This window comes from Haemaphysalis longicornis, unplaced genomic scaffold (genome assembly GCF_048455015.1).
Source record: "Haemaphysalis longicornis isolate Haplotype H1 unplaced genomic scaffold, Haemaphysalis longicornis Haplotype H1 scaffold_2, whole genome shotgun sequence".
Classification (NCBI taxonomy): Eukaryota; Metazoa; Arthropoda; class Arachnida; order Ixodida; family Ixodidae; genus Haemaphysalis; species Haemaphysalis longicornis.
The window spans coordinates 93,027,349-93,099,437 of record NW_027526295.1 but is presented as its reverse complement, the minus strand read 5'-3'; the positions used below and the strand labels follow the sequence as shown (position 1 = coordinate 93,099,437).

Below are 72,089 nucleotides of genomic sequence, written 5' to 3'. Positions count from 1 at the left end.
CTGAACGGAAGGGGCCTTGGTTAATTACAACGGAAAGGATAAGGTCGTACGAGGTCTGTTGAGCCCCTTTTTGTAGTTTCACCTGTGTATACTCTATAGGAGCAGTAAACGCTGATTATTTAACGGTTTTATGAAGGTCTTCTCATACGACGGGAAGTCAATATGGCCGGTTGCATCTCTATTGCGAACGCATGTGTTAGCTGTGGCAGAGGTATTCGGGGCTCGGTTCATGTTATCCTTTATGCTTTCTCTCCCAGCTATACATAAAACTGCTTTTGATGTGCGCATCAGAAACTTTACAGGAATTTATGATTCCGTTTTCTGCCAGCATAACATTTTATTTCTACGCAGAAGTGTCCGTGAGGAGGCAGCGGCTGCTCCAAAGGTGCGAAATTCGATTATCACGTTTAAAGCTACACTTAGAGGAAAATCTTGAAGGACATCATTGCGATATTCTTCTTGGGATCTTTTTGAGAGCACTAATATGCACGAAAGCACACAGACAGTTTGACGACGTATGAACTAGGTATCAGATTAAAACAGTTCAGTCGCCGCCTTTCAATATTGTGCCACGCCCTCAACGCTGCACTAACGAACACATCCCAAAATGAAAGCAGCTGGCGTAGACACTACACGCTGTAAGGGGTGTGCGTAATTGTGCACATCACCACGTCAAAACGCTCAAACATAGCTTTGGCTATGTGTACAGACCCATGGAGTGAAGTTTTTCCCCTGGCCACACCATTGCCACAATTTCGAATGAAACATATCTGACACAGGCGAAATTGAAATTTGGATATCATAAGGAATCTTGCAGAACTTCCTTCGTTTGGGAACTAGTGGCGTGCTCATCGAATCAGATCTGTCGGTGCTTCCAGGTGTACTGAAGTGGTGTTGAAGGTACGGTGAAGCGAATCAGCCTTATTTGAGGTTCCACTTAACAGTTACACCTATCTCATTCATTAAGTTCACTCCAGTGTAAGTTCAGAACACCCGTTTACCTTCATTTGGGGAAAAAAATTCGCCATTCGCGGCTGCAATATGTAAACACGTACCATACTGCGAGTGTTTTCCTGCTACTTCGTTCTTGATGGGTTTACTTATATGCAAAAGGTTGGCGCTGTTGTACGCGTGTATCGAACTTCCGATCACGGGAACATTCGGTGTATCGAACGGCGCGCCACAAGTTCCCTTTCAAGTGTTCTTCTCCTGATGGGATCTTGACGATGTGGATGATGACTTCGTGCGGGTGGTGCCGCTCTTGGTGAGAGGGATGAGGTTGCGGTGTCCCGGTGCGTCCATTGCCTTCAACACTTGCTCGCACGCAAGCATTGGGAGGGCAGGCGGAAGGGGGGGGGGGGCTTGGCAGCCGCACGTAGCGAGAACGCGGGGAGTGATTTGCTGCGAAATGCCATGAAGGCGAGGGGAAACCGACCTGAGGTATTCAGTTTCCGTTTTTGAGTTGTTTGGTGAAACACTCACGTAGACAGAAGCGGCTGATGCATGTTTGTTTCGACCGCGGCAGTGCGGTTTGGAGCGACTAAAGCGGACATTCCACGGCTACAGACTGGTGAAAAGATGTCGGTTGCAGAGGTATTAGAAATTCTTCGCAGTATTTTTGAGGGCGATACTGCGCAAGGGACGGCAAAACGTTAGATGGGAAGATGGGATCAAGAAGTTTGCGGAGATAAACTGGTCGCAGTTAGCACAGGGCAGGGATAATTGGAGATCAATAGGGTGGGCTTTCGCACTGCAGTGGGCGTAGATAGGATGATGATGATGAGGGCTCGCATCAAACCTGACATAAAGGCGAAGGCAGCACGGCCCGCCCTGGCCATTCCAGAGAGTGTCGCGTGCACAGCGGCTTCGTTGCGCGGCTCCAGACATGTGGTGTTCAGATACTCAAGACAAAGCCACCGAGTGCCTCAAGAGTGAATTTAGAGCACTGTCAGCCATCCACAATGACAAAACGGCACACAATTTTGTAAGTGCTGACGACGATGTGCAGGCTGTGGCGGACTTCACCGATTCAAAAGATGCAGACCCTACTAGCCGTCCTGAGGACATTCCCAACCGCCTACTACAGGCGAGCTTGCGTCAGCGTTATTCGCCGCTATTGTGGCACCATAAGCAGGGCTGGATTTTCTCATTTGTACCGCGTACCGCCTTCGTAAGCTCGAAGGTAGTCTGGTGAACTTTATGACACAGAAGATTAAGCAAGCGAAGCTCAAATACCTTTTTCATGCTAAATATAATCGGCGGTGGTCGTTACGCTGTAGCTCCAATTTTTCGCCCTTTGAAGAACAAATCGCTAAGCCACATTTTGTAACGATGTCGGAAAACTCAGTGATGATCGGAGTTTTCAGGTAGTCTTCAGAGAGGCGTATTTTATATTTTGGGAATATCGAGATATCAAACCATTAAGCGATTCATTTAGAGTTCGATACATCCATTTTCGACTGTATAGACTTTTGTTTGTTTACTCAGAAAATTTCTGCATAACGATCCTCCCAAATGAATAAAACGTCATTATGGTATATTCCCAGGGGTGAGACAGCCCAAACAAATTTGGGAGCAGTTTTCGGAGCAGCAAAATTTCGATTGTGGAGCAGAAGAATCTTAATTTGGAGCAGTTAGGAAAATTTATTACGTCGTCTTGTGAGCTTAAAAAATCATTATTTCAGCAACTTGCAGGGTCAAGTGCACATTTCAATCAGTTTTGAATACACAGAACACTCAAACAGCCTTACCTGAAAGAGTTTTTAAGAGTATCACAAAGTACTAACTGCACTACCTTTTTCCTAACTGGTGATATTGTGTTGCGCCTGCACGCAACATTGACAACAAAACTGCCGTTAACATTAGAGTTTTAGCAGTCCGTCTGTTCTGTTGGTTACTTTGTTACCGGGTTGACCAGACCGGTATGCGCCTGCGCGCGCGGAAGGGCGAGGAGGCGCAGACAAGGCGAAGGCAGGTCCGCGGAACTAATCCCCCTACGGCTACGAATGCCCAAGTGCCCAGACGAGTCCCGGTGAGCACGGTAACTACGTACACGACGGAACAGACGGACTGCTAAAACTCTTATCAAATTTAAGGGCTCCGCAATTGTGGCTTTTTTTTTTTGCTGTTGTAATGCTAAAGTTATTATTTTTGTAATCCCAGGCTGCGTTGTACAAACGACTGTAGTCACGGCAACAGTTGAACAGCTTCGAGCTAACGGTCGCATAGCCCAACCAGCCTACCCGTTTCAGTCCCCGGGGCACAGGTTAACCCTATGGTCATTTGAGTAGCGTTATTGTTTAGCCACGTAGATTTTGGCATAAAATATCACTTTGCATACATCAAGTGCTAGGGTCACGTGCTATGGCAACCGTGTAGTCCTACCCGCCGCGGTGGCTCAGTGGCTAAGGCGTTGCGCTGCTGAGCCGGAGGTTCCGGGTTCGCTTCCCGGCCGCGGCGGCCGCTTTTCTGATGGAGGCAAAAAGCAAAAACGCCCGTGTGTACGAGATTTCGGCGCACGTTAAAGATCCCCAGGTGGTCAAAATTAATCCGGAGCCCTCCACTACGGCGCGCCTCATCGCCTGCGTTGCGTCGGAGCGTTAAAACCCTACAATCAATCAAATAAATCAACCGTGTAGTCCTGCAGCTATTGGGCGCTGCCTGAACAGGTCGCGGCGCCGCAGCAAAGCCCGCAACTTTCGTGTCGACCGTTCCATCCCCGAGGCTCGCAATCGCGCTTCGAAGCACAGCAACACCTCAGCATTTTACAACAGCACAACCAGCCAAAAAATTCACTTCACGAACCCGATTATAGACGCGCGCACCGCGTTTCGCACTCAAGGAAAAACCACGCCGAAGTCGTTGGCCCCACATTTTAATGAACTTTTTTTCGAGCCGCCCAACTTCCCGTAATCTGGCACCAACCTCAAACCACATCCCCGCGTTAACGTCACTGTTCAGAGCCACAACAGATAGAATGAATAGACTGGAACCCAGCTGATAGCGTAAAATAAACCAGGGAAAATATCGGCGATACGCACTGAGCGCGTTGGTAGCAGCCAGATCAAGCGGCGACCACGTTTGCTGCCACAGCGATGCCTAATCGAGAAAGCCGTTTCAGCGAACCCGGACGGAAAGCGAATCGAGTTTTACAAGCTATCGCTTGCTTCGTTTCAGTCTTTTTATTTGTGCCATTTCGGTGTTTGCGATTGACCGACGATAAAAGCGGTGACCGGGATGCGGGAGGCTTTCGTTCCCGCCGAAACTGACATGAGCATCAAAATCCGTGCCGTTGAGGCTCTTCTGGAGCAGTTTGGCGCAATTTTCTCCATTTTCGTGCTTTTGGAGCAGCTTGGCGCAGGAAAACGGAATTGTATCAAAAAGGCGCAATATGCGCAGCTGTCTCACCCCTGTACTCCCCACTTACTATTCGCAACGACAAATTATCGGTGCAGAAACCGGTGCTAAAAAATTGGCACTCTTGAACGCGTTTTTTAGTTAAAGAACCCATGGGATTCAGTGGGAAAACAGAAAAAAATGCTTCCGCACTGGAAACGTTATCTCGTACGCTAAAAACGTACTTTTTAAAATTCACTTCCCAACCTGAAGAACATAATATGGCTTGCTCCCAGGTGGCATCGTCCGCGGCGTTTTGATCGTCCTGATCAACACACTCCTGTAATTTAGGCGAACAAAACTTTCCGTACGACACAGCACTGCTTAGGAAGCAGACTACTTGTATCAAGGCCCCTTAACTTCAAATTAGAGCCCGGTGCTGTAGAAGTGACGGTAGCAAACTGTACTACAGCATACAGACGCTCCCCATTTGATAGCTGGTGTTGTGGGTAACGGTTCCGTTTGTGCTCCACTAGAGTGTGTATATGCCAGCAGAACGTTGTTTGGCGTGCATGCCGGCACATTCTTGAGAAAATGCAGCATTCGACGCGTTTTTTGCGATTGTTGTTTCACGCGCAATGTAAACAGTGGCTGGTTGGCGCTGTGTGTCCGAGCGCTATGGTATAACGGCAACAATAACGTTGCGACGTTTACCGTGCTCGAAAACTTGTTCGCATGAAATTTTTATGGTTTTATTGTTATAACTTGTATACACGCAAGAACCACCAGCTGTTGTCCGCACCTAAATGGGTAATAGGGTGAGCAGAATACGTTTATGTAAAGCGCAGGTTGCATAGTGTCAAGTGAAACTTTTTTCTGTGATCCTATTCTTCCTACAAGTAAGAAAACGATAGTACATTTCCTGGTATTGCGTTTGCGTTTCCTGAGCGTATCTGTCACTGCCGGGTATACAGGTGTAAATAGCGAGGCAACGGTGGTGTGTAGACGTAGAATCTCCTGTCTTGTGCCCTGGCTAGCGGAGCGTAGCTTTTGAGTGCATGCATGTGAGAACACTAAACACTTTTTACGGAGCCCAGCTACCACCGTCTAGAGCATATTTTACTGGAGGGCCCTGCGTACAGTCAAGCAAAAAAAAGCCTTGCACAGAAGATTGAGTGCGTAAACCCGTTTCCTAACATTTAAGCACTTCTGCGACCATGGGCACCTCCCTGGTCTCACCGTGAAGTGCTAGCCGCATTTCTGAGTACCTTTAATGACGCCATGTGCTACTATAAAACCTATTAAAAGAGGCGAATTGGTTTGCGCGAACTCTCTTTTTGGGTGGTGTAGCGCGCCGGATAGGGAACGGGAACACTGGCCAGACTGCCCCGGCCGACTAACTCTTTCCTGGATCATGAAATCAAACAGCTCGAACTCCAAAAAGCACTGCAAGGCGTGCGAACATCTGCCGTCCAGGGCACGGCCGAGCCACCAATAAAAAGCTTATAAACCTTGGCAATAACCTTTTTGGATACCTCATCACACTGTTCACCGACCCTTCAATAGGCATTCTTTCTCGGAAATGCCGTAGTGCGAACGCCCCTCTGACTCCGAACCAAGCCAACTGCTTTCGATAGAAAACGTAAGATCCACCTCGTTACCTCATGCTTAAGAAAAATATTGTAGCGAATGAATATGACATGAAAAAACAGGCCAGTTGAAGAAGACGAATTGTCACCCAAAATGTAAGGCTTCCGGCCAGGGCTAGCGACCAACGATGTCCACCTGAAATTCTATCGCGATGTGCAGGACATTCCCTTACAGGACCCAGCGATAATCCTAGCCTTAGACCTTACCAAAACATTCGATAAGGTATCCCACTCAGCCATAGATATACTACTGTGTTCGTGCTTTAACATTGGGCAAAACAACCGCGCTAAGGTAGGGTGACATAGGAGGTTCCTAACTAAAACTCTCATAATCTGGTACACCACAGAGGTCGGTAATGTTCTCCTACTGTTCGCTCTCGCAGAGTTCCGTATTGTGAACAAAACTGGTATTCATCAGAGTATTGACGTGGAAACATACGATGCAGGCGAACTGGGTGTGGAAAGGTATTACTTTTTTAGTCTGCCGAAAAACGATTCTTCTTTGGAGAGAGCCGGTTGAGGAGGAGGAGATTGTGGTCTGTCGGACCGGTAATATTGCGTTATGTCATGATATGTTACGAGCTGGGTGGACGATGTCTTCTCCTCGAAACCTGGGGAGAGAGGGCGCAGGCTTGCTGATAAGCGAAGTTCTTGCCCGTCAGTGAGGAATGGCCAGGAGTCCAGATGATATTAACCTTCCGGCGGGGTTGATGTGGTGATAGTAAGTTTAAAGTAAAAGGGGCCACCGTACCGGCTAAGAAGCTTGTGCAGGCAGCTTGGAAATCCGTGATAATTATTGGGTACATCATATGTATGAGAGCTAAGGCGATAGCTAACTCTTCAGCAACCCAAGTTGACGATTTCTTGATTGACGCAGAAGTGATGAGGTTGCCCTTTGTGGTGACTGTGGCTAATTTGTGCTGACCATTAGGGTAGGTACTGGAATCCTTATAGGCGACATCTGTTATTTTCTCATAAACATTCTCATGCGCATGGCTTCGGGCTTGTCGGCGGCTGGAATGGAGGTCAGGGTCATATTATAAGACAGTGCGAGAGCACAATCCCAAACTTCCACCTCTCCGATATCCTCTTCCCACCCCTGAGCTGTGGGATAACCTGGTTGCCAGTGGCCATATGAATGTACAGCAACTCCTGGGATGCATGCCAAAGCTATCTGGTCACCTCACGCATTCCCGGACTAGGGAAGCACTCTGAGTTCATAAAGCTCAAATAAACATTTTTCTCTCTCTCTTCTCTCACTCTCTCCCGGTATAGCAGTATGACGAATAACCTTCGTTCCGGAACGAGTTCCGGTCTTCAAAATAGCATGTATGTGGACGAAATCACCGTAGAGGTCAGTTGAGGGAGTGATGAATACATGGATCCATACTTTAGTGGGAGGCTTCCATCTACGTTTCGGGCAAGGAAAGCCTGTGCCACAGGTCACGAAACCGGAATTTTCAATGATCTAGCACATAAGTATCGCCACCGAATGAATTTGGTCAAATAGCCCTCGTCGCATGTTAGCGACATAATACGCCTGCTCAGGGGAATAGTTGGTGACGGCACGACTTTAAAAAGAAAAAAAAAATGCTTGAGACACGCCCACGCGTCAAAAAACAAGCTGAACCACGTAGGCTCTTTTCAATCCTCCCCTAAGCAAGAGCGAGGTGACAAAGGCAGACAGACTTATCCGCAAAGCTTAGCGAGCCGTCTTAAAGTTACCATTGAACGTCTCTGTTGGAAGACTGGAGGAAACAGGGGCACACAATGCGGCAGCCGAACTAATTGCTGACAACCATGCTGGTCAAGTCAACCGTCTAGCGCGCTGCCGTGCGGGCACACTCGTAGAGACATCAGAGCGGCAAGATCAAGAGCAAAGTCATCAGTCAGCGTGCAGCATCAAATAATCAATCAGGAATCCTTTCCTCGTCAGACGTGTCCGCTAAAATAGGCACACAACATCACATCACATATTCAAATACAGTCTCATCGAGCCCTGGTACTGTCTCAAGAATTCCCCCTTTCACAAGCAATCCTCTATAGTGAGGGAAAGATAGAATAGACTGTAATGATACTGGTGAGGCTAGCCTGGCCAGGCCGTCTAGCTTGCTACACCAATGTATGAAAAAAATAATCGATAAAGTGATGATGATAATGACCATGACGACGATGATTCGCTCAATAATAGAGTCGTCTTAGAAAGTCTGATCAATGCCTTTGCTTCGCAGGAAAGACAATAGGGCTTTTGACGCTCGATATGGTCGTTTAGAGTTATACCAAGGATCTAACACATCACCTAAAGTTAGTCCTCTAGAAAGCGCAAGGCCCAAGGACGCCAAAAGGGACGTCCTAGCTGCTCTATACCGCGCATGTTCACATAATACGTGGTTCAAGTCCTCGCGCACGTCACAAAGAGTGCAGAAAAGGGAAGCGGCCTGCTTCATCTTGAAGCGGAAATAACTTGTATGAGAGATACTTAGCCGCACGCGGTGAAGAACCGCTTCGTCATGCTGGGACAGTATGTCAGGCATCCTAGGTTCCCGTGCGGGTCTGTGGGGTGAAGAGGCGCACAATTGTGTGGCGCAACAGCCCACATAAATCGCTGAAAGCTCCAGGCCAGGCAGCCTTAGACGCAAGGGCAGAACCTCCTCTGGAGGACGGTATCGGTATCACTGGCCCGTGCAGATCATGCGCGATCGATGGCGCAGTGTCCGCCTTGACGTTCCCAGTTACACCGCAGTGGGCGGGAATCCACTGAAACTATCCTTTACGGCGATGCCGGAGAATATTAGCATACAGAGGTATTCACTATAGCATTTATTTACTCCTTATGAACTTCGCCTGCCACTTTCGCCGTTAGTATGAGGCACCCGGATGTCGCCTAACATTGTAGTGACACTAACACAAAGGCTCACCCCGAAATATGGCCCCCGGATTCAAAAACCGCCTATACAAAACGTTCCCGAAGGGCTTTTTGAGCCCTGTAACTCAAGATATTTCTCTAAATTCACAGTACGCGGTAAGCGAAATACAACAGTTCACGGCACAGACAGACAGACAGACAGACAGACAGACAGAACAACTTTATTTGGCCACAGCTGGGGCGATTAGGCTGGCGACGTCTTCTCCGCCGTCCGTCGGGCAGCAGGGCCCCTTTTCAGCAAGGATCCGGTGCCTTCGGCCAAGCGGGCCAGGTCTTCTTGAATTTGGGGGTTTGGGTCACGCAGGGCGGCCTCCCAGCGCGCCTCGCTGGTGATAGTAAGAAGAATGGGATGGGATCGGTGCCTGGATAGGGGGATGCTATCGCAGGCCCATATGATTTGGGATAACGATGCGTGAGGGACCGAACAATATGGACATTCGTCTATGTAGGTGTTGGGAAAGATCGCTGGCATGATGGCAGGGGTGGGGAAGGAGCGGGTCTCGAGCTGCCGATATATGACCGGCAAGGATCGGGATAGAGTTGGGTGAGCAGGAGGAAAAATGGCACGCTCCAAGCGGTAATGGGCGAGGATGTCCCCGTATGTGTGCAGCCTATCCCATAGAGTGAATATCACACTATCATTGGCGGCGCCATCGAGCCCTCGGTAGACCAAAGCTCGAGCAGCTTCGTGGGCCGCTGAGTTTCCAGGTAGCGCGGTATGGGCGGGAGCCCAGACGAGAGTGAAAGAACGCGATCGATGTTCTGTGCCTTCAACAGGACTGATGAAGTTGCTGGGGAAACTCTTGCGTAAAGGAAATTTAGGATGGCTGATTTAGAGTCACTGATTATAGTTGTTTGAAGGTGGGGACTGTGGGCGATCTCTTCTCCCGCCGTGGGGGATGTCGTAGATAAGGAGGCGGAAGCGAGCTGGACTTGTTTTGAGTCAACCACCGCGGCTACAGCAGCCGCTCTGGTAGGATAGGTTGCTATAGCGACGTCCAAAACCGCAGCCCAACGCAGCCATTACTGTTGGGACTGGGCAATTCCACCACAGTTACCGATGTTGCGACGTTGCCTTGATCCGTCCGCAATCGACGCGCCGCAGAGCAGAGTGATAAAGTTCTTGAGCCGACATAAAACTGAAGCAACATTTATATATATATATATATATATATATATATATATATATATATATATATATATATATATATATATATATATATATATATTGTGTAAGACTAGTGGTAGCCTCGTTTTTGGAAGTTCGGAGCGCTGAATACAATGTCCCAGTGGAAGGCAATCATCACTAGCGCCCGGTTGCGGCCACGGCTTCTTCATCTCTGTATATACTCATCATCACCGATTCTTCTACTTTCTCGAACTATCATCATCGGTAACCTGGTTCGGTCGCCATCTTGCCGCCTTGCAGCTCGGTCTGCGAATAAAGCGGTTTGCGCGTACTGGTCTGCCTTCGCCTACCATCGGCCTTACAATATATATATATATATATATATATATATATATATATATATATATATATATATATATATATATATATATAGATATATGTACGAGGGTAACAAAAGCGTTGGCCGACTTAACCCGGTGCCTCCGTGAAGTGGCGCCCTCGCTAATGCTTCCGGGCTGTTTTTAACCCAGGTGGTCCGTTACAGCCGTGAGTGATTTCAGTCGCTCCAATAAGGACTCTCGATGGCTGAAGTTTGTATCCGACGAATGTATGCGAACCGGTTGCGTCAGCCGAGCCGCCAATGACGGGAAAGGAAATGCGACTCAGCGGCGCCGTCTCCAGGCATGTCGCTGCGTTTCTATGAAGGCATGATTCGGCCCATCCGCTGAGAAGGGGAAAGAAGAGGCGACTCTAGCGCGCCTTCAAGTTGGCGCACGTTTACCGCGGGTGGTTTGGGCTGGGCACTCGGGCTCAACAAAGTGAAATTGTCCAGGATCCTCACAATCTTAGAGGTGAGAAGGCATTATCGCCTTTGCCACAGCCAATGAGTCGGCACGCAGACATCCTTCACACAGGACAAGGAACGCCTTTGGAGTTCCTTCAGACAGGATGGCTTTGTAGAGCCATCCTGAACAATATCCACCCCTACCACAACCTATCACCATTTTGCCTCCTTGCAGAAAAAGTTTCACGGTCGAACACCAAGTTTACACCTGTACGGAGGACCCATTCCTTCCTATTGTTGTCCTGTAAGTTGATAGAGGCGTTGGGTAGCTAGAATCCCGAACTCCAAAAAAAAGCTCCTAACTTGGACAGCTGAAGTCGTCGCGACTCGCTGGGATCCACCAACCGCGCTTTTTTTAGGGGCGAAGCTCCTTAGGGCGTGGGTCTGTCCATCCTCGACGTATGTATGTAGCCACCTCTAGTTTAGTTCTTGGATTGTTTACTAGATGGCGTGGCTACCTCTAGTTTAGTTCTTGGATTGTTTACTAGATGGCGGGGAGCGTTGTAATAAAATCCGTTCGCTGTTGGCGCGCGCTCGGAGTCGCCCGATGGATAAGGCTGCAGATGTGCGAGCCCGCGAGGCAGAAGCGCTCCGTGAAGCTGCGCGACGCCGCCGCCAAGATCCTGCCGTACGAGAGCGGGAGGCCGAAGCGTGTCGTCTGGCTGCGCGACGACGCCGCCAAGATCCCAGCGTTCGAGAACGAGAGGCCCAAGCGTCACGGCAACGGCGCGAGGAACCTGCCGTACGCGAAGCGGCACGGCTGCGGCGCGAAGAGGATCTCCAAAACGTCAGAGAACGGGAAGCGGCGAGAAAGCGCGCGTATCGGCAGGCAGACCCCGATGCAGTGAGAGCTCGTGAGGCGTCTGCAAAACGCATCAGGCGAGCTCAGCCCCAAGGTGCCGACGCGCGGTTTAAGCGAGACTTTCTAGACGTTACGTTCGGACACAGATGTAGTGGGCGAACTTTCACTGAAGAGTCACGGTTTTACCGATGATTTCCCCTCAGGAGCTTCGCCCACTCATCATCATTCACCCCGTGGATATGCTGTGAAGCTCCTAACTTGGACAGCTGAAGTCGTCGCGACCCGCTGGGATCCACCAACCGCGCTTTAATTTTTGCCCATAAAATAATTGCCCTGTCTCTCCGTCGTTTATAAGACAGTTTGCGCAAATTTTATCAAAGGAGAGTCTGCAGCAACTCGCTTAGAGGCGTGCAGAATGGATATAATGCAGGCTAGTAACGTGGCAAAGAAGAGTTGGTGTGTCCTCACAGCTTCGTATCGCTTGCCTGAGCTATGTTAGTGTAGGCAGGTTGTCCCTACTGCCCACACTATATCAGTTTAACATTTCTTCCACTTGAAGTAACTTTCAGGAACTTCATAGTTGACACAACTCCATCTGTACTCTTAGGTGGGGATGGGAGGTATCGCAATTGCGTGGCACGCCAATCAATCCCTTTTTCAAGCTTTCACCTGTACAGTCAGTTTCTACTTCGTGCAAGGCATGAGTGTGCTTATTTTTATAGATGCCATTGTACCTGGTCAAACTCTTGGTTCACCAACATCTCTACGTTGACTAATTCAGACCCGCCGCGAGCCATTTTTTACTTCCTTTATTGTGGCAACGTAAGGCTAATCGTTTTTTTTTTTCAATTTATCCAAATGTTTCCGTGGGAAAATGTCAGAATTAAATGACAGTGTAGTACATTGTTCGTTTCGACTTCTTGGTCTGTACAAGAACGGAACGTTGCGCTAGTTTCCCAAATTAGTAAAACGCAACTCCACGTGTACTAGTAACTAAACGCACGCAGAGACTACTGGTGAAGTACCTACATTTTGCCTCAATTCTGCCTCAGGTTTCTTTTGCTCTAAAAAAATTGGGGCGTGTATGACTTACGCCAGCTGGTTTAAAGTTTGGAGCGCTTCTGCCTCTGTATATTTCTTTTCGGCTAATTGTTTCAACTTATGGCCGGCAGGCTGTATCGCGGGGCGGACAGACCAAAATTTTGGCGTTGAAAGAGCCCATCAAGACTGCGGCATTTAGAAGTTAAGAGCAATACTAATTAAATTTTCTCAGATATAGAGTTTCAAATAAATTATGTAGGCCCAGAAAACTTTCTTACGTCGATTCGCAAAAAAAGAGTGACAGAATAACAGAACATTTTAGACTTTGTGTGGAAAGGGAACAATCACGCGATTCTCGAGCCGGGGGCTACGTTGATTGAGAGCAGGGTCGCTTCTGTCGTACGCCCTTATGAAAATTTCTATGTCCAGTCAAAAGACAGTCTACGTCCCGAAGGAAACAGACTGCGTGCGTCCTGTGTGTTTCCTCTGTGTTGGAATTTCGCCACCGAATTTCTGCGTCCTCCAAGTGTCCCGTGTGTTTCCGTCCTCCATGCGTCCAGTCTATCTCCCAAAGGCAACACAGACACCATACGGCCTTTGTGTGTCCCCTGTATGTCTCAAAGGCAACAGACCGCATTCGTCCCTTGTGTGTCCCCTGTATTGAAATTTCGCCACCCACTTTCTGCGTCCTCCAAGAATCCTTTATGTTTCCGTCCTCTACGTGTCCCACAAGCTTCCACCTTTTGAGTGCCCTTTGCATGCTGTCAAATAACAGCGCCCAACAGCCAGCTGCATGTGGAAAATGTCAGCCAGCTCCACAGTCACTGTTTCATGCTGCAGTTGTTTCTGTAAGAGCAAGCTGACGAAAATCACATGAATCACATATGACTCTTGCAAACCTGACTATTTTATTCAGGTTGGATCCACACGTGCTGCTGCCGCCTGCCACACCAGGTGTCTCCTCATCTTTACCCCTCACAGGACGGGATAGCCACTGCCACACTTGAATCTGAAATGACAAACGCATTGATTGCATATGAAGGGGTTTAAACAAACACGTCTCAAACATTTGCTGGTTATGCTTATAAATATAAAGGAGTGTTCTCATACAAAACTGAACCAAGTATCCTGAAATAGAAGGTACAACTTCTAGATTGCAAAATTAGCCACAAAATTTAGACCACATAAATTAACTAAAAATTAACTAATGGCGCTTACGAACATCAAATATGACATACTGTTACATAGGCAACACAACCCAGAACTAAGTACTGTTTAGATTCATGGCCTCCTCATGACGGGCATTTATACAGCCTCGCAAGAACATTTCAGAGATGAGATTATTGCAGCAGCACTGTGGGAACAAAGCAATATGGGGGGGGGGGGCAGAGAAGGCAACATAAAATTGCATGAACATGCCAAGACAGGCATTGATCAGTCGTCATCATGACTAGTTGCTTGTGTCTACGCGTTGTTTGAAACCTATAAAGGCAGCAGTTTTATTGTGCATTTCGTTTACGAGACAGCACTTGCATTGTCTAGTTTGTTTGTTTGTGCTTGCTGACAAAAAACAAATGTACATCACCATGAACTGACCAACCTCTAGGTTGGCTCCTCACTTTTTATATTTCCTTGTGTCGATGGGTCGACCAGAACATTGGTAAATAAAGCAGAAGGAAGTGTGCACCCCCCATGTGAATTCCATAATTACTGCTCGATACAAATATAAATCCATCATTTGGGCATTAAGAAGGTGCACATGTATACCAGAGGTCTGTGACTGGGGGGTGGGGGCTTTTCAATAATTATGTCAGCGGTATTAACCCTTTCACTGTTGGGGGTTTCTGGCCATGAGGCACCCCTGGTGTCGGATTGGTTTCCGGAATATCAAGGAAGGAACACAGTGATTTATATGACTATGATAGCGTCTGGAACGTGACACGTCGAAAGGAAGAGCGTGGGTGAGAAATCGCCTTTCCAGATATTTTCAGTTTGAAGTGCACACTTCCGGGAGGATGACCCATTATTTCAACATCAGAATCTGATGGTGTGGAACTCACACCCCTTCTTTAGATGAGAAACTCTCAGAGTGCAAATTCGAGCTCAGCTCATTTTCGAATTGGAATCGAAGAACCATCGCTCCTATCTTCAGGCGAAGGCCCCGCACGGTCAGCCATCCGAAAGTAACGGCACGCATAGAGGGAGCACTTTTAGCAGCGCCACAACGCACAGAAATGGTGCCTTCTGGAATCATGATGGCAGATAGAGATAAAAATGTATACAATCTTAATACAACAACCTCATGTGCTGCTGAAACATGAGGTTGTTGCTGACACGAGGTGTGTGCTGGGGTAACCTGGCACGCCGTAGCATACACAGGAACAGAAATAAAAAACAACCCTAGAAAACCGTGGTGGACAGCACACTTGCACCCATAATTGCACGCGTGCCACGTGGTCACTCCTCCCAACAGATGTACAGCGCACGGAGTGACCCCCAAGCAGCGAAAGCTGGGCGTGGTCGCTCTGTACTTTGTGAAATTACCAGCTACTAGAAAGATTCGACAGATAGCACAAACAGTGCAGGTGCGCCAACTTTGCACCATGGCACGAATTTTTCAACGCACTACAGAAAACGCACCGGTATGTCAGTGACACTGTGGAGGAGAAATTCGAAGACAAACCAGGACATCAGTGACAGTGAAAGGGTTAAAGCGTGTCGAATACAGCAAATTTAATTTCAGGGTTTATGCTTATCAGCAATGAGGAAAGCTACCGCAGTAACTTGAGCTGACTACTCTAACGTGCACTCAAATGCTAAAAACACACAAGCGTTTTTGCATATGTTTGCACACAGAGCATTCATACTGTTCGGAAATAATGCAGGTTTTTCCTACTATAAACATTAATGCCCCCAACCACGCCATTTGATTTGTTTACAAAATGTTTTGTTACAAGCACCTGGCCACACCCTGCAAACTTATCCTTTTTTTAAGGGAACCGTCTTTTTCCCTTTTTTCCTTTGTATGCTGCACCAGCAGGCTTGTTTGATATGGAAAGGGTGTTGCTTTGCGATCCCTATCCTAGCTTTTCCTGTTTTTTATTGAAAATGTTCTCGATCTAAATGAATGAGTGCAAAAGAAACCCTGCGGCATTCAATTTGCCAATGCTCATCCATGCACGTCCCTTTGCTGACTCCTTCGAGGTTTGTGTTTTTTTATGTTCACTGCGGAGCACACGTTTGCTCCGATAATCAATATTTTTACAAAAACCCTGCAATATCCGTGGCGACATAACAATATTCCAAACAAAGTCTGATACACAAACCAGAACCCCCCACAGCTCTTTCTTCAATTGCTGAGTACCCTTCTACAACTAGGACCATCATTATATTTGCTAAAGTAAATAGCTGTTCGGGGGGTGGGGGGGGGACGGGGGAGAGGGCTACGATGGCCAGTGACACTCATTACACTACAAGAAACAAAGTGGCAAGAAGGCACGCAATATACCCTTTTCACTGCTAGGCACAAGTTGCATCTAGGACATTGAAGTGAATTCACCTAGATTCTATGTCTGGGTGTATGGAATTGTTTCACTCATGTAATGTAATCCATAATATGACTTTTGTGTAGAAGTCTAAAGATCTAGTTCATCTGTAATAAGCGGTAGAAGAAAAATCCCCACACACTGTCTGTGGCCACCACGCAACTACCACAGTGAACAAAGGTGACAAAGTCGTTATTAATTCATGGAGCAAGGACGCAGCCCTGATGCGACAAAAAAATAACAAAGGTACCAGGAAGTTTCTCACCCTCATCGGTTCCTTATTTTTTGTCCCATCTCTGCAATGTTCTTATGTCTTAATATCACTAAGGTACCAGAAGGATGCCATAATGGTTTCATATGTTTTCATGTTCCCTCAGACTTCAAAATCGAGATTTTCATGCATTTCACAGCCGTAATGAACTCCACTTACAGGTCGTGCAGGATAGATAGAAACAGGAGGCAGCCAATTCTTCTGGTAGCTCACAGCGTACATCCTCCATGTCAAACACCTGGCCCTGAAAAAAATGGAAGTTCAAGTAGTAAACACGCCGTAAATATGCGGTATAATGCCGTGAAATACTCGCTCTGACAGGACATGACAGAATTTATTTTTTGTAGGTGCAAGAAAGGCACCTTCAGTTCTTTCAAGCTAAAAAATAAGTACAGTGCTAACCGATTGAAACGCGACACTGCGAGCGCGTGGCCGCCAATACATGCAGCGCCGTCCATGGACGCCCGTGGAAGCTAGGTGTTGCATTGTGGTATACTGCGAGGATGAGAGCGTGTTGACCGTAGGCTTACTCAACGTTTTAAGAGCGAATGCTCTTTATAAGCGACCCCAAACCATCCACCGCCGGCATCGGCGGCGGCGTCCGCAGTGCTCTTTAAAGAAAAAACAGCATCCGGCGCCAGGTTTCGATCCGAGGACTTTGCGGGCCGCAGCGCGACGCGCTACCGACCAAGCCACAGACGCGACGGTGATATCAGTGTTAGACGCGCCTTATATCTTTAACGCATTCGAACTACGTCGTCAGCGGCGTGCGTTGGCGACTCAGCGGCGTTATAGCGGCTTGATAACTGCGTGGTGTACACGTTGATATGTCGCCAGAAGACGACACCGATGATGTGCGCGCGAGAGAGGTACTGGGTCCTGTGGCACGAGCGCGCCTCACGTGTCGAACGCTGGCCAGTGCTGTCTCCAACGCCCGAACTACTACTGCCTATGTTCCCAACCTCTTGAGTTGTAATAAATCGTCGGCAGCCATCCACGGCTGTGCGGACGCAACAATTTGGCGACGAGGAAGACTGCGGACTCACCGGCACTTCACCGGCAGGTCACCGACGTCAAGAAACGGAACGACATGGCGACGTGCGACTTCGGTCGGCTACCCGAATTCAGCGGCAGCTCCGGCTCCTGGAGATCCTGGTATGGAAGGCTTCAATTCTTCTTCGAAGCTAACGACATCAAGGACGCTTCCAAGAAACGCGCTCACCTGCTAACGCTGTGCGGGGAACAGACTTACGACATCGTCTGCGCCCTCGTTCAACCCAAGCAGCCCAGCGAAGTGGACTATGATGACATCGTTGAGGTGCTCAAGGCTCACTTTGATCCGCAACCTTCTGAAGTCTTCTGCAGGGCACGCTTCCAACGACGGGACCAAAGGCACGACGAAACGGTCAGTGATTACGTGGCAGCGCTAAAAAAACTAGCAGCGGATTGTAATTTTGGCACCAGCACAGATATGGTTGCTAATCCGTCTATGCTACCACTGGACATAATGTTGCGAGATCGTTTTGTCTGTGGTCTTCGGAATGAGCAGGTCCAACAACGGCTATTTGCAGAAAAGGACTTGACGTTCAAGAAAGCCTTTGAATTCGCATTGAGAGCTGAAAACGCCGTTGAAGACCAGAAAAACGTGAAGGCGGAATGGAGAGAGATCCACAAAGCCAGTGCAAGTACCTGCAGTACGGGAAAGACAGGCCGCTCCAGCAGCTACGCCGAGAAGAAGAACCAACGTTGTTGGCGTTGTGACGCACAACATAGTCCGGACACTTGCAAGTTCCAGACAGCTTCCTGCAACTACTGCAAGAAACGCGGACACATCGAAAAAGCATGTATCAAAAAGCGGAAAGAAGCAAGAACTAAGGGGAACAACAGCATCGAATATCCATGTGAAGGAATTTCGACAACAGCATCAGATCAGGACACGACTTCTCAAGAGTCGCCAAGCAAGGCGCTTTATGAGCTCAACACCTTAATGGACATATCCAGCACCCAGAAGGTCATGATGCAGCTACGTGTACATGGCAAATCGTTGACCTTCGAAGTCGACTCTGGTGCAGCCTGCACTCTTATCAGTGAGACAACGTTCAGATCCACGTGGACGAATGACCCACCTCGGCTCCAGACGAACAACATTCTCCTACGGACATGGTCAGGTCAGTCTCTTCCAGTGCTCGGCTGTGCAACGGTAGAAGTAACGCACAAAGGCAAGACTTTTACATTACCGCTTGTGGTAATCAAGGGATCAGGATGTAACCTCCTCGGACGAAACTGGTTTCCTCATTTGGGAATAGAGATAACCGGAATCGACAAGACGACTGAAGAAACGGTGCGACAGTGCTCTGAATGCCAATCAACCCAGAAGAGCCCACCAAAAGCTCCGATTCCCACATGGGACCGTCCCCAGACACCATGGCACACCCTGCATGTTGACTTCGCGGGACCACTACTCGGGCGCACCTACTTGGTTGTTGTGGACGCGTACACCAAGTGGGTAGAAGTCCGTCACGTCACCCAGACAACATCCGCGGTTGTCATTGACGTACTCCGGAGCCTCTTCGCTACGTTCGGCATTCCACGAAAAGTCGTCTCGGACAACGGAAGAGCCTTTATTTCAACCGAGATAAAGCAGTTCTACGCATCAAATGGCATACAAGCTATGACGTCACCAGCGTATCACCCTGCAACAAACGGGCAAGCAGAACGATACGTGGCAGAACTAAAGAGAGCCCTCTTAATGGATAAACACTACTCCATACAGTGCAGACTTGCAAGGTTCCTGTATCGGCAGCACACGACGGTGCACACAGCCACAGGAATGACACCGGCGAGAGCGATGTTTGGCCGCGAACTTTTATGTCCCCTCGATCTGCTCAAGCCAGAGAAGGGAACGCAGACATCTGATCACCAGCCGACGCTGAAGCAATCACGTCGTTTCGAAGAAGGGGAAAGGGTACTCATACGACAGTTCTTAAGAAAGCCAGATTGGATTGAAGGCGAAATTCTGCGCCGCGTCGGACCACGATCCTGGGTGGTAAAAAGCGCTCTTGGAAAGGTTCGCCGTCATCTGAACCACATCAGGAAAGCGAGCCAGAGCAGGACGCCCACGGACTGGAGCACAGCAGACGATTTCGCTGACGCAGCACAAGAGATGCCGTCGAGTTCTGCTGTTCCACTGATACCGGACTCGCTGGATACTCCAGATGTTTCCTCCCAACCATCGACCTCAACGTCTCAAGCAGGGACCACCCGGCAACTGCGACCAGCCGAGGCTAGGCGGCCTCCAGATCGCTATGGAGACTTTGTTTACTGTTTTCTCTAAGGGGGGAAGAATTGATATGTCGCCAGAAGACGACAACGATGATGTGCGCGCGAGAGAGGTACTGGGTCCTGTGGCACGAGCGCGCCTCACGTGTCGAACGCTGGCCAGTGCTGTCTCCGACGCCCGAACTACTACTGCCTATGTTCCCAACCTCTTGAGTTGTAATAAATCGTCGGCAGCCATCCACGGCTGTGCGGACGCAACACACGTGATACTACAAACCCGATGGAAGAGATGGAAGAGAAGGCGGCGAGGCGGTGGGCTGCGGGGGCCGAGCGCAAGCGCCGCAAGCGGGCCGACAACCGTGCATTCGCACTTTCACATTCTCCCCCTCGGGGAAATGCGGGGGAATTTTTTTAGATTAGGTCAGTTGGCAAAGAGCGCGGCCTTCCAAGCACAGCGGCGCGGGCCGGGTCTGTCGCCGACCAGGCGGTGGCGCTGCGGTAGTGTTGAGATCGGTCTCGGCGCGTCGTCTGCTACTCCTTGCTCGGAAAGGCGCCGGTGAACGACCACCGCACACCGTTAATGTTCTTCTTTTGACATGCGAAATCCAACTTCGCTCTACTCTTACGCTTTAGTGACAAGTGCTTTACATTTTTATCGACATTATAACGAGAAACAAGCTGTACGTAAGAAAAAAAAAGGCAAGGCAAACACTGCACAGTCCGCTTGTCTTCGGCAGCTTCCCGTTCCATTTATTTATTTTTCCATTTATTTTTTCCCAGTACGGGATCCCTTATAGCTCAATAATATTTATAGCATACCCGAACGCGTCTTACGCTACTGAAACTGCGGGAAAGCCTACAATAGTCAGCCATCTACTTGGAATCAAGAAAAGACGCCTCGACATTTTTATTTTTGCTGTGGAAGCAAATGCAGTAGGTACGTTTTTATAAGAACATATTTACAACCCCAACAAAACTTATCAAGTGAGCCGATTGAAACCACGTGCTGACGTGCACGCTCACGCGCGCGCGCTCTGCAAATTCTTGGTATTTTAAATGCGGACACGAAAAATTACGATTTGTTAAACAGCTTTGCTGCTAACAAAGAAATTTGAACCAATTATTATACCAATGGTTTTTCATTTCTTTGACAGGTATAAATATGGTTTCTTAAAAGAAATAAACGTTGTTGTCGGATGAGAATGCTTGTCGTACTGCTATTCTTTTTTGTAAATCTGATGGACTATCTGTTAGGGTCACAGAAACTTTCATTTATCTTCTTGTAGCCCTGATATGCCGATTTTTTAAAGCGTTTAGTTTGGTAGTTTTTCCGTTGAGCCATCGCTTATGCTATCTTCTGCTTTTCCTGCTCGTTTCTTTTTGCAATCTACAGATAGGCAACACTTCTCAGTTTTGACTAGGTAGATTGATTTATAAGAGGTTTAACGCGCCGACGCTTCAGAGGCGATTAGGCGCGCCGTAGTGGAGGGCTCCGGATTAATTTTGACCACGTAGGGGATCTTTAACATGCGCTGAAATCTCGAACACACGGGTGTTCTCGCTTTCCGCCTCTATCAGAATAGCGGCTGGGAATCGAACCCGAGTCCTTGCGTCCAGCAGCACGGCGCCTTAGCCACCGCGCCGGCTAGGGATCTAATCTGACAGCACCGTGAATATGTTGTGCCGCACACACTGCATGCCCTTTCACGGCAGTTGTTGCGGATGAAACGTTTGGAAACAGGTAACATTTGTTCCAAGGGCTGATCTTGGAACAAATGGGATGATGCTACATTCTTCCGCCTTGCCAGCTGGGGCTGAGTAATACCATTTTTATCGCAGTAGCTACACGGCGGGACAAGCAAACCTCTTGAATTAACTTCAACCGACAAGTTTTGCCCGACTACTAGAGCCTTCTCAATCACACCCAGAATCTTCGAGCTTGTAGAAGATAACCTGGGTAGGCGAAACCTTCACATTCTACGATTGAAATGTCGGACATTTGCTGAATTCCTGCATAACCGCGAACCACAGCTGAGTTCCCAACGTACGTGCTGACTTCGGCGCTTTCTACACCACTCATACCGCCACTTAATTACGCCAGTTTCATCGCGCAAAGGCCCATCATTTTGGCAGGACGCAAAATAGGTGGGAACTACTGTCATCCATTTGGGTGGTTTTCGGCATGACTTTGACGTCTTTGCTGCCGACAGATGCTCAGGTATGTCAGGGAAAATACAGGGCGCCGCGCCGTCCCTCCGAGTCCACCTGCCTTACGGTATCCTTACAGTTTGACCGTTCACGACGTGTTCGTAACAGTTGACGATGTCTGAAGGCTCACAATGAATTTCACAAACGTATGTTTATGGCGCAACCTTGAAGTTTTTCCGCGGAATCGCGCTTTCCCACGCCTTCAATCCGTCAGGACCCTTCGGCGCTTTGAAGAAATGCCGCTGCACGGACTTTGCCGCTTCCGAAGCATACCCCGAACGGCAGCCCGGCGCACAGCACGTCAACAAACCGCACCGACACTTCAGAGATCCACTAAAATATGTATGCACGATGACAGCACACAGCTAATACGTTAATACAGACGTGACGAACAGGCGAGCACCAACAGCACAGCGAAAACACATGGCCGGGGCGAGCCTCGCTCCCCAAACTAGATCTTAACGCAACGCCAGCGCCACCTCTCGGAATGGCGACAAAATGGTACCGCCTCTCGAGGCGCAGTTTGCAAACTGACCTAATCTAAAAACGTTGGGCTTACTGCTTCCGGTTGCCAATGCGCGGGACTGTGGTTCCCCGCAGCGACAGCAGGGCGCTGCGAGCCTGGAGCGCTTGTAGCCAGGAGCGAACCTCCAAGCGTTGGGCCTGGAGCGAGCCCGACGTTTGTAGCCCGGCTGTGCGCGCAGCCGATTTCGCGACATAGTAAGCGCGCTCTTGTTACGCGTGCCCTTCTGATGCGGCACAGTAGTGTTCATGTAATGCACAGTCACGCTCATCAGAATAAAAGAAACTTCTGTACGCAGGAACACCAAACTTTATTCCAGGATGTAAACTAAAACAGGAAAGACGCCTTTGCAGGCACGTTTGCGTGTGGTGCGGTGCATTAGTACTTCGTCGGCTCTCCTCTTTTTTTTAGTTTATATCATGGAATAAAGTTGGCTACTCCTTCGTGCAAATGCTCGTTTTATTCAGATAAGCGTGACTGTGCCTTACATGCAAATTATCTGTATCGCATCGGAACGGCACGCGTAACAACAGCGCGTGAGCACACGATGTCGCGACATTGGCTGCGCGGAACGCCAGGCCACTACCACCGCCGCACAAACACACTCCTGCGCTCCAGGCTCGTAGCGCACTGCTGTCGCTGCGATGAACCACTGCCCCGCTTATTGGCAACCGGAAGCAGCAAGCTTATGGTCAAAACACTCTCATCCTCGTGGAATACCACAATGCAACACCTAGCTTCCACGGGCGTCCACTGGCGGTGCTGCATGTAGCGCAGGCCACGCGCTCGCAGTGTCGCGTTTCAATCCGTGAGCACTGTACATGCATGACAATCCTTACAAGGCTTCCAGCCATACTTTAAAGGAACACAAGCAACGTTACACTGAATTAATGTTAAACTAAGCCTATTAAATATCCCTAGGTGGTAGAAATCTGTGGCCCCAGACTTCCACTGTGCAAGCATATTCTCTGGCCCAGAGGTGCGAAACGTGGTTACGGCTTTTAAAGGAGCCATGAAGAGAAAACACAAGTTTGGTTCATTAAAAGGATCGCGTTGCTAGAATCATGCTGACACCATTTTTAACGTAAACTCCACACAAATAAGCTACAAATTAGTAACAAATGAAATGGCCATGTGAACCACTAGCTCATTTCCCGCAACAGAACCTATGTCATACCAGCCAGCTCTGCAGTTGGCGGAGGGCGGCAACAGCAGACGCGAATTAGGCAGAGCCTATAAGCTTGCCGAACGAACTATTTGCGCTTAAATTTAGGGCACATTCTTTTTACAGTAGTAAGAATGGTGGGACCAACAGTAAAGCTTAGGAAAGCACACGTAAGCATAGAAGTACCGATGGGTACTGCTGCTGGTACTGCGCGCACTATGCTTGGTTTAGCTGCACAGGACTGCGGGGCTTCGGGGTTGTCTCGGACAACACTGGCCGATTGACACAAGCAACGGTGTCTTACGGGACCATATTTGTGGAGCGAGCACTATGTTTCACGAAACGATTATTTTCTCGCTGAACAAAAACAAGCCAGGTTTAATTACGGTAAAAACAAACCAAAAGCAGAAAGCGGCTTGCCACGGTATGGTGGCACCATCTAGGTTCACTAACGGTAAAGAAGGCTTCCCAATCGGCTGCAGAGCGGTCGGTTCCTGTGATGTCATTGCAGACCCTGAAAATGCACGATTTAGCGGTAAAACCAAAATTTTAACTTCAATTAATTAATTTCTCAGTGAATAAGGCATCGTTTGCATTTGCACAAGTGCTGGGGCACCATTACACACGAAAACTTTTGAATAACACAAACTTGTAGTTTGTCTTCATGGCGCCATTAAAATTCTCTCTGAGGCACATGGTGAACGTCTCAGCGTGCCAATACCACCAAGGGGCAGGCAAGTTGAAATGCTGACGAAACGAAAAAACGGGATGGCGAAGGATTGATTGATTGATTGTAGGGCTTAACGCGCCGACGCAACGCAGGCGATGAGGCGCGCCGTAGTGGAGGGCCCCGGATTAATTTTGACCACCTGGGGATCTTTAACGTGCGCCGGGGATGGCGAAGGAGCACGGTGGTAAGCCCACGCCCTGTTTAATCTTTTTCGCACCGTGATTGTATCCCCATCACATGCATATTTGTAAGAATCAACACGTTCAACCCATGCTCAACATGTTACGGTCAACACAATTTATACAAGCCAGCTACAAATAACGTCACACCACACAAGAATTTCTGTCTGATCATGACGATGCTAGATGAGCTTAGGAAGGTGGAAAAATTTCTTGCATTTAAACAGTGAAAGCTGCCCTCTGACTGCACCAGCAATGCAGGCTGGAACAGCATGTTTTCAAGCTGCGACGTCTAAACAATTATCTGGTCAAATGTTCACTGCCTAAAGACCTTGTGCATGTGGTACTACTTATAAAGTTGCTAGCAATGCTTAAATGTTGAAAATTCAACGTATATGCAACTCTTACGTATTATAACTACAAATGTAATGCAGCCTCCTTGCATTTCTTTACCCGTAAACGAAAACTACCCGTTAGAACAATGCTAAGCTGCCTACGTCATGTAAAAAATATACTGTGGGTCAACTGCCTCCTAAAAAAAAATCGGGTAGTGGGCGTTTTGTTTTACAACCATTAACGCAGTTTTCGTTTTTTTATGCAACAAGCTTTAGCGGTCGAATCCACCCAAGCCAAGCGGCGGCCGCATGATAACATTGCCGTCAGCATGATAACATTTTTGTTGCCGGCAATGGCAAGGGGGTCGATCACTCACACAGCATACTGGCCGCCGCTCCTGGAAGCCCATTCATGTGACCGCGCCGACGCAGCCGGTAATTTACAATAAAAGAAGCGCGGCGAGCCGAACACCCAAGGAAAATACTCAACACGTTTAACAAAACGGCTCTGCGGCAACGCGTAAGAAAATTTTAACATGCACCACGTTAAACAATCACTTACGGCAGAACACGCAGCATTTTTCACACGTCGCGTCGACAGACTGGAACTTGCAGTCGACACTCTTGATTCACGTAGGCACGCACAACTTGTTAGGTGTTTTGTCAAATGGCGACCTCGATGTGCGTTTGCTACAGCAGCGCAGTACGGCGGCGACACAGGCGCTTTGCCAGCACTCACGATGTTTCAGGTAGCACAAGAGCACTAACACGTAATATTACGGCAGGAGGAGCACCTAGTAATTCACGTAGCACCAGCAAATCGAAAACAAACCACCAAAACCACGCCCAACGAACCAGCCACATATTTTCTTGCGCACCATTAACAATGACTGCATATATGCTAGCCTAGACTAGACTTATTACTACAGTTGGCTATCTAGCAGTCATAGAGTTTTAGCAGTTACTTGGTTACTTCATGATCCCCCCTGAAGCAAACAAAGCAGACGCCATTATAGTATTTTGTTAAAGTTGATAATAGCAAACATATATATAATGGGAGTATATTTTCTTGATGCGAGCAACGTCTTTTGTTGTCGTAAGTTGTTGCTAATCAAAAGCAAATAAAAATGGATTAACAAACGAAGTTATTATCATCGTCATCTACATCTAGATTGACTGTTTTGTGTTTTGTTCAGCGTCCGAGCATTCACTGTTTGTGGGCTTTTCCGAAACAGAACGGCCCGATAAAACAATTATTCTCGCAGACATACGCAAACACACGCGCACACGCATACGCATACACATGCACACGCATACACATGCACACACACACACACACACACACACACACACACACACACACACACACACACACACACACGCACGCGCACACACACACGCACGCACGCACGCAAGCACGCAAGCACACAAAAGCACCGTTCGTCAAATCCACGCAGGCAAACAATTCACTCAAATGGAGGCTTAGCAAGACTATGTAAGCTCAAATATTTACACCTACGTTTAACAAGGCGTCGCATTCTGTTTCGGTGGCTTGGAGGTTAAGAACTCGCCTTCTGACCCAAAGGGCGGAGGTTTGTAACCAGCTCGGGAATTTTTTTTAACCGTGTTTTAATTGAAGCTTTTCTGCCTTAGGGTATATTTTGACATTGTTGTTGCTCTTGTTGCTCTCCTCTGGCTGTCCCTTTTTTTATGTCGCAATATATTTCTACCACAAGCTCTACCCCAATAAACAGTACACCACTTCAGCATTTAGTTGCTAGGATAAGCCATTTTACAACGACGCTGAAGAAAAACACAGACTACGACAATCGAAAGCCACTTTTTAGGTTGTTTTTCTTTTCATTGCTTTGTTTTCTATTCGGCTTTTTGTTTTCTTTTTACTTTTTCTGGTCTGTATATTCTTCTCCCTTCCACTTTTTTTTCGTAAGGGGAGGGACGAGGCACTTCGAACAGCCTAGTTCAATATGTATCCTTCTTACGCCACTGTTTCATACAAACGTGCCAGTTCGTAATATTAATTCTGCGAATTTATCAGACCTCACTAGCACGAAATAACGTATACAGTGCTGCAGAATTTCCACAAACCATCGGCATTGTTTCTTACCATCTCTAGCCAAGCCAAAAAACTTAACCTTTCGAGTATAATTAAGGCTTACATGCTCGACTTTATGTTTACTTGAGGAAGCACAGCACGATTGTTTAGTTTACGGCTCTTCAGAAAAAGAATGTAAGGCAACAAATAGTTATACTTCCACCCAATGTCCTAGAGGCAACACAAAAGACATAAGTCAGTCTTTTGACTTCATTTTGCCTTCAGTACATACCTAAGCAACAGCATTACGGAACACAGAAAAAGAATTAAGACAGCAAATTCAAGTTCTATCTTCCACCCTTTGTCCTAGAGGCAACACAGGGGAAACAGGCCAAAGTCTTTTGACTTCATTTTGCCTTGAGTACACACATGGGCAATAGCATTGCGGAACTCAGAAAGAGAAGAAAGCAAGTCAGTTTTAAAGTTTTATACTTCTCATCCGAAATAAAATCTTCGTATAGAAATTTAAACTTCGTCTTTACCATAGTACATATAAAGGTAAAACAGCATGGCTGTTTATCCGGCAGTCTATAAAAAGTACACAGCCTGCTTATGTCCTAGAGGTAACACAAAGGAAAAATCAAAAGAAAGGCTACACAGTCAACATGCAGGAGACACAAAGTAAACAGAAAGGAAAAGTTCATTTTCATAAGGGCGAGTGCTTCTCGTCGACGTGTCGGTCATGGTATTTTTTTTTCAACGGGTCCAGTCATCGAATGTCCGCGTTCAAGAATGGAGTGTTACGTAGGTACACGGCCAATTGTGCAGAAAAGCACAATAGAGTGAGATTGGCGGCGGTTTAATGCAGCGACTGGTAGTGCGAGTGAGCGAATCAACTTTACTAAAAATGCTCGCAGAACGATTAGTTGTCCCATGTAAGGAAGGCGTCACCGTGACGCAGCCATGACGTCTTCCCGGCTGTTGGCACCTCTACTCCAGCCGTGGCCTCACCACTCCCTTTTTTCGACTGCACCTTCCCCTGTTTTGGGGTGGCAGCCTCCCTCCTGTTTCCCTCGGTCTTTGCCTTTAGAGGGCCGCCGAGATCCGCTGGAAGGCCTGTGCTTGGATCTCTTGATCGTAGCAATGCGTTGCGGCGGCGAGCCGGTACGGGATCGCTGTCATCATCGTAGCTTTGTGCGGATTCTTGGCACAGTCCCAAAGGATGTGAGCCGTAGTGGCTCTCTCCTTTCGGTACACACAACAAAGTGTCAAAAAAGGTGACAGGCAGCAAATATGCTACTTCTAAACCCCAGTTTCATAGAACCGCATATGTTACCCATATGCAATTTTAATTTTGCAGGCGCAGTGAACATGATTAGGAAGCTTCGGTAACTGTGATCGAATTTGGCGCATTATCTCTAAGACGCGACTACAATTTAGCTATCAATTCTCGCTTGAATAAATTATGTGCTCGCACGTACATGCGACAGCTGTTATTTTAATTGAACGTGAGGGGTTTGAATGATGAGCAATTAACCCACTAATCAATAATGTGGGTACCTAACTAAATAGAAAAGAAATGTACGTTATTATTTCGCTTATTCACCCTACCATGATAAAGCCCTCCATACGTAAGGAATTTTTTCAATGTTTTCGCGCCAATTTACCAGTATGGTTTACTGGAGAGGTTCAAAGGTACTACTTCCGTCGCGCCGTCTTCGCGCCAATTTCTAAGCACAACGGGATACACACTATGCCACGGTTTTAGAGTAAATGCCGTTGAATTGGAAGTGCTTTTACCCGCGGAGTGAGTGCAAGGATGAAAATAAATGCAACACAAACGTAAATTTCGTGAAAATAAATGTTTGAAAGCTCGAATAGCATGAAAACATCAAACATTTGTGTGATGTTAGTAGAGGTGTTGATGCAGCACCTTCGAAGCATTCATCATCGTTTTTCAACCATTCGATACAAAATTAAACAATAATTTGATTGGCTAGACAACCCCGTGCAGGCCCATATAAGTCTTCTATGAGGTAACTTCACCAAGTCCGTCCAGGCGTAAAGCACGTTTGTAGATATCTTGTTTACCGCAGGAGAGACTGCTTCGTGATTTTTTTAGTGCAAGGACAATCTTAAAAAATGGCACCAAGAAAAACGAACCTAGCTACTGCGCTAAATTTCTGTCTTTTTATTGCAGAGACCTGCCATGCTCTGGAGAAAATGGCACCTTTGCTATTGGATTGTGGTCGCCAAGCTTACTTCTAACGTCATACTTCTCACGCCTTTGATTGGTGCTGGTGGCCAGGACAACGATCCTTTAGTTGTGACGACAACAAATGGTTCTGTTAGAGGATTGCTCATAAATCACACCTCCGGGAACTCGGTGCGCGTTTTTTACGGCATACCATACGCCGAGCCACCTTTAGGAGTTTTGCGATTCCGGCGACCAGTACCAAAGATGTCATGGTCGGGTACCCTTGATGCCACCATTAAGCCAAACTCATGCGTTCAAGCACTCGATTGTATCTACGGTAATTTCAGCGGCAGCATGATGTGGAACGCCAATACCAATATGAGCGAAGACTGCCTAAAACTAAACATTTGGACCCCTCATCCCAACCCACAGAACGTTTCCGTTCTTGTTTGGATCTACGGTGGTGGTTTCTACAGTGGAACATCTACTCTAGACGTCTACGATGCCACCACGCTGGTGAGGAGGGAAAATGTCATTGTGGCCTCAATGAACTACCGTGTGGCTTCACTTGGCTTCCTATCGTTCGGAAACGATGTAGTCCCTGGAAATGCTGGACTATATGACCAGCACATCGCCCTAAGGTGGATAAAAGAGAATATCTGCGCTTTTGGAGGTGATGAAAATCGTATTACCCTCTTTGGCGAAAGCGCCGGCGCTGTGAGCGTTGGTTTCCACCTGCTATCACCTCTCTCCAGGCCGCTGTTTACGAGAGCTATCCTGCAAAGCGGGTATGTCACAGCTCCTTGGGGCTTTCAGAACAATGCCACTGCTCGAAAATCGGCTACAGCATTGGCAGCGGCAGTGAATTGTTCGACATCACTAGGTAACGAAACTTTGAAATGCCTCCAAGAAAAAGAAGCCAAAGCAATTATAGAGAATGAGGTATGGGGTAACGGCGTTGTAGATTTCCCATTTGTACCTGTGCAAGACGGAGTTCTTATCCCGGACTCAGCCCAAAACATGTCCGTTGTTGGTGCTTTCAATAATACGACCACCGTCCTACTTGGGTCGAATGCTAACGAAGGCTCCTATTTTCTGGAGTATTTCCTTGGACTGCCACCGGACGCGGACCCGGAAAACGTAACAGAGGAAAACTTCACAGCTGTCCTCAAAGCCCTGAACCCAGTTATGGGTGAGCCGCCCATGAACAAGGTCTTGGAAATGTACGGAGGGGTAATACCGAACACAACCGACGGAAGATTGAGTGTTTTAGATGCAATTGTGGGTTACTATCATTTCACCTGTCCCGTTGTGCAATTGGCCGACCTTCTTAGCCAAGCCAAAGCGCGGGTGTACCAGTATATGTTCGGCCGCCGGTCTTCAAAGAATCCTTGGCCGAAGTGGATGGGAGTAATTCATGGAGAAGAAATAAGCTTCGAATTCGCAGAGCCTCTTAACACAAGTCTGGAGTACGACGAGGTCGACAAGAACTTGAGTGGCATCATCATGCAATACTGGTCCAATTTTTCAAAAACAGGGTGAGTGCAATAACTCTTCCTTTAAAAAAAATGTTTCGCATCCCAATCATAATTTGGCACATTGTTTCAGATCGGAGCGTAGTGTAGAGTTTAAGCATGCTGTACGTCGCAGAAATGACAGAACACGAACTTTACCAGAAGGTTGAAGAACACCTCATCCTGCAAACGCGTGCTATACCCTTTGATTGGCGTGTATGCCGTTGACGTAGCTTTAGCAGGAAATATTTCTGTACGTATGGACATAACTTTACCCTCCGTCAACCCACACCCGCAACACCTCATACCGCTCCTACTCTTCGGACATTCCAATGCTCATGCATTTCCCAGAGAATGCAGTCGAAATGACAAGGACCACAACTTGGGCGCAGATTGAAAGGGAGAACGAAGCCATCGACTAGTTGTGGCTTCCATTAGTGCACCCGTTATTTATGATGTGAGAACATTTTCTAACCCGAAGTTGTCAGCAAAAGTAACATAAAAGGTGGTAATGTAGTATCTCAGTTTCCTTAGCTACGATATTAATGTTGTTTCAGTGACGTACTATAATGGCAATTTCCCCTGCGCTCAGTTTGATCACCCCAGGATAATTACACAGGAAACCTGCACAGCGCTCCAAAAGGTGTGGTACAGTATGCGAAGGTCTTCAGTAGCAGTGTATACCGAGTTCAGAAAAACTTATCACACGATTATTTCAAGGGCTATAAGGAAACTAAAAATTGCGTGACCGTATTTTGTGTTAGCATATAGCCAATATACAACGCAATTTCTATATAATTGTAGTTGTATTTTCGCGTTATCGCGTTAATAGTAAGAGTATAAGAAGATTTGCAAGCAAATCGTAGTATTTAAATTAGGCGTATCTATATTACCACGTGGTAGCAGTATCGATATGTACAGAAGTGATAGTGATACAGAATTTCCATGATTATGCTGTTACGAGGGGAACATGCACAGCGCTGCGCACTTGCTTGTCATATCGGTTTTATGTGGAGTGCCTTTATGCCCGATAATGATCTGAAGCTCATGCTTCAGATCATAGATCTGGAGCAGAAGCATGACGTTCATATCCTATACATGACTGTGCATATAGGATATATTCACTCTTGAGTGGGAGAAAGAAGAACCTGCACTCTGCCCCTGCGACCGCTGCGCAGCAAGAGGAGACGCCAGCGAAAAGAGGGCGACAGCGATTGTGCAGGGGACTGTGCTGCTGCAAAAGGGAAGAAAAACGAATGAGACGGAGAAGAAAGCTATGCGGGAGAAACCGATTGAGCGGGTTCAAGGTCTGCGGAACAGGTCCGCGACACTTTCATTCCGTCGGCAATCAGTCACCCGCTTCGCGTACATCATCGGATAATGCGGGTCACGCATGAAATCGCGGCGGACAACCGAGATCTTTGCTGCAGTTTTTATACCGGTACTTCTCCATGACTATACTTGTCCATCGCTTAAATCGGTGACATATAACCGGGGCCCCGCTGTAGTTAGTTTCTTTTTACGAAGTAAAGCTGGCTCAATGAACACTCCAGGCCTGAAACCAAATTGCTTAGACGTTATTACATTGTTCTTTTCAAACAAGATTGTCAGGCGCTTGAAAAATCTCTTTTTAGGATTTTTGGCAAGCACTGGGAGAATGGACAAGGGCATATAATTATTGAAGACACCGTTTGCGCCACATTTGCGAAGTAGAATGACTTTCGCGTGTTTTATCTAACACGAAATTGCGCCAGAGGTCAGTGACAAATTTTAGATATGAGTTAAAATAGGACATACTAGATATAGTACGTACTTAATGGGTTTGATTTTAAGCTCGAATTCATCCTCACTGTTACTGCTTTTATACCTCTAAATACTGATAGTATTTCGGCGTCATCACACTGTGACCACAATATGCTTTTGGGGATTGACCACAGAAATATCGCACTGCACAACTGTCTTGAGCACTAATAATATTCGTTTAAAATATGCAAAAATTTGTCTGCAATTTTATTTCGGGGGTAATGTTTGTCTGGTAATTGCCATGAAGTCCGGAGTATTGGATTTGTTACGGTGTAAGAGCGCAATTTTTACAGCCACAGCTGACTTGGGTCAGCTGGGCTGTCAAACGTAGTGATTCTCCACCTTACTCAAACATGAGTTGAGATTATTTTGGTAGTATTAGAAATCAGAAAAGGTTGCAGGGTCTCGATTTCGTAGTAACTTCTCACATGACCTGTATTTATTAAGCGTCATTTTCTCTATACCCATGGCTTCCGTGCTCGCTTGGGCCGTTTGAGTTCTTGATAAAAAAAAAAACCATGCTAAGGGACGCAGAACTGATAAAAATATCAAACACGTCATCCGTGTCGTAAACGAATATACTGGATGCCACTTCAAGTAGGAAATCATAATTCGCAATACATCTTAAGTCAGCGATATAGTACCTTGCAACTATACCATGCACATCAGAAACATCTAAAATTAGCGATATAGTTTCTGCCACCCCTGCACATCAGCAACATGAGAAGGCGGTCACTGAGCACCCTGATTATAACGCCGCGAGTCATCCTATGATATCAGCTACTACCGAACGGCTGTCGTAGCAGCTGCAGTGGTGTCGGGCTTGTTGCAGTGAATGACAGCGTAGTGAAGCCAGCGGTGGTAGTTTCCAGTTGAAGAATACCCCAATGCCCACGGAACATACAAAGTGGCTGCACGCAGTCTTTTACGGCGTGACGGTGTCCCAGAAAAGCGTCCAGGGGGCGAATGCTCTAAAAATCAGCGTCGTGCTGGAGCTTCGCTGTAATGCGATGCGTGTGCATGTATTTTTGGGCTGGAGCGTGGCTTTAAGGGGCGGGTGGGGAGTGAAAATGGCGCAGGGAGGCACTGTACCAAGGGCGCAAGGTGACTAGCAAAACGACGGGGACGCATTGCGCGTCGCCTTGCGCCTTTGCGACAGTGCTTCCTTGCGCCATTTTCATTCCCCACCCCACCTTCAGAGGGACGCCCCAGACGAAGAATACATCGTCAGTTCAGCGAAACAGTCACTGCCACCTCAAATGCCCAAATAACGATGGGTGGTCGTAGCAGGTGCAGTGGTGTCGGGCTTGAGGCTGTCAATGACAGCAAGGGGACGCTGGCGGCAGTAGTTCCCAGTTGAGGAATATACCGCGGTCCCGGACCTCAACAAAGCCGCAGGCTGTCCGTGACTGGGTGACTATAATTCATCAGAAAATACTGCATTCGGCAATTTCTTGCATGCTTGCACTAGGTAAAACCAAAGTGGAATGGCAGTGAACGTTCTACAGAACGTTCGCTGCCACCTCAACGGCCGAAGTGGATATAAAGGGCTGGATACAGAACTTAGCAATATTTAAGCGTATTATACTTATGCCACGCCGAAAATAGAGCACGCGAACAAGATACGGGTTCTTTAGAGGTACACATCGTTAACAATAACAAGTAACAGTGGCGGCAGCAATATTTGTTTGCAAACAATAATGGCATAATAAATACCGTACTAACGTAATAAATATTTTAGGCTCTTACTAAATATTAGAGACAATAAATGGTTACATTTTCTTGTTCCCAGGTGCTTCACCACCTTTACAGTGGGCTATTTAATTCACATGCCTTATGCACAGTCTCCCGTAACCCCAACAAACACACACATGCAGTATAGAACATTTTCAGCCAATAAAACATTCAGATACTATTTATGAATCCGTCCTATACCAGTTATGCATTCGCAAACTGTGGACTTCTTTAAATGTGCCTCATAAATACAAAATGTGCCTGAAATAAAGGATAAAATAGCTGAAATGGAAGAAATAACAATTTGCCTAAAAAAACAGTATATTGTTACGCGCCGGCACAACAGATAAAAGAAACCACGGTTGATAATGAAGCAACTAATTAACTGGATTAGACAATCTCTTTACAAGCGGCCATAACGAACTCCGGCCAAGCTGCGAGCAAGCCACCTTCTCATCGTCGTAGATGCGGGGTTGTGGCTCAATGGGGCATCATCGACGCACGCCCGTAACAATATTCTCTCTTAATGAACCAATTACCACAGGAAAATTTACCATCTTTCGCGCAGTTGTTTCACTGTACAAGGAGCTGGTTGAATATTCGCTATACAGTGCTCGCAAATGTAGCATTATCTCATTTTGCGAAATCCTATTTTGTAAATTTTCCGTGAATACTTGATATTTATGTGTTATCTGGGGCTGAAAATATGCATCGTGCATACCTTACTGTCTAGAATGTTTGCTCATGTTAATTTTTATTTATAGTTCATGTTTTTACACCCAGTTTGCTTTCCTTCGAAAAGCTAAGCACGAGAGTTTACTTAACGTATTTTTAGCATCGGTACCTTTGCAATTGACAGCCCAGCATGCGAGTGCACTTTTTCCTCTACCATGTGTTGTAAAATCTAGGTACGCCCGGTATGTGCACCCTGTGTTCCCACCTGCTGCATTTAAGGACAAATGTACCCAGCATTTGTCATAATGGAATGTACGCTGGCAATAGGAAGTACGCTGGCAATAGGAAGAGAAACTTATTGCACTTTTAAAAAGGAGCAGTAAAGGGCGGACATTAAAGGTGCTCATGCGAACCAATTCCAGAGTGATGGAAAAAGTGGAGTATGAGTCGACACTCTTCAGAGAAATAGAATAAATGATTTGTTTTGTCTAATTCAACGTTCCGGAAACATGTGTCTTTTCCGCATAATTATAGTGCATCAAACAAAGTTGTTCTGAACAATCTGAAATTAACTTAGCGCTCATTTACATTCTAGAGACCCCAACCGCGCCGAAGCTGGATTTGCGTCAAAAGGTGTTGTGTGGCCCATACGCAACGAATCCACGAAAATGTACCTTGCACTCAATCTAAGCCTCACTGTGGAACGTTTTTATAAAACTAACTACTGCGCTTTTTGGGATGGAATGCGAGACAAATGGATACCACCTAAGAAATAAAACAGGTACGAAAGTTAAAATGTCCGTTTATGTGTGCGCATACAAAAAGCAAGAAAGTTCCGCAACAGCTCCAAACGACAGATATTCAAAATTCCATTTTAAACGAGGGCTGATTCTTCACACATTCAGAAATTGAGGGTGTTTTATATGTCAGACACTTACACCAAAATTGTAACAGGAATATCAATTGGTAATTATTAGTGTTTACAGCTATCACATGATCATTTTAGCGAAAAGTATATAGCGGTAAAATTGTAATAAAAAAATTTAAGTCGTTCCACTCAATGTGACATCTGTCGGAAGTGCAGAGCAGTGATTCGCCATAATTGGCTGTAGAGACGTTATCCGCTCACAACTGCTCCCCATTACGCTATTCGCCGCCCTTTCTCACTCCGCTCTTTATGTATGGAACGGGGGTTTGTTGTATGCAATTCTAATTGCCCGGCTTCGCAGTGCTCGCGCACCCCTGTCTGAAACTGCGCCAGCGGGGGAGTTCTTTTCTTGTTGTTCTTGCTGTTGCTCCCGCACGTGCCGGCATTGTACTGCCACTTTTTTCGCTTATTATCGTAACTACCAACCCAACGAGCGTTCCAAAATAAGTTAACGCGGGTGCTGCCGTTTAATTACGTATATTTTGCTTCAAATGTACGTGCAGTTTTTTTTTTGCGCTAAACAAGAGGGAGCTGTATGACCAGCGCCAGTGGTTCACGAGTTTCGAACGGTTATTATAATATAAACCGTTTGGTTTTCGAAGCCTCTGTGGGAGGTCGCTACGACAAGAGTCCGCTAGGACAGTACTCCGCGGGGCTCCAATTTGATCCAGCGAGCGAGCTACGATAACAAGGCGAGCCCCTAAAGTGTTCAGCACTTAAAACTGAGAAGGGGTTTATTCTACCATTGCCAGTTCTCACATAGTAATGCTATATGGAGCACGGATGATCACCATTATCAGTCTGTTCCTTTCGAGTGCAGGGAGAAGGCCTGTGTCGTCGTCCTTCAGCCGTCTCTCTCGTTAATGCCTTACTTCCGGCTTTGCCACCAAAATTCATTTCGTCATCTTTTCACCCAACAATTCTCCTACTCTACTTCTACTCCTGTCACTCGGGGGCCACTCTGTTACGCTGATGGAGCACCTGTTGCAACTTCTCAGCATCACATATGTAGCAAGACATACGCAAGGAAAGTCCACTTCCTTAACACCAGAAATCCCAAACATATGTCCCGGCAAAAATTACGCCCATCTTCCCGCGAGGGAACCCTAGTGTGATGCGACGCATGGGGGTTTCAACGAAGTAGTCAAAGCAAGGTCACGTCAGTGCGAGAGCGAGCGCTTCACTGAACCGCCGTGGCGCGATACCCGCTTTTTATTCACAGCGATTGAAGGAGAGGAGACAACGGAGGAGAGTCGCGCATGCGCGCACTTGCGCGCACCGGAGCAGTTGTTAACGCAGCGAAGCGCGCGCCAAACAAGCGCGCCAGCTGTGCTATGCTAATGAGCCGGAGTGAGAGTGTTGCACACAGCTGTGGGAGAGAAGAACGGAGGAGGGGTGCGGACGGACGCCGCGACGACGACGCAGGAGGCACAAGCCCGAGAGCAAGAGATGCGTCGCATCTAATAAAACTTCCAGATACGTGTGCGTCCAGATACGTGAGTATCGCCCTTCTACCCCTCGCAACAACGCTCCGTCACGCCCGCGTGTCGCCAGCTGCAGTATTCCAGGGATAAGCAAGCAGCGGTTGCGCATCCTGCTCTGAACATCCAACAAGGGGCTAAAAGGACCACTCTGGGCTACCTGGAATCCATTGCAGCAGCAGCAGCAGTCACCGCGGAAGGTGCACGCTCCGAGTCTTCGCACTCTGTATTTCCAGATTGGTGTGGGAGTTTTAAGTAACTATTCTGTGCTGTAAAAATTACCATGACTGCTGCTCAACGCTTTTTGTTATCTGTATGCAATGCCTACCCGTGCTGAACTTGCTAAAAGACTTAAAGCGCTTGAATCCGCGTTTAAAGAGCAATTAGAAACTGCAGTTAGAGGTCAAGACGGAGGCTTGGAAAACACTTGATGACGAAGGCCTTGACGAGCATGCGAAACTATGCGAGAGCATTAAGGTGCTCAGTGCTAAGTACAATAGCATGAGCGTGAAGCAGGATGCGCTCATTGCAGAAAATAAAGCGCTAAGGGCCCTTAACGAGTCTCTTGAAACCCGTTTGGGTGAACTTGACCAATATTCTCGACAAAACGATATAGAAATTAGAGGTGTGCCAACGACTAAAGGCGAGGACTGTACTTCCATTCTAAAGTGCATGGGTGATACAATCGGATGTACTGTGACACCTGCTGACATAGACACAGTGCATCGTGCTCCACGAAATCAGCAGAGAACAAAATCATTGCGCGGTTTTGTAGTCGTGACAAAAAAAAAATGACTTCATCCGCAAAGCTCGCAAGGCTGGGCTTCGCACTAGCAACACTGGCTTTTCGGAAAAATCTAGGGCGGTTTACACGAATGACCACCTGACTGTTGAGAATAAGAAGCTAATTTCTAGGGCACTGGCTTTCAAGCAGGAGCACCAGTGGAAATTTCTCTGGACAGAGAACTGTCGCATTCTGGCACGCAAGTCTGAAGATAGCAGGGTATTTCAAATAAATACCGCCTCTGACTTTTCGATTTTCATTTAAACGACGCCTTACATGCACTGTATTGGCCACTCAGTTTTTCTTTTCTTTCCTTTTTATGTCTTCGATCACTGTTGGCAACCTGAAACATTCGCTTACGTTACAGAAATATTCACTAATTCATTTTAATGCTCCCAGCATCCGTAAGAACTATGACGCGATTACCACTTATCTTTCTCTACTGCACCACCAGTTTTTGTTTATCTGCCTTTTTGAAACGTGGTTTTGCGACGCAGACCTTAACGTGTATTCTTTTCCGCAGTATCAGTACCGATCTTCTGACGCGCACGGTGTGGCTGCAATTTTTGTTTCCAGCGGCTTTGCGTACACGTGCAGGTTTGATCTTTCTTTCACCGTATCACTGTGCGAATCTGTGTGGATGGAATGTGGCAAGTCATTCCTAAACAACATAAAAAATATTCATTGGCAGTGTGTATCGCTCTCTTTTATCTCCTGTACGGATTTTTTGTCAAATCTCGATAAATTACTTCACAAGTTATCTTTCGAGAATAAGCAAGTTGTGCTAGTAGCGGACAAAAACATAAACTTAACAGATATGGTATCTAGTGTCTACTCGGCTTACGCGAACTGCTTCAGTGGCTTCCGCTATGAATCGCTTATTACTGCTCCAACAAGGTGTGGCCACCAGGGTTCACAATCTCTTTTAGATCATGTCTTACGCAAATCTTCCCCACCCCCGAGGCTGACGTGGTTGACACACACATTGCAGATCACTTCCCCGTTTACATAGCATATAATGCTGGACGCTCCAGTGTCGACAGCTGTTTTAGATGCGAAGCATCTCTTGCTCTTGGCTCTGTCGTTCGTCGTCCGTCGTCCGTCCATCCGCACCTCTACCCCTACACTACAAAAAGAAATAATAGTTGGTGGCGCCCGGTTTCGATCCCACTACTCTCTGGCCGCAACGGGAGGTACGTGGCGCTCTTCCCACTGCGCAACAAAACTGAGACAGGAGCAAGTGCTACGAACGTGCCTTATGTCCTTGACTCATTCAACCTACGCCAAGAAGCTTCTGATACAACGAAGGCAGGCGAAGCTCAACGTCAACGGAAACGACGAACTGAAAACTTTACAGGAGGATGTTGAATTTCCCGTGGGGAAGCTGTGGCTGGAGGCGCCACGCGCCTTGCAGCTCAACCAGAGAAGAGGACGAAGAGGGCGGGCAGCGGGGTAGGAGAGTGAGCACGCAATAAAGAAAGACGAGAACCAAGAGGTCTTCGATCAGGTAACGCCGGTGTCGGTCTCTTCGCTGTCTCTACATTTCTCTACATTTATCTGTCTCTACATCGTTGTTCACACTACGTTCGCATTCATGCTCCGATTAATGAAACAACATCAAGGCAACAGAATGGAACCTACACGGAACCCCTATGATGCTTCGCATCCTCCTCATGGTACTCCACGGGAATGGGGTGTAATTTTTTATTCATCTGTGGTGGTATATGACAAATTTATCGATACTATAGCTGCAACTGACTGGTCACTTGTTAATTCTGATAATCTCGATAATTCTGACCTCGACGTTGAGGCTAGGTTACAGAAATTTTCCGCTTTATTTATAAATACCGTAACATCCAGTACAACAACTGTTAAATGCAAAAACGGTATAAAGTTCCCCACAATCTATGGATGACAAATGGCTTATTGACAGGTGTTAGTAAAAAGGCTAACCTTTACAACAAAACAGAAACACAGCATTCTAATACTTCGCTCGCCCGCCGACACAGGAAATATTCCAACAAGTTGGAAACTTTATTCCGAGTAGCAAAAAAGCGTTATTACGAAAATGAGTTGATGAAAAATCGCGAGGACCTTAAAAACACAATGACACCTTTTGGACAACTTTTTAAACAAATAATCTGGAAATTCACCTATATATGAAATAATATATAATAATATTTCTTTGCGACAGCCAACTTCTATTGCGAATGCTTTCAGCGATTTTTTTCTAGCATCCCTACTTCACAATCGGCCATCGAAGAATGTTTCTTTTCTCGGGTCGCTTCTTCATTTTTTCTGTTCCTCGTAACCCCTGACGAAGTGGGCCCAGTTCTCTTGAATCTAAAAAATAAATGCTCGGGCCTAGACCATATTTCTGCGTATCACTTAAAACTTGTTGCTCGTAATATTTCTGGGATACTTAGTGATATCATATCCCTAATGTTTCAGCAAGTCGTATTTCCTAAACCTTTAAAAAAATATATAATAGTTCCGGTGTTCAAGAAGTGTGACAAAGAATAATTTCCAATTATCGGCCCATTTTTATTGTTTCTTCCCTCAGCAAAGTTATTAAAAAATTGTTTAATCGTTTAAATATTTACCTAAGCAAATTTAATATACTTCATTACTTTCAATTTGGCTTTCGTTCAGGCAGTTCGACAAGCCTATCACTAGTCTCCTTAATAGATTACTTAAAAATCAATTCTCTGGTAAATTTGTTCGATCTGTTTTCCTAGATTTCACCAAGGCCTTGACACCATTATTTATGCCACCCTGATAAACAAATTGGAGGCTTATGAGGTAACTGGAGCTCCATTGACCTTTCTGAAAAGTTATTTGCACAATAGAGAATGCTAGGTGTACGTAGCAGGCGCTTCTTATGAAACTAAGCTAATTAATCAAGGTGTGCCCAAGGAATCTATTCGGGTCCTTTATTATTTATAATTTTTATTGATGATCTTGTGGATGTAATTAAATCAACTCACTGCGTGTTATACGCAGATGACACGACTATATCTGCCGCGGATGACTGTCTAACTGCTCTTACTTTACATTTGAATAACACACTTCTAGATATTACTAAACGGTGCTACGAGAACCAACTTACTATTAACCCAACCAAAACCTAGTTTATGATATTTAGGTCTGCTCAAAGGTCATTGCCTTTTCATCAACCCTTAAACCTAGGTCCTCACTCTATACCCACCTGTGATACTGTAATTTTTATGGTGTACATCTTGATTACCATTTGAAGTTCAATCTCCACAGTGATCACCTCAGACATAAAACTGCATTTGGAATTCGGGCTATAATAAAAGCTCGTCAAGTTCTTTATATAAATGTGCTTATGTCGGTATTTCACCTTCATTCATTCCCGTATAATTTACGGTATTGCTGCTTGTGGAAACGCGCATGACTGTCATCTATCACCCATTCAGAACATACAAAATCAAGCGATCCGCATTGTCACTAATGCCTAACATTACTCCATTGTGGGCCGTCTAATCCAAGACAATAAAATCCTAGCTGTTCGTAAGTTATTTTTTTATACATAGCCATTCTTTTGTTTCAATTGCGAAATGCACAACTACCGTTCAAGTTTATTGATTCCGTTTTCTTACGAAACAACAATGTGACCAGAATAGCAACGAACCTTAACTTTTTGCTACCTGCGTCACGCACAAATTATGGAAAAATGACCCCTGCCTTTGCGGCCATTTCTTTATGAAATGACGTGCCTCTTTCTGTAAATCGATATCTACATTGTCATCATTTAAAAAGTCGCTTAAGAGTTTCCTTTTCAAATATTAGCTGCCTGTTTATGGGCTTTTGGGGGGCTTTGGGGTTTTGGTTATGCAGTTTAGATAATTGTATTTTGATTGACAATGTCCGCCTATAAAGAAGACATGATTATTTCTTGTTTTCGTTTTTTTCTTCTTTCCTTTACTTATTTGCGTTGCTTTTCGTTGGCTGATTGTCACTTAGCTTATAATGATTAATCACCCCACTATATTGTATAATTGATTGCCATTCACTCGTATTACATGTTGCTTGTTTACTTGATCTAATTTATTGATTGTTGTAATGCATCTAGGGTCCCGTTGCAGTTTTTAACTTTGGGACCCTCGTCTGTATAATACTATTACTGCACTACTTTTTTGGAATGAATAATAAACTGAAACTGAGACTTTATTTAGGTCTATTAAGACTTCGTACAAAAAGAAAATTAAATCAGTAAACATTTAATGAATGTATCCTATAAGATACGGTGTGCTTTTCTGCTACCCCCTTGCCAGCTGCGGAGTTTCAAGCATCTGCGTTGCTTTTCAGGCGCAGAGGTACAGTCTTGAGCTGAAGTATACGAACCACGGGACTGGCGACCAAAACTAACCGATGCGCCATCCGGTTGCGGGGCGCGTGCTGTCGAGAAAGCGCACAGCGCAGGCACGGCCAACTTGTACTGCATGCATGGTACTATTCCTTTCGCACTCTCGAGTGGTTCTTGCTTGAATAAATTAGCGCCGCGGGACCACGCCGGACAGTTAGGGGAACAGCGTTGTGCAACGCCTTATCATTGAAAACGGTGCCGCTCACCTGAAATGCGGCAATAGTGCTACGCTCTTACACATAGCGTGCTGTGGCTTCATTGTACCCGTAGTCTTTTTTATTCTTCGGTATCACAAGGTAGCAGCGGGAAAGCATTGCAGTAAATACATCTGAACAAAAGGGCCAAACATCGCGGGTGGTTCCTCTTAGCTCACGATGGTGTACGGGCTATTTCGCGTGTTTTGTTTATATTTTCACCTGCTGCAGGGAAAACTTCTCCCCTAACAAAACAGGATTCCCATTACATTACAATAAATCCTATCCTATTCAGCTGCCACAATCCCTCACACCACGTCACCAAATCCCGCAATTGTTCCCATCACACCTTGTTATATCGCTTGGATTTTCGCAAAGGACACCCACTGAATCGAGAATAGCAGCTTATTCGTGACCAATGCGTCGGTGCGTGCGCGTGCTTGGGGCATTTGTTATATTTCGCGTAAATTTAACAGCTGAAAAAGAAATGCCACACTGGTGATTGGTGAAGTGAAACACAGTATATCTGGCTTTTGGAGCATTTAAAAACTGCTTTGAAATTATCCAAACCAATCGGTGAAAAATACGACCCACTAATTCATTGATAACATGAATCCGTCCAGCGAAGGTGACGTGCCCGCGTTGCTTTATTTCTTAGTTTAATAAACTGAAGTAATTAAGATGTGGGATATGTAAAAAAACGGTTTCCGATTTTTTTCTGTTTGCTCGAAAGTATTAACCAAATCAGCTGAAGAAACTAAACGGAACATTTGTAGTCGGCACTTAACCTACTTTTGTATCGTTGATGAAACTTGTAATTAGTGCAGAATCATCCTAGCAGGCAGAAATGTGGATGCGGTCAAGCAATTGTCCCAGTGCTTTCGTCGAACCTGGTGAGGGTGCTCGAACGGGCTCGGAAGCAGTACTCTTTTTTTGTTGGCGGCAAGGTTTGGAAAAAAAAAACAATTTGGGAGTATCGCGGAGGGCCCATGGATTCCGAAGCGTCTTCACGGACCCCATTTTGTCTGCGGACCCCATCTGAGAACGGCGGCCGACTGCGATTTTTTGCAAATAATGCCTGTAAATGAACTGGAATTTTTCGAAGTATACCGTTATTTGTTTGCCGCATGCCGCCAATCATAAGATAGTAATCTTTCAGTTTTCAATCATCGACTGATCGATTCCCCTTGGGATCAAATCCTTTAATTTCAACTCCTGTCACTGAAGTACGCAAGAACTGACAATATTGTCTTGAAGAGCAAATAAATCGAATTGAAGAATGTAGTTTTTAAGCGTTTCGATAGTCGCTGGGCATTCAAAGCGCGGTTCAATGGTGTCTCATCTCGCATTGGAGTTTTTGAACACTAAATGTATGTGTGTGTGCATAAACTTGGAATAATTACGAAGCTGGATTTCTCCGTGCAATTCCAGAATGCCACACGTGCCACATACGGCAAAAAAGGTTTCATAGATCAATGCAGAACGTGCCTATACACTTCAGTATTTGTCAAAAGCTTAGCAAGTAATGTTAGCATGGACAATGTTTCAAATTCGCTTATATTCTGAGCGCGCTGTCATTTCGCGACTATCCCAAAACCCGGAAAAGATGGTGTGTTCTCTTTTTTTCTTCCGCTGCACAGTGATTCTTTTTTCTTCGTCATTTTCTGCTTCAACAAATCATTTTCTGCTGCAACAAATGACGCGGGGGAGGTGCAAAAATTAAAAAGCTTCAAGCACGAGATAATCACCGGCGCGCCAACTCTTCCAGCGGAGCAGCGTTGCCGCTGATTGCGCCAGCGCACAGTTTCCGCGGAAGGTGTCTTGACAATAGAGTTTCTTACATTATAGACGAGAGAGGAATCTGGCGCTAGCGTCTATGCGGCTCATATCAAGGGCGTCTGTGTCATGGTGTCAGGTTCGGGACAATAATAATAAGACAACGAAAAACTTTCAACGAGACTAAGTTCTATTGCTCCAAACCACCCAAAATGAACACAACATAAACAGATACAGTGATGAGAGAATAACAAAAGATGAGCGTGGCTAACTATTGGCGAGACGTTACATTCCAAGCAAAAGTAGAGAAAGTACGTGGTTTGTCACCGAAAATGGTCCACCGCACCTCACTTCCCAGTAGCACAGTCAGGGCGTGATATCTCGTGGCTGGAGGTAGGGCAACGCGCTCCGAGCTCCCGTCGCTGAAGAGCCGACGCAGCTCTCTTAAAACGTCGCTGCCTTCTGCCGATGTCCGACGAGACAACTTGCTTGCGCGAGAGGGCGTCAGGCGTTTCGTTGTGCAGGACCTCTTGGTCGTGGCCCGGGTCAGGGCACCCGGCCGCCAGCGTTCCGGTCTCTCTTCACACTCGGCGTTCTTCTTCGGCCGCTTCTGCCGCCAGCTGCTGTCGCTGGCCGCTTCCCATTGGCTGGTCGCCGGCGCAAGCTCGAGCCGTAGTCGCGAGCCTTCGGCGTCGTAGCCGGTGTCGATGACCTTCGCGCCGCGTGCCTTGCGTCTTCTTTGTTGTCTTCTTCTTTGGGCGTTTCTTTTATGTCGTTGCGATTTCTTCGCATGACACATGGGCCGCCATTTCTCTATGCGCTCGCCTTAGTTTCGTCATTGGCTTGGAATAAAACGTTTAAGTGGCCGTATATTCGAACACACTGCCACAACAACGCAATGAACGGTGTGTTATTATATAAGCGGAAAATAGCCTGTTTTAAAGGTAAGGAAAAAGGAAGCAAAGCGTATTTTTGGGGGAACGGTTCTGCCTATTATTCCGCAACCCAAGCTGGTAGTAAGCAGCATTGTTAGTAGTTTGGGGAAAACTCATTATAGACTCTTATTTTATTATTCTTATTAATATTTAAAATAATAAGTTGTTTGAAGAGCTTGGACATGTTTTTGAGCGTGCTTATGATGACATCGCCTTTGTGGTGAACCGGTGCACCGAATGTCAGTTACAGTCTAACAAAACTTGTTGCTGAGCGAATTGGTTCATGCTTGAAGAAAGAAGAAAACGTGCGCCAAAAAGGCGTGAATGAAGACAAGATAGGACGGATACGGGCGCCCGTATCCGTCGTATCTTGTCTTTGTCGAAGTAGGTTTGGTTTCTTTCTGTTCATCAGCTAAAACTTTCGCGGCGACATATCACCCGCTCAGTCACACGTTCCTTCGACTCTGGCGTCGACAACGTTAGGTACGATCACGCACTGCCTGCTCTTTTACCGCAGACGCAGTTACCACGGCCCACGGCCATCGAGAAAGAAATACTAGTAAGAGAAGACACTCCCATAGAGTTCTGCGGCCGAATTGACTAGCGCACCAGGCGGGCGGACAAACAACTAATGTTTCGCTTTCAGTTTCGGTTTCGTGGACACGGATTTTAGAGGGTAGTTTGAATGGCTGGAAAGCACTGCTCACGGCGACGGGCATCGGTACGGTGTTCAGACGCTTTCATGCATTGGTTAGCATTTATTTGAATATATTATTGTCAGGCTTGGTGCCCGTATGCTTTCAAAAGAAAAATTCTGTTAATTTGCCATTGCAATTTACAGTTGTTTAAGATGGTTACAAATTATGTCGTTTGTTCACATTTTGTCAAGCCACATAAAAGAGACACGTCATAAATGAAGAAATATTTATCGCATGGCACTAAAATGACAAGTTGAAATTGTCACCATTCTTTACAATACACATACAATAATAAACAGTGAATACCACAACCGAGACAATATACACAGTAGTGAGAGGAAAACACGTTTCCGGGAACGAAAAAAAAGCAAAAGTAAAGGTAACACAACCACACAAAGGATTTATCCTCATGGTAATTGAAAACGCAGAGAACCCGGAAGAGTCAGCCATCCACAGTTTTACTTGTATCTACGACACCCTCAGACTGTGTGCGCTGTTGCAAGCATACTTAAATAACAACCATAACAAAATCTAGACAGTGGGATACTTGCAAGTGTTTACTACCAGAATCTCCGCAGGCAATTTTTTTTACTGTGGCAATTTCTCCAGTTAGGTTGTGAAAGAAGAGAAACGCTTGTGCCCCGCTTACCAGAACGGCTTTGATGGCCTTGCTTATTTGATGAACTCCAACGAGGTCTATTGCCTGTGCGCAACTTCAAATCAGTAGCACTTATTGAACAGAAATAACATTTTGATGGGCATGCATACGCAAAAACGTTAAGAGAAAAAAATCAACTTCCTATTGGTACCTTGTAAGGGCGCAATTTCCCAAGAAGCCGGGTTAGCTTCCCAAAGAGTTGCCTTCCAAGTAAAGGCAAAGGGCCAGGCGGGGATAGTTTAGGTACGTGTACATAGTCAAAGAACAGGTTCCAGGCTCGATCAAGGCACACAAATTTACGGCTTCCGCTGTCAATACGAACATTCTAATATAAGAAACAGGGAAGCAGTTAATTCTTCTTGTGTATCAGACAATGGCGACAGATTACAGAGTCCCATAATGTAACACAACAACATTTGCATCTCCAAACTAGGCACCAGGCAGTGAGGAATGCTACTAGAGTACGTTTTATATCAGGCGTGTTTCGCAATCCGCCATGTGCTATGACAGAGTATGAAAATGTCTGTGCCACCTATACGCTCGCGGATTACGCCGAATATGTGCATTCCATATAGGATTATACATTTTATCTGCCTGATTAATACGAGAAGAATTGCAGTGCAATTTGATTCACGGGGCAATCATGGGAACACTGCGTATATTTGCAAGCTGTACTTCACCTGAAAACAAAGAGTCCGGAAAAGCACCGCCACACTACACAGTCGGCGTACACAGCACTTACAACAGATGCATCTATTTACCACGATACGAGTACACAATTCGCCAGAAAAAAACACCCGACTAAAGTTTTCCTTGTTGAGGGGTTACACTAAGTACCGACGAACTTCTAAGGCTCAGCAAAAAAACCATCCTTGCTGAGGATGTTATGAAAGCATTTGACAACGTAGGTCCCAAAATGGTTCTCTTCCATTTAGGTCACTCCAACAACACGCAGCACGTACGGTGACAAACAACGGCATTTCGCATGACCTCTTACTTTGGCAGCCTTCATATTGTAAAGGGGTTTTCGTGGATACACTGTTTCACCATATTAGTGCTAGCAGCAACAATAATTTGTTAGTGGAGTTTGGAGACTGGACGCTCTTGTGAGTGGTTTTAACGAGATGAGACAAGTCAGAGATAAAAAACAGTTTGTTCTTTGTGCCAACGATAGGATTTTCACTTGTCACGCCTTATTGATTGCCGGGACTTGCGTTCGATTTCCGGGTGCTAATGGCAAGGTTCACAGGATGTAATACATTTCCCGTACGTACGCATCAATAAGGCAGCAAGAAGAACTGCAGGGAGTCATTATTACAACTGAATAACTGTGGAAACAGTTGGCACGGCCATTTTAATGCAAGATTCATTAAGTCCTGTGCCATCAAGTGCTTACAGCATGTCTGGTATGACGACTGCAGCTGGCTGGTTGGCTTTGTCTTGATGGCACCTCGTCCACTGTAGGTCACTCATTCTGCAGACCAGAACAGGTTATAGGGGAAACAGTACACAAACTGTTTGCAATGCAGATGACCTGTGAATAGTCTGTCAATTTCACTGCAGCTCAAGTACTCAAGTATTCCCTCCAGCGCATACAACCTACTTACAACATAAGTTCTCGTATTCTATTCAGAAATCGTGTGGTCGCGCTATTAGTAAAGCTAAAATATGCGTGTTCGTAATTTTGCAACACTGCTTAGGCACATTCTTAATGCAACTGAGCTATTGTTTGGTATAACAAAAATGATAATGCTACTAACGTAGCCTGCATCCCAATGTCTTTTTTGTAAAATCAGGATGAGTAGCGAGGGTTAAATGAACGTAATACAAAGCCCAAACGCTCCTGTTGCCCCACGGGACAGCGAAAGAAACGCATGCCGAGAGCGGGCACCTGGCGAAGGTATATTTGGCTGGTGTGTGGGCACCATGGCAAGCAGCAGTGAGCTCCATACTGATGACCCCCAGAGGCCATGGAATGAAAAACATGACAAGAACACACACAGCTCAGAGTTATTACGTGCGATATGCGCAATACGTCTTCTATGAAATTACCAAAAAATGACTAGAGGAAAAAGAGCAAACGATTAAAAAAACGGAAAGTAGGGAACAGTTCTATGCAATGCCTGCGAACACAGACTTGATATACAATGTAGAACGCAGACTAAATTTGAAGGTTTCGATTCACTGCATACTCACCCCGCCTCGAGCAAGGCCGTTATCTGCCGACTAAACACGCATTTTCACCGCATTTGACATGCCAAAGCGAAGCCACGCGCTCGCGTCTTTGGCGTCGGCGAGTGGGTTCACTTGGTAGGCAGGCAGCTTGGTATGCAGGCACGTGTAAAACTTTGCGATGAGTGTACGGATGCTGTTTATTATGCCCACATAAGCCAAATATTGTAGATAAGGCTACTTCGTTGCGTAGGTTCGCACGGACGGCTTTGCAGTGCTTTATGGCCATAATAAATAATAGCAGTAACAGTTGGCCAAGCCAGCAATGGCTAAATAATGCAGGGCAGCGTGCGGCTCACGTAACTTCAGTGCAGCCACCGCGCACACCGCCTGCTTCGCCTACGCACCGCCGGCCGGCTGGCCACTTCCGCAACACACCTCCGTCGTTTCGGCACGTGAACGCTACGTGCGATGACGGGCGCGTACCGCTGACACCTCAGCGCTTGAGCAAACGGCACAACCTGCCTAAAATATCACTGCGTCCGTCTAAAAAATGATCTCTTACGCGTTTCCGTGGCGTTTCCTAAGCTCTTATCCTAAAGACACAGTAGGTTTTCAAGTTCGGTGTCGGTGGCGAAGGAACCCTTCGCTTGTAGAATTCGGCGGTGTTGGCAGTGAAGCAGAAGAGAGGAGAAGACGATGACGGGACGAAGAGATGATGACAAACACAAACTGTATTTACGGTTATTTACAAGAGTTGTTTACAGAAAGTTGATTACAGGGTTGGTTAAGCATGGCCGTCTTAGCGATCGACCCTCCGAGTTACGCCCTAGGTGCCATACCTTAGCGATCGACTCTGGGTTACGCCCTAGACGGCAAGGTTTACGTGCACTAAGCACGGAGGCTCGCTGGTCTTTAGCCCGAGCTAAGTCTCAGCTAAGTCTGCCGCTTCCTATCTTGCACGGGAATATCATTCCTCGCTCCCATTGTATTCCGCGCAGCCAATTTGATTGGTCAGGCCCACCTCTCAAATCCACCAATCGTCGGGCCAAACGCCGCCTTCCCAAATTCGCGCACTTCCCTCCTCTCCCAAGACGGAGGACGCGTACACGTGCGCGGGTATAGTGCCTAGAATATTCTAGGCACTATAGCGCGGGGCAGCTTTGCCACGGCCAGGGTAGCCATTAGGCGCCGCGGCACTTTCAAAAGCCGCTGCCCGGGCTTACGCACTCCAAGCGTAACACGGTGGCCCCGAGGCACGCAACCCCAAAGCGGCGTTTTACTGCCCTAATTGGCCGCGCCCTTTCGGCGCATCTGAAGACGGGAGCCAGTCTCTTCCGAACTAGTCCGGCGGCTACAAAGAGAAGCAGGGGTGGCGTTTACAAAACACGTCGTCCCGGCATAGGCACCGTGAGAGTGACACGGTGACCTCGGAAGCACTCAAGGGCGCGTTATTCAGAGGCGTCCAAAAAGGGAAGCCGCTTTCCCCCCCCAAGAAAAACCAAATATGGCGGCGGCCATTAAGAGAAGTGCGGGCCGCGCATCTTATCTCTCAATCTCCCTTCCTCCGCTATGCCCAAAGGCGGCAGCAGTCCTACAGACACCGAACTAGCCATGTCTCATTTCACTGAAGCTACGCAATGCTCGCAGCGTTTTAAGTACAAGGAAACATAAATATGGTACCTGACACAAGCAGTTTTTTAAAAAGTGTCACCTTTTATTCAGGAGGCAAAACCAATGCCGCGAGGAAGTCAGTAGGGGTTTCTTTCACTAAGAGAAGTTAACACCAGGCTGCAGAAACGCAGTTGTAAACGCTGCCGAAATAGCCAAATGGAGGCTTCCGCTGGCGCCTTGGCCATGCTTGCTTTCATAGCATGCATAAAGAAGCCACAAAAATGTATATTCACAAATATTCAATTTGTTACATAAATAAAAGTGTGTAGCCCAGAAGCCAGCATAACTTTAAAACTATAATATCACGAGTTAACCTAATTTTAAAGACTTTTTTACCCCTCGCGCCAACTACCGGAGAGGATCAAAAGTTAGGTGCTCATGTAAGAACATTCGGCCGCGATTGCCCGGGTATCTTCTCATATATTTTTTTCTCTATGTCATGGCTACCTGGTATCTCGTAGACGAGTTAATGCATAGTGAAGAAAGCAAATCCGAAAGAGCGCTTAAGAAACCAACTGTCATACCAAGCCCAAGCCAAAAACTGGGGCCTTCCCATTACCCCCACGACGACATGGATTACCTCCCTACCATACTTACTAAGAAACTCTATGGCCTTGACAAGCAGTTAGCAATAGGGAAGCGAGGTTCCCATGGCGTAAATTTATTGCAGCATGAGGCAATCGGGAAGGAGCGAGCGATAGCGGCATATGGGCTGTACAGCTAGCCCGGGCCTGCGCTGCGCGCGATCTCGACAGCAGGCGCCGCGCAACCAGACGGTGCAGTGATTCGTTTTGGCCAACGCTCCCGTGGCCCGTATATTTCAGCTCACCACTGCACACTGCGTTTCTACAACATAACTGTGCTAACGTTCTAGCGCTTGGTACGCAGCTCCTGCGTGGAAGTCGCTTCCTCGTGACAAGTGGAAGATGCCGCCCATTTCCATCGCCTCGAACGTCATCATGTGGTGGTGGTGGTTGCCCAAAAAATACGCATACCCACTTAGGGGGAGTAAAGAGCGTTGTGGTTCGTTTCCCCGAAGTCCGGTGTCGATCAGAAACCCAATCGCCCGGGCTCCGGTGGATTTGGTAGGAGGCTGGCAGGGCGATGGTATTGAAGCTCTTGGAGACGGCGGTCGAAGTGACGAACTCAAGGCGTTGGGGTTGAATAAATGAAACGAAGAGTTTATATACAGTTATTTACAGTAGGAAAACTGGGTACATGAGTAATAAAGGAAAAACTTCAAACTTCAGCTTGACGCTAGCTCCGAGTGCGCACAAATCACTCGAGCTCCTCAACTTCATCTAACTATCCTATTCTCGGAGCGTACACAAACTGCTCGAGAAACGACGGCCGAGACCCTGTCTCGCCGCCAGATCCGTCTAGTCGCCCGGTACGGCGCTGTACCCTAAACCTCCGACGCGATCTTAACCTCTAGCCTAGAGGGCTCACAAATCCCAACCTAGCTTTAACGGTCGAGACTCCTTGTCCCGCCGGGAACTGCCCAGCTCAGCGCTCAGACAAGAACGATTTCTAACGGGCAAGTTCGGCCTTATAACACCTCTGGATCACACCCTCTCAGGAACGCCCCTGTAGCGTTCGTACACACCTAAGGGAGTGCCCAAATTCACGTACACAGCTGTCACTCAGCGTGCTACGGAATATTCAATGAGGCACCGCTATCTTTGGGTCAACGGCACGCTCGCGGACGAGCAGGAGCGCGCGACCGCGGGGGGTGAGAGCGAAGGGCGGCGACAGTGCACTATGCCGAAGGAGCGCGTTAACAATTGAGGCTGCGCGCGGCGCACGCCCCGACGTCGGTTATTACACCTCGCCCCCCGTGGTATCCCAGTGGTATCCGGTGGCACTCGGTGGGCCAGAGAATCCGTCTCCCGTGCGCGCCGTGACGAATTGGCGACGGCTGGGGCGTAGTCCATAGTGCTGGGCCCCCAGACAGAGTGGCCGCTTCTCACGCGAAGCCATGGCGCCTGGACGCTGATCTCATAAGTGGACCTTACAACGCCCCCTGTAAGGTCCACTGATGAGGTCAGGAGCCAAGTGCCCGGGCAGCGCGTGAGAACCCGCCACTCTGTCTGGAGGCTCAGCACGGTGGACTCTACGCTGCAGCCGTCGCCAATTCGGCACGACGCGCACGGGTGACGTATTGTCTGGCCGACCGAATACCACGGGGATACTCTCCCAATGAAAGCGCAGGCGGCGCCGCCGGATTCCGAGAAGCGCCGGGGAGGTGTGATTACTGACGTCGGGACGAGCGCCGCGCGAGCCTCCATTGTTAACGCGCCCCGCTTCACTCGACGCGCTGTCGCGTCTTTCGCTCGCACCCCGCGGGGTCGCGCGCACCTGCTCGTGCGCGAGCGTGCCGTTGACCAAAAGATGGCGGCACCTCATTGAATATTCCGTAGCGTGCTGAGTGACAGCTGTCTACGTAAATTTGTGCACTCCCTTACGCGTGTACGAACGCTACAGGGGCGTTCCCGAGAGAGAGTGATCTAGAGGTGTTATAAGGCCGAACGTGGCCGTTAGAAATCATTGTTGTCTGAGCGCCGAGCTGGGCAGAACCCGGCGGGACAAGGAGTCTCGACCGTTGAAGCTTGGTTGGGATTTGTGAGCCCCCTAGGTTAGAGGTTAAGATTGCGTCGGAGGTTTAGGGTACGGCGCCGTACCGGGCACCTAGACGGATCTTGCGGCGAGACAGAGTCTCGGCCGTCGTTTCTCGAGCGGTTTGTGTACGCTCCGAGGATAGGAGAGTTAGACGAAGTTGAGGAGCTCGAGTGATTTGTGCGCACTCGGTGCTAGCATCTAGCTGAAGTTTGAAGTTTTTCTTTTCATTACTCGTGTACCCAGTTATCCTTCTGTAAATAGCCGTACATAAACTCTCCGTTTCATTTAATCGACCTCAACGCCTCGAGTTCGTGAATTCGACCGCCATCTCCAAGAACTTGAACACAATTGCCCTGCCAGCCTCCTGCCAAATCAACCGAAGCCCGGGCGATTGGGTTCCTGATCGACACCGGACTTCGGGGAAACGAACAACAATCATCTTTACTGGCGCAGACGACAGGATTTGGGAGAAGAAATCACCAGGCCACAACCAGGGGCGGCAAGCAGACGTAAGCCCGCCTTCATCGGCGGCTGCCGAGCTCCACACGGAGTAGAGTGGCAGAGCCAAGCCAGCGCAAGCGGCCAACGACGCGGCGGCCGACCACCGAAGGTGCGGGTGAGTGGGATTTCTCGCGCTTCGTTGTGGCGGTGAAGCTGAGTCTGGGGTTCCATGGTAGTCACGCGGAGCATGCTGGCGAACATGGCAGAAGGAGACGGTCAGACGCATGAGGCGCCACCTCAAGGAGGAGCAGCGGCAGGAGGGGTGGTCCAAGCAGAGTCCGAAACAATAATTATTAGACGAATGGAATTGGAGTTTCAGGAACGGGAGAGAAAGGAAGCGCGCGAAGCGGAGGAAAGAGCGCGAGAGGCGGCGGAGCGAGAGAGAAAAGAAGCACGCGAAGCGGAGAAAAGAGCCCGCGAGGCGACGGAGCGAGAGAAGAGAGGCGCGAGAATCGGAAGAACGCATACAAAAACTGAAGCTCGAATCGGATGAGCGGCTGCGAAGGTTCGAGCTGGAGACGTGTGCTGGCATGCAAACTCTTACGGGCTCGGACTCAGACGAGGGTAGGCGGCCGGGCTTAGACCCGGTCACTCAGTGCGCAAAGGTCCTGAAAGGGCTTAAGCTGCCGTGCGATGCGGACATTCCGTTGTGGTTCGACGAAGTTGAAAGGTTGTTTGTAACGTACGGTCTACCGGAGTCAAGTCGGGTTCATTTAGTTGTACCGGGGTTGTCGGAACGGGTGAGGTACATGTTACGTGGACTCGGGGACAGTGAGTGCAATGACTACGAATTGTTAAAAAAGTCCGTGCTGCAGGAGCTTAGGCTAGAATACCTCGACCGATTTGCAAAGGCAGCGAAGCGTAACGACGAAACCTGGTCGCAATTTGCCTTTCGCGTTGGCACCCAGTTTGCCTACTACTTGAAATCGGGGAAGGTCGAAACAAAAGAGGAGGTAGTGGCCCTTATGGTGGTCGATAGAATTAAGAACAGTTTGAGCGCTGAGGGACTGGAGTACGTTCGCCTGCGCGAAGCAGAGACGTGCCTGAAGCCATCAGAGATAGCTAACGTGCTGCAAACGTTCGAGCAGGCCAAGGGAAGAGGCTCCGCTGTTGGGCGTAGAGATCAAGTACCTCCGCACAATATCAACAGTGGCAAGCGAATGTGGATGTGTAGCGTCTGTAAGGGAGAGGGCTAACACTTCCGGCTGTGCCCGAAAATTGCTGAGAAGCCAGGGAGTCCAGGGCGCAGCGCGCACGTGCAGAGAGTGATAGTAGAGGACGCAAGTGCAGTGCAGGCTCAGGATGCCGGCCTGACAAGCCGGGGTCAGCGAATTCTCGTGGCCGAGGCACACGTTGCCCTGATGCAAGGTGTTGGGTATGATCGTTACGCTGCTCCGTTGCCACAGCGGTTGCGGTTGCTAGGCCACAGAAAGATACACGAGAAAATAAAAATGGAAAAAAAACAACCATAAATTAAGCCATTAATTCCCCGCATTAATGAAAACTTCATCCAGTGTCTTTTTATAGGTTTTTAGGGGCCCCGGCGCCTTCTCAGGACTAGTTCGGGTATCAACACCACGCTGGCACTGAAACTGGTCAAGAAAGGACACCACAGACCGTCTATCAAATCACCGCTTCGATCATGACAGATTTCACCTCCAGTAGAACTGTTTTTATTTTCATTTATTTATTTATTTATTTATTTATTTATTTATTTATTTATTTATTTATTTATTTATTTATTTATTTCACAGTGCCTCACAGGCGCCTAAGGGCATAGCGTGAGGGGGGACAAAACGAAACAATATTACACAGCGCAATTCCTGAAGCTTGCAACGAAGCATCAGGAATTTCGTAAATTCAGGCTACCAGGAACATCTTGGTACCAGGTAGGGTAGAAAAATAAAACAGGAGCAATGCGAAACGGTATAAAACATTATTATGTGACATCATTATACAATTTCGAGCAAGTGTTATAGACTGCATTATCAATTTTGAACAAAAAAGAAAAAGAAATTTTGGCAATATGACAGCAAGATTAAGATCTGGGAATAAGCTTTCCAGCACAATGGCTGGTGAGGTGCTCAAGAAATGCATCACGCTTCGATAAGCAGGCGATGGGGTTTGGAAGATTATTCCACAATGAAATGGCACGTGGCAAGCCAAATAAGTTGAATAGACGTGTTTTACCAAATCTTCGCTCGAAACTGAATTGGTTATGAAGCCGTGCTTACATGCATACAGGTGCTTCCAGATGCAATGGGGATGGCGCAGCTGAATTTATGTGTTTGTGCAAAAGACAGAGAAGAGCGATGGAGCAGCGAGTTTCTAACAGGTGAATTGACATATCTAGTTTAATATGAGTAATTCTAGCGTGGCGGTCCTAATTCTGAGAAATTAAGCGCGCAGCTATATTTTGAATCCATTCTATGGTTCGTATTATGTAAGCTTGATGTAGTGACCATACAGATGAAGCAAACTCTAACTGTGGACGAACGAAAGTTAAATAGGCTGATTGATTGTTGGGTTCTACACGCCGAGGCAACGCAGGCGATGAGGCGCGCCTTAGTGGAGGGCTCCGGATTAAGTTTGACCACCTGGGGATCTTTACCGTGCGCCGAAATCTCGTAGACACTGTCGTTTTTGCTTTTCGCCTCCATCAGAAAAGCGACCGCCGCCACCGGGACTCGAACCCGCGTAAGTTATATTGGCTGATTTACGCATGTCAGTAGGTGTGTTACAAGAGTTTTTGCATAGGTAAACCAATTATTTCGATGCTTAGGCACACACTGTGAATATATGATACGACCATGACAAGTGAGGTTTTAAGTGTACTCCTAGGTCAAGGCAGTATGACGTTGCCCTTGTCAAGTCAGTGGTATTGACAGAATATGTATGGTTAGGATTATTTCGCTTGTGAGAGATACAAATTATTTTACCCTTAGATTTAAGGTTCATCTGCTAGGTGCCGCACAAATTACAAATTATGTTTAGGTCATTTTGAAAGGCGATATGATCATCAGGAGTGCTTATGGGCCGATATATGATGCAATCATCTGCGAAAGCGACATGGAAGACGAGTTATTAGTAGGTAACTCATTATTGTAAATTATAAACCGTAAAGGGCCAAGAATACCATCTTGAGGGACGCCCGATATGACGTCAGTGAACGGGGAGCTGAAGCTATTGACCGCTGTAAATTGCTGGCGTAACGGTAAGAAGTTACGGAGTCACGATAGCGTAAGGGAATCTCATTGAAGGGACGATAATTTAGAGATAAGGCGGTAGTGGGCGACGTGGTCAAAAGCCTTAGAGTAGTCTAAGAAAATGGAATCGGTTTGTACATTGTTATCCATGTTAAGTGCAAGTCAGGCGGGAGTTCCAAAAGTTGAGGGTCACATGAGAAGCCTTGTCTAAACCCTCTTTGATTAGTGAAGCAGAAATTATTAGACTCACGGTGGTTGTAAATGTGGGAGACGATGATATGCTCGAGTGGCTTGCAACAAATGCAAGTCAGTGAATTGGGGCGAACGTTATTGGGGGAAGTTTTATCGCCACTTTTAAAGACCGGAACCACTTTTGTAGTTTTCGGGTCGTTGGGTAGCTGTCCGGATGATAAAGATTTTCGAAAGAGGCGAAAAAGAATCTGCAACACCTGCAACACAAAAAGAATCTGAAGAAGCAACACCTGGGTATGAGGTGCGCCGTACTGGAGGGCTGCTGGTTAATTTTTACCACATCAGAATTTCTAACGTGAGCCGAAATCTGGGCCCGCTTGCACGAACACACGTTCTTATTGGCAGTCTTATTCACAGTCTAGTCTTATTCACGGACTTCAATAAGACCACGAATAAGATTCGGACTAGTGCGCTTGCTCGAAAGCACTCGGGCCAGTCTACAGAGCAGCCTTATTGAAGAATATAGGGATAGCGGGTACGTAGGTGAGCACAAGAGGCCCCTAGGGAAAAGCGGGGAATACGCCGCAAAACTGCTTGTTGCCGTCGCCGGCGTTGGGCAAGCGTTTATTTTCAACCATGATTTTATAAAATCAAGAAATGCTGACCATCAGACGCCGTATTTGGTCCTTGTGACACATACGTTACAATGATCCGCCATCCTTGGTACGCCAACTCACGCGGCCGGGCCTCGGTCGCCCGGCCGCGTAAAGCAAAGATCATCTGCTCGAAGCGTGGGCCCGAGAAACCCACTGGGCTGACGCAAAAAGCAGCGACGTTGTCTGACGTTGTCGCAACACGAGTCGTGCGTTCATCTCACCGTAAATTAGGAAGTTGCGAATTGGCTTCGGGTTCATTGTCGTAGACTCGGATGCAACGAGCACTCCAGCGGCTCACGCCGCCTGGAACGGCGACACGTCACACGATCGCAACAACCCGCTGCCTCGCCGGCAGCACGTCAGCGAGGGCTGCCGATGTAAACAATCGCGCTGTAGAATATAGCCGAGTGTTGGTATTATGCATGCTGCTTTTATGTGTCGCCTCCGGATCCCATTTGCTCAAGAAGAATGCGCTTCGTAACCGCCACTTTCGAAGAGAAGGACTGAAAGACGCGAGTCTGCGCAGCTTCTCGTTGAAAACGTGATTTTATTTGACGCTCACGGGCAGAGGTACTACAGGCTGCTAGCGTTTTGATGTTGTGTGTAATTTTTTTGTCACATTGTAGTTCTATTGTGAACGCCTATTGTGAGCGCGAGACTCCGAAGCGTAGGAAATCATTTATTTCACTGCTCCATTATCCGCATCACCAAACACATCGAGGAACGCTTCGTCTTCTACGAGACTGATCATCATCATCGTTGGTTGCTGGTCCGGTGTTCCGAGACGGCTTAGTCGTACAATAAACGCCTTACCTCACCGAGTAACCAAGGCCCTTACAAGTGGTGGAGGTTGCGCTCGATCCCGTCCTCAACGCCTTCCAAGCAGACCCCTGGAGCTCCGTTAGGTAGGCGATTGCCTGTAGCAGCGATGCAGCGTGAGGCCGGAAGCAGTCCCGCTGGCACCTCCCCTGCTGCGCCTCTGGCATTTGCTATCACCAGCTGCCAGCGCGATCCCCCTCATTTCGCCGGGCTCTACCATGAAGACGTTGAAGACTGGCTGGATCAGTTTACTCGAGTCAGTGCGTTTAACCGTTGGGATGACGTGGCGAAGCTACAGAACGTTGGGTTTTCCTTGGACAAGGTGGCACAAACATGGTTTCTTAACAACAACCACCGGCTCGCCGACTGGGCCACCTTTTGTCAGGAGCTGCGCCAGATATTCGGTAGGCCAACCGCGCGGTCAGACATGGCGAAAAGGAAGCTGGCCAGTCGCCTTCAAGGCCCTGAGGAGACGTATGCGTCTTACATAGAGGACGTTCTCGCTCTATGTCGCCGTGTGGATGCAAGCATGCCGGAGGCGGACAAGGTTCGCCAGGTCCTGAAGGGCATAGCACCTTTTGCCTTCAACGCCCTTGTAATACAAAACCCTTCGACCATCAGCGATATCCGGACAACCTGTCAGCGCCTGGACGAACTGCAAGCCGTCCGTCTGCAAGCAAATGGTCTTGCTGTGCAACCACAGGGGGACGTGGACCTACGCGCCCTCATACGTCAAATCATCCGCGAAGAGCTCCAGTTCAATGACCCGCCATCTCCTCCACGTGATTCCTTTCGCTCGGAAGCGCTCCAGTTGCGCGACCTCGTGAAGGAGGAGCTGGCATCCATGACGGGTGGGATGCCGACGCCACCCCCCATTACTACAACTCCCACCCCGTCCTACTCGGCGATGGTATCGCGACCGCCCCTGCCTCAAGGTGCCCCATTCGCACCCGCACATGTAACAGCGATCTCTGCAGCGACCGTTCCACGGGGGTACTACACCAACATGCGAACCCCTCGCCAGGCTTTCTCGAGTGACCGACCCGTCTGCTATTACTGCGGGATCAGGGGACACATATCCCGCTTCTGCCGACGCCGTATGCAAGATGAACGAGGAGGGTACGCACCGTTTGAACGAGATTTCGGTTATCCTTACGGTTCACACCGTCGTGTCTATGATTCAACCCCGCGACGCTCATCGCCACCCTCTCCCTCGTTTGAACCGCCTCAGACCAATCGTCCCTCCCGCCGCCGATCACCCTCACCGTATCGACGGTCCGTGTCTCCTCTTCACCCGGCTTCCCACGTTCCCGACAACCGCTCGGAAAACTAGCTCCTGCAGGTTTCGGAGGTGAAACTGCGTCGCTCGGAAAATGCTCAAGTCCTCCTCAACGACCATCAAACTTTTTATCTGTGCTAGTGGAAGGAATTTTTGTTAATGCTCTTGTGGATACTGGTGCAAGCGTTTCGGTTATTCATGCAGATTTGTGTTCGCGTCTCCGTAAGGTTAAAACTCCCTACACGGGTCCTTCACTGTGCAATGCTAACGGAGTCGTACTGCAACCCTCAGCGCAGTGTACAGTTCGAGTATTCATAGATGGAAGCCGTCATCACGTTCCCTGTGCAGTGCTTACTCCGTGTGCACACCAATTGATTCTGGGGTGGGACTTTCTATCTTCGGCGTCCGCTGTCATTTCCTGCAATTTACCGGCTGTCGAACTCACGGCTACCCACTTCTCCAGCGTTGATGATGAGGAGCCGCCTCGGTTGGTGGCACAAGCTGATCACGTTTTGCTTCCTGGGCAAGAGACACTATCGACAATGTGCTCAGATAGGATTCAAGATGGTGACATTTTAGCCGTTCCTGCAGGGTCCTTCCTTCCTAAAGGAGTCGTCATTCCCACCTGCCTCGTTCGGTTTTCGAATGGGTCAGCGGTACTTGCTGCAACGAACGTCAGTTCAGAGCCGATCTTGCTGCCCAAAGGTGCTTCTATTGCTACTGCTGCTGCTGACAGCCAGGTCATGTCTGTTATGCCGATTTGCTCGTCGTCAGCAGGCCAGCGCCTTTCGGATCCTGCATCGTCATCGGCCGCTCTTGTCGCAACCATTAGCTCTGACCTCAGCCCTAAAGAGGCAGAGTCCCTCCTTGCTTTGCTTGAAAGACACGCAGCTTGTTTTGACTTCTCTTCGTCGAAGCTGGGGCAGACTTCCGCAACAGCACAACGCATTGACACGGATGGCTCTCGTATCATCCGTCGCCGTCCGTATCGTGTATCTTCGTCTGAACGACAGATCATCGAGGACCACGTTTCGGACATGCTTGAACGCAACATCATTCGCCCTTCTGTTAGCCCGTGGTCGTCGCCCGTCGTTTTGGTTCGCAAAAAAGACGGATCAGTGCGTTTCTGCGTTGATTATCGTGCACTAAACAAAATTACCCGAAAAGATGTATACCCCATGCCCCGGATAGATGACGCTCTGGACTGTTTACAAGGTGCGGAATATTTCTCGAGCATTGACCTCCGATCCGGCTATTGGTAAATCCCGATGCATGAATCTGACAAAGAAAAAACCGCGTTTTCTACCCCGGACGGACTTTATGAATTCAATGTTATGCCTTTTGGATTATGCAATGCCCCAGCTACGTTTGAGCGTCTCATGGATACAGTCCTGCGTGGACTCAAATGGAGGACATGTTTATGTTATTTGGATGATCTTGTGATCGTCTCATCGACTTTTCCTCAACATCTTGAGCGCTTGAACGAAGTACTTACATGCTTAGCAAATGCTGGACTTCAGCTCAACACAAAGAAATGCCGTTTTGCCAGCAAAACAATCAAAGTCCTCGGTCATGTCGTCAGCAAAGAAGGCATCCAACCAGACCCTGACAAAATAACAGCTGTGATCAATTTTCCTCGACCGCTACAACAAAAAGCCCTCCGCAGTTTCCTCGGCCTTGCCTCTTACTTTCGCCGTTTTATTCCCGGTTTTGCCATCCTTGCTTCACCTCTCAACAGGCTTCTGCAATCCGACGTTCCCTTCACCTGGTCGGACGAATGTGAAAAAGCTTTGCACGCTCTTAAAGGTGCGCTTACTTGTCGCCCAGTGTTGTGCCACTTCGATGAGACAAGACCCGCACTTCTCCATACCGACGCCAGTGGGACCGGCATTGGCGCCGTTCTCCTCCAACGGGACGACCAATCAAGAGAGCGGCCTGTTGCTTATGCCAGTCGCTCGCTCACGCCCGCCGAAAAAAACTACAGCATCACAGAACAAGAATGCCTTGCCGTCGTTTGGGCTGTCTAGAAATTTCGGCCATATTTATACGGCCACCATTTCACCGTCGTAACCGATCATCACGCACTCTGCTGGTTATCGACTTTAAAGAACCTTACTGGACGCCTTGGACGGTGGATTCTTCGTTTACAAGAATACGACTTCTCTGTCACATACAAGTCGGGCAAGAAACACCTCGATGCAGACGCGCTATCGCGCTGCCCGCTATCGCCTTCACATACTGCTTGCGTAACGCCGCCGGCAAAAGCGTTGCCGCTTGCGCCTGTCAGCTCCATTGCGGTCGGTGAACGCTTTGAGCTTAAAAAGCTCCAAGAAGAAGACCACTATTGTCAAAGCATTGTCGACAGACTGAGTGGTAGAACACAGCCTCGAAACAGTCGCTTGCGCCGCCAGCAAACAAAATTTCGGGTTGTTGATGGCGTGTTGCATCGTCAAAATTACCATCCTACTGGAGAAAAGTGGGTTCCCGTTGTACCCCGGGCACTGCAGCAGAAAATTTTGGAGGCCTTTGATGACGATGCGACCTCTGGCCACCTCGGATATCAGAAAACGTATGACCGCATCCGAGCCCGTTTCTTTTGGCCTGGCATGTCCAAAAGCGTATCCAAGTACGTCGCGTCCTGTACCTCCTGCCAGCGTCGCAAGCGCCCTACATCACCTCCGGCCGGACAGCTACAACCTATCTCGTGCCCCGCTGAGCCTTTTGAGGTTGTGGGGATTGATTTGTACGGGCCGCTACCTAGAACTCCTACCGGTTACCGCTGGATCGTCACAGCTGTGGACCATCTGACACGCTATTCTGAAACGGCTCCCTTGCGTACTGGATGTGCCGAAGAGGTCGCTAGCTTCTTTTTGCACCGCATCGTCTTGCGGCATGGCGCCCCTCGTGTCCTGCTAAGTGACCGGGGGAGAACGTTCCTCTCGAATATCGTTGCAGAAGTCCTGCATGCTTCACGAACTGTTCACAAATTGACCACCGGATATCACCCTCAAACTAATGGACTTACTGAAAGATTTCATCGCACGCTTTCTGACATGCTTTCAATGTACATCGCACCTGATCACAGCAATTGGGACCACATACTCCCTTTCGTAACATTCGCTTACAATACGGCTACCCAACGCACCACCGGTTATTCCCCATTCTTCCTCGTATACGGCCGCCAACCGTCCTCGCCACTAGACACATGTTTCTTTACCGCCCCTGTATCACGTTCTGCTCCAAGCACTGAACAGTTCATCTCTCGCGTGAAGTATTGCCGCCAGCTTGCCCGTGACCGCACTACTGAGTGCCACCAGGACAGGACAGAGCGCTACAACGCATCTCACCGGACTGTTGATTTCCGACCTGGCGATGAAGTTTTGTTATGGACCCCTTTCCGGGTTCCTGGACTTTGCGAAAAATTCCTTCACCGTTTCCTTGGACCGTACACCGTTCTAGAGAAAACCTCACCGGTCAACTTCCGCATAACCCCCGTAACTCCACCTGCCGACCGCCGATGCCGTGGCACCGAGATTGTGCACGTGTCTCGGCTCAAGCCGTTCCATCGTCGTCCTTCCGTGTGATTGCGGCCGGGAGGCCGCCTTAACGGGCGGGGGGGAATAAGTGTGAGCGCGAGACTCCGAAGCGTAGGAAATCATTTATTTCACTGCTCCATTATCCGCATCACCAAACACATCGAGGAACGCTTCGTCTTCTACGAGACTGATCATCATCATCGTTGGTTGCTGGTCCGGTGTTCCGAGACGGCTTAGTCGTACAATAAACGCCTTACCTCACCGAGTAACCAAGGCCCTTACACTATTTGTTTTTCCTGGGTTAATGGGCATGATTTTATAAAACAATACATTTGTTCCGTCCTTTCCGTGCCACCTTTTCGTAGCTGGTGACAGGCGACATAGCAGACGATCATACATTCACACCGCGCGCTTGGCCGCCCGATGTCTGCTCGGGACTAATATCGGGCCGCAGACTATCACTCGTGTCCATCTTTGTTTGACCTGAGGGAGAAAAAAAGCCGCGCTACCCGGGAAAAACAAGCCCACGCCCATAGCGCACAGCGAAATTTGAAAACGGTGGTTGGCTGCAGCCATCGGTGCCACTTCCAAAGTAGGCATAGAGTTAATACTACTGACTCTAGAGGAAAAGCTGCCCGGCCAGCCCGTGCATTGAAACCGTGCTACACCTGGGCGCAGACATGATGCCACCCTCACAGCGTTGCCCGCTGTCTTTTTGCCTACTAGAGTTGGCGGCAGTAGTGGGTTTTCACCTAGAAACATACGCATTCCATCATGGCAGCCACCGTTGCTGTGAGTGCGCCGTGAAAACTTTGCTGTGCAGAAACGTTGTGTGAAGTTTTTCCTGTGGTAGGCAGCGAACTTTTGTGCTATGCTGCCTCGTTAGATGCAGTTTTGCATTCTCCGCAACTGAGAAGGTTAGCGCGTAGATTAGCGGGTACTTCGTACGCTCGGAGAGGTAGCTTTTGCGGGTGCGTCAGGGGAGTTCGGTCGTCGCTTCGGAGTTAAGCGGACGTGTTTTTTCGTGCTCCTGTGCTTCGGAGGGGCTTCATTTCGGCAGCCCGTTGCAAGCGCGGGCCGTTGGACGTCGCCCGGCTTTCGCTCTGCTGGTGTGGGCGGTCGAGTGCCAGCTCCCCCCCCCCCTCCCTCCCTCCAGTACCCGTCTCCAAAGCGGTCAGGACCGCCGCAGCCTTCGCTCTTCGTCGCACGATGCTCGCCTCCGCGCTTCACCGTTCCCTTCGAGGTTTCTCGTCTCCCGGACGCAGCATTACGCCAGCCAACAGTGTTCGTGGTGTGTTGTGTGCGACGGAATCGACCACAGTGGAACTACTCTTCTCTACTCTTTCCTCACCTTTGTAATCTTTACTTTTCTTTCTCCTATCCTATTTCCCCAACTATTCCCGCTTCCGGACTGTGTTAAATGCAGGTGAGCTCCCATGAGAGCTTAACAATATCCCCAGTCCATTTATTTTCCTGCTTCCTTTAAAAAGAAATAACTTCCCCCTGATTGCTTTTTTCCCCTGATTTTTTTCCTGGTGTCTTCCCCTGTATTCGCGCATGCACTGTTTCTGTATACATCATTTTGTGTGTGCTAAAAGAGTTCAGTTGATATGCAGCGCTAGTCCTGTGTAGTCTTTTCTTTGTTGTCCCGTCTGTACAGCGCTATTTTAACATGTTTCACACGCCTCCCCCCCCTTCTGTATGCGTCAGCTGATTGTTTTCGCAATCTATTGAGGTGCTCTTTACAACTACTTGCTTTTCTAGCGAATGGAAGTTCGAACTGGACAACGCTTCCAAGAAATGCATGTAAATGGAAATCGTATTTGTGACTGCACTTTATGCTAAACAAACGTGCTTTCTGTGCCTGTGCCTGTCTACGAGGCCCCTGCAGCACGTGTGTCAACTTTTATCTCCAGTTGAAATGCGTTTAGGTAGTGGCCCTTGCGTTAGCTTAGATTCAATCACCGTGAAATACCCAAGCCTAATATTACTAAGTTATGTGCATCAAGAAACTCTCTCAAGAGATTTTCCGTTTTTCTAGGTACGCGTAGAAGATTTGTCATTGATTGTATGCTTGGGGACGTCACACAAGGTACATGATTAATGTTGTCAGGTTACATTAGGTCGCAATAATTCTATTTAATACCAGCTTAAACAAAATCTCAACAAAAGCAAACCAGAGACTAGAAGATATCATGTAGAACGCGCATTTCTATTTTGGGTTTGTGGAACTATAGCTTTCAGTACTTCCAACTACAAAGAAAGTAGTGCAAGTGTTCATTAGTCGCTTCAGGGCTCTTTACCTTTTAAAATTTCATGCCCCCTCTCCCAGAATAAAGACGAAAATTGTGTGAGGAACTGACTATTTCCAGCAAAGCTATGGCAGGTTTAAAGCCAATAGACAGACAGGGTTAAAAGCCAAAAAAACCTTTTTGAAGAAAAAACAATTTCATGATAAAAAACCTAAACACTGGAGAAGAGGAGAAGAACGAAATAAACAAATACAAGCAGAGGCAGCATAAAAGAGCAAAAAATGAACAAAGCAAATGCAATTCTACGATGCAGTTAGTCACGAAAGCTTCCACGAAGGAGCAGACACTTCAGGAGAAATTTTACAAAAATGAGAAATTATGTACCCTATTTACATTATGTACACAGAAAATCGGACATATTTCAGTGGTTTTAGACAAGATGGAGCTGAAGTAGCCAAATCAGTTCTTGCCTTGAAGAAGCAGATTGCAGTGATTAAAAGAGAAAAACAATCACAGGTGCTGTAGGGGTGTTACCAGCATGCAGCATCCTTAGTTTGCCCATTTTGTCATTTTGCCTGCTTCTTTTATGCCTATCTTTTTTTCGCCCGTGGTGCTGTCTTTGTACTGGCCATTTCCACATCATGTTTTTTTTTCTCTCGAATTTTTTATCCTTGATTTTATGCCAGTCCTTTCCTTTCCTTTCAAGTTTCCTGTTCCCATTTGCACATGTAGCACAGCCATCTGGACAGTTCTTCTTCTTTCCTTGGTTAACCTCCCTAGCTTTCTTCTACAGTTTCTTCCTTTCTTTGAAGTCGCACATTAGGTCATCTTAGCCTTGCTCTTACCATCACTAACTTCCCTGAGGTCTGGTGGTATTACTGGGGGTGAAATAAAATTTGTTGGATGAGAATTGCTTGTACATATGACCCTCTTGCTTTTTCTGTGTTTATTTTTGCTTATGATACACGGGCTGATGGCATTGCGATGGCCCATTATTTTTGATGAAAATAAGAATGCTGATGACCACAATCTGAATGAGCATTAGCTAGAACTTTCATAATCAGCTACAGCATTACTGGAACCCAGCTTCGGTAATGGAACTTCGTCATCATCCTTGTTGCTGTGAGCACGCTGGAATGGAAGCGTGGAAATTCTACAAGGTCTGGTGTGACACCTTTGTGGGCATCGATTTGATGTTGGCATAAATGAGAAGGCTGTGCTACACATATCGAATTCCTTCGTTCTATCGCGTATCGCATTCGCATATCGCATTCCTTTTTTTTATCTAGTGTATACAGCTGAAGAACGTCTCCAGATGGCCCTGGCTGAACCAATACGTGCAGATGTAACTGTCGCAAATAATAAAATTGAGAGTTCAATTTATTGTCGGCTTTCTTAATGACTGCCATATGCAATGGACATTAAGTGTCTGAATACTCTATATTAGCAATTGATAGTCTCATGCTAGGCAGTCTTATTCACCTGCTATAGTTATGTTTGGCAGCTGTTTCAAAATTAACCACTATGATTGAAGTAATGAGCGGTAATAACAATTTATAGGTGCACTCAAATTAATTTACTTTTCAAGGGAGACGTATATCCTTCGTCGACTTCGCCTTGCACAAAATACATGACGGTCCCATCGCGACCCAAGAAAGCGCATATGTGTGTCACCTCAACATGCTTCCTAGGCGGTTTCTGCTGACAGACAGATTTCCGGCAGAACCCGCAGGCATTTCAGGCAAAACCACCTGCAGGCGGGGTGGTCCTGATAATTGGGCGTGAACAGAAGTGGCCGTTTCCGTTCATTTGCGAAGGCACCCAGGGAAGGACAGAATAATTTTTCTTAACGCCCCCCCCAACACGGGTGCCCATCTCACATGAATGAAGGTTACTCCTCCTCTTCCTCCTCTGTGCAGGTATATACATGGGCCATATGAGAGTAGAGGTGCAAGTATACGTAATTAAACAACGTCGCTGATCCACCGAGTTTAAGAAATGTGTCATGCAAAGCATCAAATATATTCTCGAAAATTTCAGATTGCGTGTTTCAGCGATCGAAGGAGCATGCACCAATCGCACACACCCATACAGGAGATTTCTGCACCTACATTCGGGATTACCTTTCGGCTTCGCCTTGTCGTCCTCTAGAAAACCACCTTATCGTGAAAATAAAGTTACCATTATTATTATTAGTTGGCGGTTGTTTTATCTCTGACTCAAGTAAAACACCGTTCAGTGAAAGTATAACAGCACCCGTAAACAAGAGCCTAGTTATACGCTAGGCATGATAAAATGGTTCGTACATTTGTTTGTTTTTAATTTAAGAATCATATACGATTAAAAGGAGCTGATCTGCCCAGACATGTTTCGCGTAACATGATATCACCGGCTGACGGCGAGTTCAAATCGGCAGCAGCCACTACGGACATCTAGAGAAGGTGTCCTTGAAGATAGCCGGCGGCGGCTTTATTCCGTATCGTCGGCAGTCTTCGCAAGCTTGTCTTCGCAAGCAACGAAGTCACACAGCAGACACTAAGGCGTGTTAGAGTGAACCTTTGTAAATTAGCCCCACACGACTGACGCTCCTCACAATATACCGAAACTGAATTTGGCGCTTCAGCCCGACGTCTTCTTCTTGCTTATAATTTCATTTGTTTTTGTTCGTCAAGCATGAATACTTCAAGAAAACTAATAAAAAGCATGCAAACTTGTGAAGAAACTCAGTCATTGCCATAAAAGGTGCCTAATTTTAGCTTAGGGCCCTAAATTTGTGCCTCATTTTCAAGAAAAATTGTTAGCCATATCTTCAACTACTGATCTGGCAACTACAGCGTGGCATCATGGCGGCATTCATGTTTAGACACATTTCTGAGCCAGCTTTACCCGCCTGAAAGTAGGTAGGCCTTGCGGCTTCCGGCGCCTGCGTTGTCTGTCGCTTTCCGCCCTCTCTCCCGAGGGCGTTTCCAACGGCGTCGATCTCCTCGGAACAGGCATTTATTTGTTCCAAGCAGACGGTCGAACGGCCGCCGCTTGGTATCGTTCGCCGCTTGTACGGCTACTGAACTCGTTTTTCACTGTATGGAGGTCGATCTTTATGATGAAACGACCGACCACGTCAGCATAAGACTGTGAATAAGACTGCTCGGAGAAGGCTTATTCACAGTCTTATTGCGTTCTTATTTAGAGTCTTATTCGCTGTTTTAAGTTTCCAGAAAGCGTCTTATAGCCTAGGGAACATAAGACCCCGAATAAGACTGCCAATAAGATTAGACTGCGAATAAGACTGTCTTATTTGGCTTCGAGCAAGCAGGCCCTGGACACATGGGCGTTTTTGTTTTTTGCTGTGATGAGGAAAGCAGCAATCACAGCATAGATAGAACTCGCCTCCTTGGACTCAGCAGCAGAACGCCATATCCACTGAGTTACCTCGGCGGGTTGTCAATAAGTCTGCTACGATATTTCACCAGTGTTCGTGGTCTATCTTTTGCCGCTGTCTTCTAATCAGGTTAACTGCTGGCTCACCCGCTGCATCAGGAGTACTTTATTCCATAGTGAAAACAACATTGAAAGAGGTTTCGCTAGCTGCATTTTAGTACGAAGTAAGATTGTATGACTTTACGACGCAAAAGCTGTACAGCTTTCATATGTAGCCATACGGCTGAATGGAGGTGGATGTCACTATTTCCTGCTCAGAAACTTACTCCACGTTGGGGATTTCCCTCAATCAGGTAGATAAACACCTGTTTAATAGTTCGAGTTATAAATTCGCTCTCGCGCTACACATGGCTAGCCTCTTCGTTCGCTCAGTTGGTATAGTGACTGCCCTAGATAGGCGGCGATCCAGGGTTCGAATTCTGGACTAGGACAAATTTGTCTTCATCAGCGGAGTTTACGAGGAAGCTGTACAGCTTTCCTTTATACCCGTACGGCTGCATTGAGGTGGATGTAAAATTTTCCTCCGCATAACATTACCACATCTTGGGGATTTCCCCTAAATCTGGTCTATAAATACATTTTAGTAGTAACAGACCTACATATGAAAATTGTGCCGCCGCGCCGACGTTCATCCGAATTTGTGTCATTTCGCATGTACAGGAACCCGACGGAAGTACCTCAGGAGTGCTGACATTACAAAGTACCTTCATCGTGTCCTCGTTGTGGCTCAGTACATCTGAAAATAGCGTGATGTGGAGGGCAGAGCAAGGAATGAGCCCAAAAATTAACCTTCTGCGTCATACTCCTGATGGTCGAAAAATTGCATAGTGTTGTTCTTTGTTTTGTTATATACAATAAAATGAATTTTCGAATGATTTTGGCTGCTTGTATACTTAGTACATTTCGGAAGACAAGGGTTTCTTGTGGGTGGGTTCAAACGGTGACGCGTGGGAAAATTGTTGCCCCATTTATGCAAGGGCGAATATTTAAAGTGTGGGTTCAACCCCACTGCGATGCCGATTTTTAATCTTGAAATCTGTGCTTACCCACGGCGTTATGACATCCTTTACCATACCGCTGGAAGAGATGAGTATGAAAAATTGTAATTATATTGTGGTCGTTAACTTGAACTCTGCTACATAGGAGAGTTCTTGCGTAGGCATTCATCAGGAAGAGTACAAACATTGCCATAATTAGGGTATCCCCTGCAATCTTTTTACAGATTTAGTATTATTTATTCATCCTGGTTACACACGTAAATTGTTTCTGCTTGGAATAGTCACACATAAAAGTAAGAACATGCCATTACAACGCTATAGCATGAATATAAGCCCTGATAAACTTTTGTTTACGCGTATAACTAATAAAAAGTACCATTCATCTACCCGTACAGCATTAAAGGAACTCCAATTTATAACAGACAGTTATATCTTGGCGTAACAATCACTAGCACACTGGCTTGGTCCCCCACATTGAAAAAATTTGTTCATCCACACGACGGAAATTGGGTTTGTTCAGGCATAAACTGAAACATTCTCCGCCTAGTACAAAACTCCTCGCCTATAATACAATATTCCGGTCTAGTTTAGAATGTGCACCTGAGGCTTGGGATCCACATACTGAAAAGGATATTAACAATCTTGAGAAAATTCAACGATTAGCTCTTCGTTTTATTTTCAACCGCTTTTGCCAGTATGACTCCAAAACAAATCTGGTGATAAACAACAAAATTCAAACTTTAGAATGCCGAAGAACAATAGCAAGTCTACAACTTCTTTCCTACTTATCTAGCAAAAAGGCATACTAGGCTTACCAAACGTCCTTTCTCCTCTATCCTCGCGTCCGACAAGACGACATTGTCACGTAGGATAGGACACAATGGTAAAGAAAGGGGTTTTATTTAGGACGAACTTGTGCCCGAACAAGAAGAGAGAAAACGAGAAAGTTCCTTGCGTCTCGTTCGATCTCCGACAACGACTGCCTGCGTTCGTGGCATGATCTCTTGCGTGATCTCCCCCTCGCAGTGAACGTGCGCTCGCGCCTCCGTTGGCGAACACAGACAAGCTCACACTCCCGGCGCCAAGTTTGCGCTGCCGGTTGCAGCCGATTCTTGCGCGTGCAACGCGGCCCACTTTGCGACATCTCCGAAAGCATGCGGCATTACTCCCCTTCTCAAAGAGGCAACGTCTCGATGCCTTTCTAATCATAGACCAAGCATGCTATATCATAAAGACCAGACGTGAGGGAGCACGTGACAGAAATCAAACAAAAACGCTACGCTAACAAAAAGAAAAGAATATAAAAGTTCAGTATTTGAACTAACACACAAATCCCTTATTATACGCGCAAAACACAGTCAGGGCCACATTCAGCTTTGTTTGTCCTTAATAAAATACAACAGAAACAAAGAACTGGATAACACTAATGACGGAGCCGTATTACAGCACAAAGTACGGCTTCATCCGTACCAGATGAACTATATCAGCTTGTGGCTGGCGTCGGGTCTGCACAATTCCATCTGGGATGACCTCGTAGTTCACGTCGTTAATACTCCGTAGCACTCGGTACAGTTCGAAGTAGCGGTGGAGAAACTTCTCGCACACGCCCGGGCTGCGGATCGGAGTCCACAGCAAACATTATCTCCCGGGTTGCACTTCACCTCTCTTCGACGTAAGTTGTAACGTGCTGCATCGGTCGTCTGCTGTCTCTGAATGTGAAATCGAGCCAGCTGGCGGGCTTCTTCAGCGCGCTGGCTGAAAAGCTCGGCTTTTAGAATTACTTCGTCGTCGATTTCCCAAGGCAACCTCGCGTTTAGCATCGTTCGAGTCTCACGGCCATAGACGAGACGGAAAGGGGGAACCGGGTTGTCTCTTGCATAGCGGTATTATAGGCGAATGTGATGTACGGTAGTACTTCATCCCATGCCTTGTGCTGGACATCTACGTACATGGAGAGCATGTCGGC

The 72,089-nt window shown here is 47.3% G+C and overlaps 1 protein-coding gene and 1 long non-coding RNA gene across 3 annotated transcripts; one reads left to right on the top strand and one right to left on the bottom strand.

The window, feature by feature from the left end:
• Window positions 1-13,618: 13,618 nt before the first annotated feature.
• LOC144167251 (uncharacterized) lies at window positions 13,619-25,704 on the bottom strand. Its single transcript, XR_013321903.1, has 3 exons — window positions 25,524-25,704; window positions 16,702-16,786; window positions 13,619-13,735 (listed from the first exon to the last, which is right to left on the bottom strand). It is a non-coding gene; the product is annotated as an uncharacterized LOC144167251 (long non-coding RNA).
• Window positions 25,705-29,220: 3,516 nt separating this feature from the next.
• On the top strand, window positions 29,221-69,973 carry LOC144167252 (acetylcholinesterase-like). Of its 2 annotated transcripts, XR_013321904.1 has the most exons (4): window positions 29,221-30,749; window positions 35,533-35,718; window positions 40,869-40,932; window positions 69,786-69,973. XR_013321904.1 is itself a non-coding variant. In XM_077696584.1 (3 exons), the coding sequence occupies exons 1-2, from the start codon at window positions 29,224-29,226 to the stop codon at window positions 35,711-35,713; spliced, it is 1,707 nt and encodes a 568-aa protein (XP_077552710.1). In that variant the 5' UTR covers window positions 29,221-29,223; the 3' UTR covers window positions 35,714-35,718; window positions 69,786-69,973. The 2 variants fall into 2 exon arrangements, 1 of the variants encoding a protein (XP_077552710.1); XM_077696584.1 differs by lacking the exon at window positions 40,869-40,932.
• The last annotated feature ends 2,116 nt before the right edge of the window (window positions 69,974-72,089 follow it).

Coding starts and splice junctions, on each gene's coding strand:
- LOC144167252 (XM_077696584.1), top strand. CDS start 29,224: ATGCTCTGGAGAAAATGGCACCTTTGCTATTGGATTGTGGTCGCCAAG. Junction 30,750..35,532: donor TCCAATTTTTCAAAAACAGG/GTGAGTGCAATA, acceptor TTTACATTCTAG/AGACCCCAACCGCGCCGAAG.